A 61,966-nucleotide genomic window follows, 5' to 3' on the forward strand; every position below is an offset into this window, starting at 1 on the left:
ACCGGGTCACGCCACACATTTTTTAAACTAGATACCCCAATGATGATTATGGCCAAGTTTGGTTTGATTTGGCCCAGTAGTTTCAGAGGAGAAGATTTTTGTAAAAGCTAACGCCGGACGACGACGGACGACGGACTACGGACGACGGACGCCAAGTGATGAGAAAAGCTCACTTGGCCCTTTGGGTCAGGTGAGCTAAAAATAAAGGTGTCAGAGACCTACTGTTACACTTTACAACATAGTTTCACATAATATCCAAGGTGATTATAGGTAAACTTCTTTGAAGGATAAATTTTTGTAATACGATTTCTATAGTACATGAATTAACGTATTGTAATGACTACAAATGGGAACAAAATTCTAGTAGGTATTAAGCATACACCCACAGAAACTATCGAAACCCACAAAACGTAATCAAATGGGGACAAAATTCTGGTAGGTAAGCATACACCCACAGAAACTATCGAAACCTACAAAACGTAATCGGAGAAATATTGAAAACCCCCTTACTTGTTAACTAAATTATTCTTTATAGCAAAATTTAATCTGAGATAAAAATAAACTTAAAGGACAGCTTATTAAAAGAATTAAATTTTAAAACCAAAAGTTCATACCTAAATATTTGGTGAGTGTCCATAAACCAGAAGCTGGAAGATATAAATATGCCCCGACCACAGATTATGAAAATTTTGATAAAGACCAGATACTGAATACTATTTTGTTTCTGGTGAGGTTTTCATATAAAAATTTACCATAATCAAGCCAAATGTCGATTTTAGCTCACCTGGCCCAAAGGGCCAAGTGAGCTTTTCCCATCACTTTGCGTCCGGCGTCCGTCGTCGTCCGTCGTCCGTCGTCCGTCGTCGTTGTTAACTTTTACAAAAATCTTCTCCTCTGAAACTACTGGGCCAAATTGAACCAAACTTGGCCACAATCATCATTGGGGTATCTAGTTTAAAAAATGTGTGGCGTGACCCGGTCAACCAACCAAGATGGCCGCCACGGCAAAAAATAGAACATAGGGGTAAAATGCAGTTTTTGGCTTATAACTCAAAAACCAAAGCATTAAGAGGAAATCTGACATGGGGTTAAATTGTTGATCAGGTCAAGATCTATCTGCCCTGAAATTTTCAGATAAATCAGTCAACCCATTGTTGGGTTGCTGCCCCTGAATTGGTAATTTTGTGGAAATTTTGCTGTTTTTGGTTATTATCTTGAGTATTATTATAGATAGAGATAAACTGTAAACAGCAATAATGTTTAGCAAAGTAGGATTTACAAATAAGTCAACATGACCGAAATGGTCAGTTGACCCCTTTAGGAGTTATTGCCCTTTATAGTCAATTTTTAACCATTTTTCGGTAAATCTTAGTTATCTTTTACAAAAATCTTCTCCTCTGAAACTACTTAGCCAAATTGAACCAAACTTGGCCACATTCATCATTGGGGTATCTAGTTTAAAAAATGTGTGGCGTGACCCGGTCAACCAACCAAGATGGCCGCCACGGCTAAAAATAGAACATAGGGGTAAAATGCAGTTTTTGGCTTATAACTCAAAAACCAAAGCATTTAGAGGAAATCTGTCATTGGGTAAAAATGTTTATCAGGTCAAGATATATCTGCCCTGAAATTTTCAGATGAATCAATCATCCCGTTGTTGGGTTGCTGCCCCTGAATTGATAATTTTGTGGAAATTTTGCTGTTTTTGGTTATTATCTTGAATATTATTATAGATAGAGATAAACTGTAAACAGCAATAATGTTAAGCAAAGTAGGATTTACAAATAAGTCAACATGACCGAAATGGTCAGTTGACCCCTTTAGGAGTTATTGCCCTTTATAGTCAATTTTTAACCATTTTTCGTAAATCTTAGTTATCTTTTACAAAAATCTTCTCCTCTGAAACTACTAGGCCAAATTAATCCAAACTTGACAACAATCATCTTTGGGGTATCTTGTTTTAAAAATGTGTCCGGTGACCCGACCATCAAATCAAGATGGCCGCCACAGCTAAAATAGAACATAGGGGTAAAAGGCAGTTTTTGGCTTATACCTCAAAAACCAAAGCATTTAGAGCAAATCTGACAGGTGGTAAAACTGTATATCAGATCAAGATCTATCTGCCCTTTAATTTTCAGATGAATCTGACAACCCATTGTTGGGTTGCTGCCCCTGAATTGGTAATAATTTTAGGGAAATTTTGCTGTTTTTGGTTATTATCTTGAATATTATTATAGATACAGATAAACTGTAAACAGCAATTATGTTCAGCAAAGTAAGATTTACAAATATGTCAACATGACCGAAATGGTCAATTGACCCCCTAAGGAGTTATTGTCCTTTATAGTCAATTTTTAACAATTTTCATAAAATATGTAAATTTTTATTAACATTTTCCACTGAAACTACTGGGCCAAGTTCATTATAGATAGAGATAAATGTAAGCAGCAAGACTGTTTAGTAAAGTAAGATTTACAAACACATCACCATCACCAAAACACAATTTTGTCATGAATCCATCTGCTTCCTTTGTTTGATATTCACATAGACCAAGGTGAGCGACACAGGCTCTTTGGAGCCTCTAGTTTAAAAGATGTGTCAATGTATTTATTCATTTTTCAGCTAATGATTATCAAAATTCGATGGAACCAAGGAAGTTGAACAATTTGTCTTGTTTACAACTTTTTTTTGTTATTTGTTATGTTTATTCTTGTAATTTCTGACTGTTGTGCTAAATCTGTGTTATAGTGAGTTCGTTTTTTTTTGCTTAACCCGTGTACCTTGCAAACGTAAATTTTTATTATAAATATCGATACTTATTTTTTTCACTTTTCTTTGCTTTTACCTGAGAGAAAAGCTTGCACCACACTCAATGCATATTGCTTTAATTTATTATATTGAAAGCCATTATTGCCTTGATATTATGTTCATTTTCATTATCTATAGAATGTGTGTTTTTTTTTTTATATCATTTGATAATGTGATGTGTAAATTGCGTGTATGTCGTAAAATATATATTAAATGTCCAAGTTTGACTGCCACTGTAGTCTTGTTTATATATTTTGGCCTTGGTTATCTTTGTATTATTTTTCTGTTTCACAACATTTTTGAATGGCACCTTTAAATCTAATTCGTTCAAAAGTTCTAATGTGAAAGTTAATACTATGCCATGTGAATAAGTTCCGATAGAGTGTCAAAACGTATTTATTTATATTCATTTACTTATATTCATTTGAACAAATTTTACGATATAACATGTAAAAAACGTATGGTACTTAACCAAAAAGTTACAGGTCAGTTAAAGCAATATGACAATTCGGCAAATTAGGTCGACTAGGATAAAAGAAAAATATTGCAACTGCAACCAGAAAAGAGAAGTACGTGGCATGATAATAAGCGGGAAACATCTTACTATGCAACAGACCATTGTACTGATCCTTCGAGTAGTTGTTATAAAGTTTGGTTAACGTGCAGAAAGCATTGCTACACGTATCTGTCTACACGAAGCCCTGCATGTTACTTCACCAATCACGTGTAACAGATGACCCAATTTAGGAAGGCCTAGTAGGGTTTTACTTCTAAGCAAGAAAAGTACAAGGACAGCCCATATATGCCTATACTCCCCGTTGAATTTTTCGCCAAGTGCTGCTTTGTATCTTCCCGTTCGTGTGATCGAAAGGAATTTGGTCTCTGTAGTGTTCTCGTCTCATGGGTTTTGACCCGGTCGTGTCAAACCAAAGACTTTCAGATTTGTATTGTTTGCTTCTCCGCTATTGAAACACGCGGCAGTAAAAAGTAAGAACATGCAAACAGGGGTCGACTCAATGTCTGAATGATGTTCCCGAGAAGGTTCATGTGCCTCCCTGTTGAATGGTACCTTGTAAAATTGCTCGTTAAAAATCCCTCCTAATGTGTCTGTGGTTAATATGCATTTCTCGTCCTGAATATGCATTTGGTTCTATTATCACACAAATAAAATTATGTTAAACGAACATTAAGTCACTTTGATAGGACAAAAAGTCACAGGACAAAAAGTGACAAATAATTTAAAAGTTATAAAGGTACATGGAGAATTTTATTTGTTTATTATCTACCTGTTGTTTATTTTGTAATAATGTGTAGTAAAATTATGAATTTTACAGGCAAATCCATGTATCAAATAGAGGACTTGGTTTATATTTGTGTAATACATGTACACAGGCACTTGTCTCTGAAATACATACCTATCATACCTTTTTACATAACATTGAGGTATGCATATTATAGGTTTTTTTTAGCGACACGTGCCTGTGATGTAATATCATAGTTTACGATATAAGTTTGTGTTAATATTTGTATATCTATTGAAAGTTTTAATTTTATTTGTGGTTTTTTTCCACTAGACACATATTTTTTTTAGATTTTTCTGTTTTACATTGTAAATATAGATACGAAATAAAGAATATTCCAAAACAACCCTAAATTACATGCCAAATATTAGCAAAGTAATTAATAGGATTAGTGTATACTTCAAATTTAATGCATATATATTTATTTAAGATATTATTAATTCAATAACTTTTACTTTGATCGATATAATTATATAAGTACAATGTATAGGAAATAAGTAAGTTAGTGTATCAACCTAGTAAACTATCATATTCCAGATTGAGGTATCCCTCTTATATTGCAATTTTATTTTGTATTTCATTGCAGCACCATATGCCTTCGACAGGGACACACTTGCTAACTTATTAGATCAAGAAGCACAAACTTTAAGGCATAAGTTAGAGGAATATGCTCAGATGATGAGAGAAACAAAGGTAATATGTATGCTAGCCTTAGGATTAAGTTAGTTTGAATTCTTCAAAGTTGTTGTGCAGATGCAGAATGAATTTTTGTCTCTCCCTTGACCAGTTGACACCATTTGCGAGTATGTTCTTGAAAAACGACGCGAGTCCGTCGGAAGGGGACGACAAAGGCTGGTCCGTGCTAAGAGAGAGCAATATATCTTGCACATAAAAGACACCCGCGTATTATATTTTGCACCCGCATAGTGGAAAGGGATTAATATAAGTTGCAATAACTTGTTTCCCAAACCACTATAAATAAATAATTTATGTTTAAACTAATGATTCCGATGCGCTGTGAAAACTTTTTCCATTTTGTCGAAAACAAGTTGTGAAGTACTTTCCGCCTACAGCTGTAGTTTTATTTTACGTTGTTTTTTTTGTTTTTTGTCACAACTGTAATCAACAAAATCAATGCTAATCATATGCAGTTTATTTGTAATTGTAATTTGTATTAATTATGCTGCTATTTATGGGCGTCTTGATTGACAAATAAAACTATTCTTATTCTTATTCTTAATCTATTTGTCAGTGACCTCTCATCTTGTCTGAGTTTATTTTTAAACCGATAATGCAAAAACTGATCCTGAATATACTGTATGAGTTTGTATCATTGTTGAAGGCCATACGGCGACTGATAACAGTTGACGTGAAGCTGCTGAAATCCACGTTATTTGAATTCTGATTTGTGGTTGTTTGAATGACAACCAGACCACGCCTCCTTATTGATATGTTGTTATAACAAATGGACATCCTGTATATCTACTCGTTCTTCATTTCAGGTGCATGGTACGGTCAAGAGTATCCATGCCGAGAGACCAGGAGAAGGAATTGTAAAAGCAGCGGAGGAGGCCCATGCTGATCTTGTCATTGTTGGGAGTAGAGGTCATGGTAAGGTCAGAAGAACCTTACTAGGAAGCGTTAGTGACTATGTATTACACCATTCGCACGTGCCAGTTATCGTCTGCCGTCATAAAGATGATCACCATCACCATGGACACCATGATAAAGAACACACTGAAGAACACAAACACTAATATGAAATATTTTATTATTATACGAATTTACCTCTGTAGGGGTTGTGGGAAATGGCTCAGTATTTAATATATTAAGCAATGCGTTTTATACTTAACAAGAAATCAGTCACACAAATATTTTGTCCAAATCATTGATTCTTTTTTAATTTCTTATGTAAATGCAATATGTATCCGCATGAAAACCTTTTATTTTTATTAATGTCAAGCAAAAACAGTTGACAATGTTAAGAAAAATGAAAACTTGACAATAAAAGTAATAGAATCATTTCTTCGTTCATTTTCATCTGTAACTCAAGGTCAAAGGTCGGGAAATGTACTCATACTCCTCATATCCCTTTTAAAGCAAGTCCTTGGATCCCGGTTACTATTTCAGAACACATAGTTACAATTTCACTATACAGTGGACTACATACATGTACATAACTATTGATGCAAGACAAGTGCTAGGTTCATTATAACTTCAAATACTGCTGTTTTACATTTTAGAAAAAAATGCATACTAAATAATTTTACTGTGCCTTATTTTTAATTTGACTCTATTAAATGTCTTTAAATTATCTGAAGGTTCAATATACTAGTACCACAACAAGCTGAAGTGACCCCTTTCAGAGCAAAAATATTTTATTCTTAGTTAAGTATTGTTTTAATAATTGGAACACTTTTTATGGCATATTTGTTTATTAATTGGAACATTTATTTATGGCAACGAATCATGTATACTTTATAAATCAGATCTATAAGTTTTACTGCGTTTGATGCTATAAAAAATGTGTACGTAAAACAAAATGTATTTTGTGTTTATATATTTATACTAGATATGTACTCATGACCAAATATATAATTGCAATGTAAGTTGTTTTTGTCTGCTTTAGTAATTACAGCAATATAATTTTTGACTGTAAAATGGGTCCGTTTGACTGATGCTGCACATGATGAATTAATACACATCCACTTTTATAGGACTAAATGGTGACGTTTAACGAGTGATGTCTTGTGTAGTAGTCGACATGCCTCGCCTTGTATTTGTATGTAAAACTTTAGCGACAACGGTGAGTTCGATTGTTGGTGGTCTATTACACATCATATAACATAGACTCGACTCTTCACGTTTGTCAAAACTACTTTGTAGAAACTCATAACTGATTGTTTTTAAATTGATATCATCACAGTTCAATTTGAAATGTTAGCAACTAGATGTTGGTCATTGATTAGAAACAACAGTCAATCCATAAATTAAAAACACGTCATTTGAAATCTTTACTGGAAAATATTTATGGTTTTCTGAGAAAAACGTGAGTTTGCATTAGTCTCTACAATCTCAATGCTTCTGATTTTATTCGTTCAGTTATTTCCCATTTGTTTCTATCACCACCCCGATTGATCATTTGTTTCTGCATTCACATTTCTTATTCTGTTTATTACCAGGGTGAGTACTAATGTGTTTAAGGGACCTTGGTGTATTAGTGGTATAAGTAGTGAAACTACTGATACATGTACGTGTGTGTTTCAGAGACCTCGGTGTATAAGGGGTATATGTAGTATAAATAATGATACATAAATGTATCACCAGCCTGTCAAAATTCAGCTTAAGTTCGAATCTCGCACGTGGAAGGTCGACTGCAATCATAACCCAGAGGCGGATTTAGGGGGGGGGGGGGGGGGGGGGTGCAGGGGGCCCGGCGATAAACATCAATCAAAAAGTAAAATGACAAAAATACCGTACTCGTGAGGAAAATTTTATACGGAAATTCCTTTGTCATGTGCCAAAAGCACTAACACATTAAACAAATAGAAAACAACTGCCATCTTTACTTGGTATTTGCATTTCCTTTTAATAGAAAATGGTGGATTTAACCTGGTTTACCTCTCACTAGTATGAAAGTCGCATCGAATGACATCATTTTGACAACATTGTCACGGGTGTCATTCGGTTTATCGAGAGAAATGATCGCGAAAGAATATCTAACGGCGGTCAAGTATTGAGATACGATCGTGAAAGTTCTGGAAACGGATCGTGAAAGACATTTAATATACATTCTAGTTCAGAATCTTTGAAAAAATCGCTTAATTTTCCGAACACGGAACAAATCCGAACAAAAAAATATGTCTGTCAAAATGGTTTAATTTCCTCAACATAACTGTGAAAGAAGATAAAGAAAATATGAAGTACTTTTTGAAAAAAACACAAAAGGCGCAATGCGTGTCTATGAAATTAATTACAAATAACATGCTTTTTGTGCCTATAATGGTCATATTTCAGAATATTATGATATATTTGAAATTTAATCTTTGGTGTATCTGATAGTACTGTAAAATTAAAGTATGTTCCTCCATTAAAAGCGTTAATTTGTTTATGAAAACCTTGAATTTGTTGATTTTCCATCAATTTGGATCGTGAAAGATCAGGCAATGTATTATTTCGATCGTGAAAGAAAATGCGTGACCAGACTTAATACTTGTAATCAGAAATCAGTATTTCTTTTACCATTTGATAAATCTGCGAGTGTTTGAAGCCTGTAATTATTTTGATAAGGATGAACATTAAAGCTAAATATCTTTTTTTCTATTCATCACTTTACCTCGAATGTTAAAAAAGGCTAGGTTGATTGATTGATTGATTGTTGGTTGCTAAAAACGTTCAGTGGCAAATATTTCATGCATATTCAGGACGAGAACAAATTCACAATAAATACAATAGGTAGGTTGATACAATAGAGGCCACCTGGGATGATGGTCGGAGAAATTTGGACTGCCACCGGAAAAAGAGGGTATATTGGATAGGGACAGAAATTTTGCCTTGCAACAGGCCACCTACGGACCCCTCAGAGAGTTGTTGCAAGGGTTCTTAACGTGCAAAGAGCGTGGCACTCTCTTTACACGAGGCATCGGATTTAACGTCCCCCTTCTGACCGGACGTGACTGCGAACTTGATACATCCCGCACAGCCAAACGGACGCCCCACTTCGGCAAGCGTTTTACTGCCGGTCGGGAGAAGACCAAGTGACCATATTTCTATACCCCAGTCACCCTTGGGGGAAAAAAAAAAAAAAAAAAAAAAAAAAAGGCTAGGTAACTTATAACGTGTCTAAATAAGTGTGAAAGATTCAGCTCTGTGAATCGGCATGGTGCACTTCAGGCAGACCGACACTAGTTAGCCAATTGTTATGCAACGTTTAAACCAAAATGTTATCCATCAAACAAAAAATCATAGCAAAAACAGCACATTTCATGTGTAATTTTGGATTGAACGATAACCAACATTTTATGCAACAGAACTTTTCAAGTTCTTTATAACGACGCTTATAAGGATTAATTTAACTATATAGTACATACTATAGAATACCAAAGCGCAAATGCTATAATGTCATGCTTGCTTTACTTATGATAGTATATTTGTTGAACGTCTATAATATCAAGAGTTTCACTAGAAGTGTCAAATGCGCTTAAGATTGTCAATGTTTTATAAAAAAGGTCAAGGTCAGATGAACCATGCCATACAGATCTCTACAAATATCACGTTCACCAAATAAATGTGTTCCCATCCTTACAGTATCTTAGAAACTGACAAATGTAAAGTTATATTTGGCCAATTAATTCGGAACATAAGGTCAAAAGTCTATGATCCTTAACCGATAGCCAGACTTCGACAGCTTACTATCATTTAATAAATGAAACACAATTGAAGTCATCATGGTCATATAAGAAACATGCAGACAGACATATACACCATACACGAAACACCTTGTCGCTATAGCATACAGGTATACATTCAAAAGGTCAAACAACATAAAACAAACATTGCCTAATGGTGCATGATAACGGGTTCAATGTTAGTTGAAACCTTGCACAAGTCAAAAGTGAACACCTTACAATCCTACATTGTAACAACAGACAGTTATCCTAAAGCTTAACGAATCCTCGATACTGACTTGACCACTAAATTGAATCTTCGTCCATGAAATGAGGCAAATTCAGGATCAGGTGATTCCTGTCTGACGGACGTTTAGTTTATAGGATCCAATATACAAAATATGGGTATCCTATAACTCATGATAAGTGAGTACTTCACATGACAATAAAAAACTTCATCCTACAATCATCCAACTATTTTACAAACAATATGTTCACAAATGCCCAAATAATAATTTTAATGTATTTGCAATTGCGCGTCTGGCGTTCTAAATTACAATCCTAGTACCTTTGATAACTATTTACACCACTGGGTCGATGCCATTGCTGGTGGACGTTTCGTATACCAGCCCAGTATTCAACACTTCGGTGTTGATATGAATATCAATAATGTGGTCATTTGATACAAATTTCTTGTTTACAAAACTTTGAACTTTTCAAAAAAATAAGAATTAGTAGTCGTATTTGGTACAACTTTTTGGAATTTTGGATCCTCCCTCCATGCTCTTCAACATATTGCTTGTTTGGCTTAAACATATTGAGGATGTTGACATATCTAGCCTTTCTCAATACCAATGACAAATATCAATTATATAATGGAAAAATAAATTGAACGTCTACGTAACATTAGATCTTTCACGATCCTGTTCACGATCTTCAAAAATGCGGTACGTGATCTTTCACGATCCAACAAATCAATTTTGTGTAAATAGTTCTTTATTTACAAAGTTTTAGATTATATTTATACAAAATAACTATGAGAACCGTTTAATTAATTAATTTTTTTTTACATTTTCTATGTCATTGAAATGTCAAGAGGCAATCTGCCTTTTGTCGTTTTGTAATAACTATGTACTTTTGAAATCGGATATTCTGACATACTGATCATAATGTTGAACCATTTTGACAGACAGTTTTATTTTGTCGTAAATGTGTCTGTGTAATTAATTAAATTAGAAAATTTAGTTACCTTTCATATGTCTTCTCGATTAAATGTCTTTCACGATCCGATACCAGAATTTTCACGATCGTCTCTCAATACTTGACCGCCGTTAGATATTCTTTCACGATCATTTCTCTAGATAAACAGAATGACACCCGTGATTGTGAGAGCCCAAATATACAAACCAATGCATAACAGATAAAAATGTCAAAAATTGTGGTACAGCAGTCAACATTGTGTAATATCTAATCTTTATCACTATGAAAATAAAAGATTCCGGCAACACGGACAAACAAAATTGACATAAAGACACTTATAGACAAAGTACATTAGACATTATTTTATTATACCAATCATGGGCCCTTGTCGGGCAAGACACAAAAACATCATTCTCTTGTAACAAACTTCATTCTGTATTAAAAAAACAGAATTACTACTCAATGCCGTCTCATATACCATATACCACAAATACTTCGTATTGGTCTCATATACCATATACCACAAATACTTCGTATTGATGAAATTGTAAATGACATACTGCTAAACAGTATGAAGAAAACAATAAACTCATAAATAAAGTGCAAAGCCACACGACAACGCCGCTGCTGAACCAAAGAAAGGGACAATATGTAAAAAAGGACTAATAATTTAATTTTTGAAAAAATATACTAAAGACCCAAATTTTGTGAAACTAACATTCTGTCCGAAAACGAGTCCTTAACGTAACCGTCTTTTGCTGTCTCCGACCTCCAACGTCCATGCCTTTTGAAAAGTCTATCAGAAATACCAAAATTACAAGCTGCAGAAGCTCCACCATACCTTAGACTGTGAAGGCCAAAAGATTTTATATTTGGCACAATCGGAGAAAATGCTTCTATAAATAGCTCTCGCATTCTTGTATAAGAAAGAGGTTTGTTTTCTTTTCGGACCACATAATTTTCCTTAGTTTTTGTCAAATTCTCAAATACGAAAACATCAGTATCAAGTGGATTATTGCTCCATTCTAAAAAACTCTCCAAGTTCTTCACAGGACATAATTTATTCCCGGTTCTCGCAATGATTATTCGATCACGATCTCTGTAAATATCCGTTTTACTTTTCTGTATGAAAACTGACATATGACTTAGAAAAAATTGAATATCACAGGTTTTCAAATTAAGCAATTCAGAAACACGTAAAAAACAGAATAAGATAACAAACAAGCAGAAATAGTACGCTTGTTGTAAAGGTTATTTTCACAATATAACCTGTCGATCATCTGTGAAAGCATATCTGGAGTGATCGGTTCTTTCTTTTTAATCGGAACAGATAGACGTCTCTTAGCTCCTTCAATAATATTTTTCAATAAATCAGAATCTGTAGGAGAAATAACACTAATAATTTCATATTGCCTAACAGTCTCCCAACCCCCTTCACTACTATCGGCAATCTTAACAAGTTTATTTCGTCTTTTAATCTTGTCAATTACTTCAGAAATAGTTTCCCGTGCGTAGTCGGTCTTTGAATTATCATTCAATGGCCCAAATAGCTTGTGTAAGTTCTTCTAAAAATTCAGTATTTAGTAGAAATTGAACCGTATTTCCCTCATATTTCCAAATATATTGAGATTCAGTTTATAACTTTTTAACCTGGTAAGCAATTGCAACGGTAGACCCGTGAACTTCATGTTTTAATTCGGAAATGTCTTTCCTAAGTTTTTCGTTAAATTCACCCTGGGTTTTAACAGCTTTCATAACGTCTCTAAGAGACACCTCCTGTTCTGGGGTTTCCTTCTCTTCAGGGTCCGACATTACAAAAAATTTACCAACTTACTTAAGAATTAAACTTTAGAAAAATGTGTGTTGACGGTTCGGCGCTGTCGTGCTGAATGACCAAAACCCCCGTTTTGGCGGGAAAAATGAACGTGCGATAAGCACGACACCTACATACATCATGAACAAACAAGAGAAAATAATTTCACTCTTATTCGCTACGTTCAAACGAAAGAAATTATATTAATACAATCAGAGACATATAATACAATTGTATTATATGTCTCTGATACAATGATTATATAAAACATCTATTAAGTGAAATACACAATACGTAATACGCAAAGTAATAAAGTGATAATATGAGCAATGTAGGATATAATTATGATCAATTATGGTAAGAGGCATTGAGTGTAATGAGGCCGATTTAATACTAAAAGAATATGCTATAAAGTTTATTAGTAGGGAAACAAACAAAAAAGTAACAAGAGTACACACGCTGAATTTTCTTGCCTTCTGTACTAATCATTGAAATTAACATTAATTAAGATTAACTTAACAAAGACCAATGAACATTGAAAATGAGGACAAGGTCAGATGAACCATGCCAGGCAGACATGTACAGCTAACAATGCTTCTGTACAACATATATTATAGTTGACCTATTACTTATAGTTGAAGAAAAATAAACCAAAACACAAAAAACTTAACACTGCCGGTGCAATGAACCTTAAAAATTAGGTCACGGTCAAATAAAACCTGCGCGACTGACATAAAGATCATGAAATATTTCCATACACCAAATATAGTTGACCTATGGCATATAGTACTAGATAAAAAGACCAAAACTCAAAAACTTAAGATTGACCACTGAACCATGAAAATGAGGTCAAGGTCACATGACATCTTCCCGCTAGACATGTACAACTTACAATCATTCCATACAAAAAATATAGTAGACCCGTTGCATTTAGTATGAGAATAACACACCAAACACAAAATCTTAACTATAACCACTGAACCATGAACATGAGGTCAAGGTCAGGTGACACCTGCCAGTTGGACATGTACACCTTGCAGTCCTTTCATACACCGAATATACTAGCCCTATTGCTTATAGTATCTGAGATATGGACTTGACCACCAAAACTTAACCGTGTTCACTGATCCATGAAATGAGGTCGAAGTCAAGTGAAAACTGTCTGACAGACATGAGGACCTTGCAAGATACGTACATATCAAATACAGTAATCCTATTAATTATAATAAGAGAGAATTCAACATTACAAAAAATCTGAACTTTTTTTCAAGTGGTCACTGTACCATGAAAATGAGGTCAAGGACATTGGACATGTGACTGACGGAAACTTCGTAACATGAGGCATCTATATACAAAGTACATGTATGAAGCATCCAGCTTCTAAAATATAAAGCTTTTAAGAAATAAGCTAACGCCGCCGCTGGATCACTATCCCTATTAAAGTTGAGCTTTCTGCAACAAAAGTTGCAGGCTCGAAAAAAATAGAACCAGAAATATAGTATATTATTCTGCAGTAGTTCTCATGACCAGTGCACAGTAGTGAGGGACTTTTGCATTACAACAATGCAAAGGTCATCAAGGGGAGATCCTTCAGAACTAGCTACATATATATGAGATTACTAAAGGCGTTAAAAACCTTTGGTGACCCTACAGTTTAAATTCTATAATAAGTAAGTAGTGAGCAGTGTCGTTACAGACAAACGTTCACATAATATGTCCCAGTCATTGGATGAATAAATGACGTCAATCAATGGCCACAGCCACACTGTTTTGAATAGTGATTCTCCTCCTCTATCCAATGAACATGCATAATTCTGATAATAAATTCTCATCTTCATTAGAATCATTAGAATGAGCTGTAATAAATCAAGCTTGAATGTAGTGTCCACACTTGAACCAAATGTTCATGGTTAGACCTCTGCGATTGTATAAAGCAGCACCGAGTTATGATCTGTTAAATATTCAAATGAAGTACAGCTTATTTTAAATGTACATGAAATTTCAAAAGAATCTGAAATACTGTATATATAATCGCCATTTTTATAGATACATTATTTTGAGTAACAAAATGACTTGTTTATACATTTATTTTCAAACAACATGAACAAAGTTACAACAAAAAAAGTAATTTGAACATCATTTACTTACATAAATAATGCACAATTATAGTGTAGTACTAAGTACTCACATACAAAAGCTGCTTAACGTTAAGTCAAGATAACACATGTTTCAAACTTGGCTGTGCATGTAAAACACATCTGTGAGATACAGGTTTTTCGGACTATAACAAACATTTTTCTTAAAACAAGTCAGGTAAAATAAAAGCTTTACATCAAAGCAGATTTCTATGTGTCCTATTAAGGGGCAGATCCAAGAGTTTTTTTTTTAAAGAGAGAGGATTCAAGAAAACATATCAGGTGGAATATATTATGTTGAAAAGGATAATGTGTGTTGTGATCATTGTGCAATCATGCTAGTGTTTGTAATGGTTCAGTCAAACCTTATAACGAATATCCTAATGGTATAATATTAATTAAGGTCTTAGAGGTCTGAAATGTGAGTTGCCTAATTACCCTTTATCAAATAAATCACTTCTCAAAGATGTCTTGTCAGTTTATAGTCACCCATGGTTTCTTAAGCTGGTTGCGTCAGTGAGCAACCTCATGTGCTTTCTTAAGTTAGTTGTGTCAGTGAAAAATTCTCATGTGATTTCTTTAGTTGGTTGCATCTGAGACTACTATAACACATGTGTTATAGTAGTCTCAGGTTGCATCAGTGAGTAATTTCATGTGCTTTCTTAAGTTTGTTGGGTCAGTTAGTTATCTCATGCGCTTTTTTATAAGTTGGTTGTGTCAATGTGTAATTTCATGTGCTTTCTCATGTCGGCTGCATCGATGAGTAATCTCATGTGCCTTTTTATCTTGGTTGGGTCAGTATGTAATTTCATATGCTTTTTTAAGCTGGTTGAAGTACAGAGTCCTTTACAACATATTTCACATTTATATGGCCTCTCACCTGTGTGTGTGATCATGTGTATTTTTAAAATGCTTGGCATACGGAACCTTTTACCACAAATATCACATTTATGATGTTTGTCAGCATGGTAAGTAGTTTGTAGATTAAGATTAGTTGAAGAACTCAAACTTTCACCAGATATATCAGGATTTAAAGGTTTGACTGCAGTATGTAATCTCTGTGTATGTGTGTTAAGACTACTTGTACAAATAAAATATTTACCACATATATCACAATTATAAGGTTTATCCCCCGTATGGGACCTCAAGTGTGTCTCTAAAAAATAAGGCCCTGTAAATCCCTTCCCACACTCTCCACATTTGTAAGGTCTATCATCATGATCCTGTGAGTGTTTTCTCATGTGTTTTTGAAGGGCTGCTTTAACAATAAAACCTTTATCACAGACAATACATCTATATGGACTTTCACCCGTGTGAGTCATGACATGATTTGCTAAACTATGACTTTGACTATACTCTTTACCACATACATCACATTTATAACGTTTATGCTTTCTCAAGTGTCCTTTTAAACTTCTATTCTGACTAAATGTTTCACCACATATTTCACATTTATATGGTTTATCCCCAGTGTGTAGTATCATGTGCTCCTTTAAGGAACACCTCTTAACAAACACTTTCCCACATACATTACATATAAATTGAGCCCTATCACCTGTATGTACTTTCAAGTGCGTTTTTAGGAGTTTATCCAGCCTAAAGCATCTACCACATACATCACATTTAAAAGGTTTTTCATCAGAATGTCTAGTAAAATGTTTTTGTAAGGTTGCCTTCTCCTTAAAGGCTGTACCGCATATGCTGCATATAAAGCATTTTTCACCAACATGTATTTTCTTGTGTATCTTTAAGAGAGCTGAAGTTTTAAACACTTCTCCACACTTAATGCATTTATGCATCACTCTTAAGTGGATCTGTAATTGCTCACTCCGTTCAAACTCTTTACAACATACATAACATTTATACGGACCATCACCGTCAGGGTCTGTTTTCATGTGTTCCTCTAAATCAAAATGCTGACTAAACACTTTATAACACACATTACATTTAAAAGGACCATCATGGGCAGGGTGTGTTCTCATGTGTTCCTCTAACTCAACCGCCTGACTAAACCCTTTACAACATACATCACATTTGTAAGGGTTGGCACTTGCATGTTGTTTTACATGTTTTTTTAAGTTTTGAATATGCTTAAATGTTTTACCACATATGTCACAAACAAAGGGTCTATCATCAGAATGTGTTATCATGTGCCTCAATACATGATCTTTTTCTTTGAATCCTTTTCCACATTTTTCACACTGATAAGGTTTATTACCAGTATGAGTTCTCATGTGTATTTCCAAAGCATTTTTCCTTAAAACGGCAAAACCACACACTTCACAAGTGTAAACTTTCATTCCAGCATGATGTCGCATGTGTAACTTGAACTGATAACTAGATGTATATTGTTTACCACATATATCACAATCATGTAATATATTTCCTGTGATTTCTTCATCATTTGCTTCTTTTTCTGTGTTGCTTTGGCTCTGCATGACTGGTTCCTCAACTACAATATCAAACAATATATTTATAAGGTAGTGTATTATAAAGTGACAAAAAAATGATAAATGATTTTAAACACTAATCAATTGTTTGGGATAGTTTTTTATCCTACACTCAACTTAATTCAAACAGTTTAAAAAAAATTCACCGACTAAGTTACTCTCATTAAATATACAATGTTGTGGATTTTGATTGTTTGACAGCCATTTTACTTTGCATGTATTTTCTTAATAACAATAAATTATTTTAAGTACCTGTGGCCAATGCATACATACGGGCCTTTTATATCTGACTATATGCGGTATGGGCTTTGCTCATTGTTGAAGGCTGTACGGTGACCTATAATTGATAATGTTTCTGTCATTTCGGTCTTTTGTGGATAGTTGTCTCATTGGCAATCATACCACATCTTCTTTATTAGTTGGTTGTTGTTTGCTTTATTTACAGTGGCAAATAATTCATTAATTTCATTAATTTCTAAGACAAGACAAGTTAACAATAAATACAATAGGCTGCAGGTTCTGCAAGGTAGGAGTCAACCTAAATATAGGGACAGGAAATTCAAACTGCCACTACAAAATTATGGAATGTTTGAAAGGGAAATGGTTAGCTGTTGAGGAATAACGAAATTCTAGTGATTTGTATAGTACACATGTATTACCATAAAAGATCTAGATTGGATGTGAAATACCTGAATGTGCAAATGATGTGTAAGTAACGAATTTAAATCAAAATGCAGACATCTTGGAAAGATGTCTACATTTTGATTTATATTCAGTCAGAGCTCAGATATTATTAAATAAGTCTGAATCTGCTTTTGACTCATAGAGGTCTAAATTTGAAAATTTTAGGATTTGTCTGAGTTGTCTAATTTAAATGCAAGACAATATACAACTATAATAAGTCCAAGAAATAATTGACCAGAATCAAAAAGTTGCAAATATGGACTCCTACAATTCGAAAAGTTATCAAAATTGGTTTATTTCAAGTCCCATACATATTCATAAAAAGGTCATGCATCTAAATCAAATAATGACAACATTGAAAGACAATGCTTTGTCTTCTAAAGAAAAATGAGAGTAAAAAAATCAAAGATAATGTTAATTAACCTTACAATGCAACCACCTGGAACCACACTTAATGAGGTGTTTAGTAAGGATGTTCAATTACATAATTAAATATAGATAGCTCAAGTCCTTGTGAACTCTTAGACAGGTTTTTGTTGTCATACAGAACAGAACAGAACAGAACATATTTTATTTCCAATTAAGGGCCCACAAGGGGCATACAGAGCATACATGAATAAGGAAAAAGAATATTAATTTGATAGATACATAGATACAAACGTTATTTTACATACAGTAACAATACAATTACTAACTCATATTCACTTTAATAAATTTACCAACAGCATTAAGGACCTGATTGTCTTCACAGTTTAATAAATAAATAAATTTATGCTGATTATCCAGTATAGAAAAATTTGGAATTCTTTGGCAACCCGTACGAAATTATAAGGCGTATTACGCCTGGAAATAAGGCGTAAACCAGGCGTAAGTGGTAGTTACGTGTCTAGATCCAAGCGTAAGGGAGCAGGAAACGTAAATTTGTAGTCCTGACGGGCGTAGAAAAAAGAAGTTAACCTGGCGTAAATTGAAATAAGCAAGGCGTAAGTTTTCTTACGGGCGTAAATAGAAATAAGCAAGGCGTAAATTTTCTTACGGGCGTAAAACTGCTGGTATGGCATAAATAAAAATACCCATAATGCTTTGTGCATAGGATCATGGGATTTTTTTTCAAAATTTGGCTCTTTGATTTTAGTTTGCAAGAGTTGGACACATGGCAGCTTCATATATTTAGGGATAATTTGCTTGTTTTGTGCTTTTTGGAAGAATCTGAAATTGAAAATACTGAATCAAATAAATTAATGAAAATTGTGAAATAAAAGGAAAGTAGTAATACATGGTAAATAATAATAATGTGAGTATAACTTATAGTTATTAAGTATTATGTTCTATCAGAAATTTTGAAATCCCAAAACCTTTATCCTTGGATAATTACATTAAAATCTTTTACTTTAAGTTAAACTGTAGTATTATCATTTATATTTTAGTTCAAAAGACAATAATTTTCAAAAACAACTTAGTTAAAATGCTACTTTTATTTCAAGAAAAAATAATGGTCATATTTCTTATTTAGACTTAAACTTATTTGAGCCATTGTCTTCATGAAATGTATGTATTTCTATAATATTAGCTTCTTCAATGGTTAATATTTCAAGTATTTGTCAAACAATAAGAAAGTACAGAAGTTTGTATCAACTACACAAAAGTAAACAGCTAGGTTAATACACTGAAATAAAATAAGTGTAGTATTATGTAAGGATATTACGCCTGGTTAATTTATTGACCAGGCGTACTCATTTGCATATTACGCCTATTTTTTTGGTGAACCAGGCGTACTCATTTAAATATTACGCCTAATTTTACGTCTGGTTTACGCCTCAGTTACGCCTAATTTACGCCTGGTTGACGCCTGGTTGACGCCTGGATATGCATTTTGTAAACACTGCAATGCCGCCAGGTTAAAGTATGATTTTTACGCCTGGTTTCCGTGTCATATACGGGCGTCACAGTTCGTACAGGTAACAAAGTCAAAGAGAGCATCTCTATCTGATTTAAAATTTTCACAGTTAGTTAAAAAATGGATTTCATCTTCAACACAGCCAGAGGAGCATTTTTTGCAAATTCTTTCATTTCGTGGAATATTTGAAAAACGTCAAACTTCAATTTGAAGCTTATGAGCAGAAATACGTAATTTGCATATAGATCTTCTTAAATCAAAGTCCTTAATTAAAGAAAGATAATTTTCATAACCAAAATTCTGCTTTAATTTCACATAATTAAACAGTTTTCCATCAGAAGCTTTATTTTGGCTAGCATACCAATTGCTAATATATTTAGTGTGAATTAATTTGCTAGATATGTTCAAAAATTTATATTGTCCGAAATGTTTTACTTCTTGTTTAATTTCAAAAACTTCTAATACTTTCTTAGCAAATGAGTACCAAGAAGTTATGTTAGATTTGTGAAGCTCTTGGCTGCATTTATAAGCATCTTTCAATAGACTGAATTCAGTTGTAAGATTTTCAAATCTATACCAGTATTTTACAATTGACTTTACAATATCATAATGTAAGGGGAAACGCCCCAGTTCTGATAATACAGCAAAATTGACACTCCTTTTGTGTACACCAAGTATAAACTTAGAAAATTTAAGATGGAGATTCTCACACTTAAGATTTTTAAAAATATTTTCAAGATTAAATAAAGAAGACTGTAATTTATTACAAGAAACATTATAACCTCCCCATACCTCTGAATTATATAACAGAATGGGTTTAAGGGTATGATAAAAAATATGAACACAAGATTTTATTCCAGGAGACAAATTGATAAAATCCTTTCTAAGTTTATAGTAGGCCTTAAGAGCCTTATTATAAAGTTCAGTTTTAGCTGGATGAAAACTTCCAGATGCAGTTAAGTGAACACCCAAATATTTGTAATGAGCGACACAGTCAATCAAGTTATTCTGCAGTCGAAAATTCGCCTGAATTTTCCTTCCAGCCTTATTAAAAATTATGACTTTAGTCTTTTTAATATTAACTTTGAGGCACCAGTCAGCACAATATTTTTCTAGCTGATCAAGTCTACTTTGAAGCCCTGTGGCTGATGTTGACATAATCACAATATCATCTGCATACATCAAACAATTTAATTTCTCGGAGTGCAGGGAAACTGCATCCAGGCAGGAGTCAAGATAAGAGGGGAAGTCATTTATAAAAATTTTAAATAATGAAGGACTCAAGTTGTCTCCTTGTCTTACACCTAATTTAATGCTAAAAGGGTCAGTGAGAGAAGCTCCAACTTTTACACATGCTTGACTATTGTTATACATATCTGATATAATATTATAAAATAAAGTACCAACTTTCATATTAATAAGCTTCAGTTTAAGACCTATATGAATTACACTGTCGAATGCTTTGCGAAAGTCTACAAAACAAGTATATAATCTGCCCTCTTTACTGTGACAGTATTTGTCTATCAGTGTTTTTAAAATAAATATATGATCTGAAGTTCTGGCATTTTTTGTAAAGCCAATCTGAGAATTATGAATTAAGTTGTTTTGGTACAAAAATTTGTCAAGTCTTGTATTCAAAATATTGTTAAAAAGTTTACCAATGGTACTAGTAATTGTTATACCTCTATAGTTAGATGGATCACAAGGATCATCTGATTTAAAAATTGGCGAAATAAAACCATCAGCCCAAATCTTTAGGTACACACTATTCTTGAGGCACAAATTAAATAATTTATATATAAAGCAACCTATCAAATATAACTGACTATATTTTAACATTTCATTTGAAATCAAATCAGGTCCACAGGCCTTGCCTGATTTTAAGCTTGCAATAGCATTAGAAATTTCTTTTTTACTAATATCATTATCTAAATCATTAAAAACTAAATTTGTTTCTTTGTCATTCAGGATCATTTCAAACTGGTTAAGTCGTGAATAAAATTAATAACTGGATTTGAACAGAAAGGCGTAACTGCTACGTGTCCATGTCTCTGATCACAATAAGTGGCAGTATCTCTAGAGTACTTCATTACAATTAGCTAGTATATAAATTATGTTTTAAGGATATGCAACTTAACAGATACACTATTCTAGGTAAAAGAGTCGTCCTCGTATTGCTTTCACTCACAACTAAGTCCTAAACACCACCATGTAGGTGGTGTTTAGGCCACCAAGTCAAATTATGTTTGTTCATCAACATATTAAATAGACCTTTTAAAACAAGTCTGTCATTTTCTGACTTAGATGAGTCTTAAATTGAAAACACATTTTTATGATAGATACATGTTTTGACTTCTTAAAGTCCAAAACAAAAATCAACTTGTTTATGTCTGACCTCTGACTGATATTCATGATATTTGTGAATGATGTTCTTCCATGATAAAATTTAGTGAAAAATATAATAAATAGTAGTTTATTCACTATACACTTGCTGTAACATAATTTCATTTATGTATTCAATCATTTAAAGTATAATGTACTATTCATTATTTTTCACATGGACACCCACACCCACATCAACATGATGAATCCCTTAAATGAGGGACTACCCTTAGTCAAGGGGTCACTCTTGTAAAAAATAAAATAGAAAAATGTAGATTTATTAACCATGTTAACTTTAAAATGGGAAATTCTGACATTACATTTGGAACAGCTTTTCTAAATGAAGAGTCCTATTATTTTGAATAATAAAGAAGATATAAGGCCAAGAACATATCAAAATTCTTGGACATGTGTTGACCATATAATACCAGATAGGTCATAAGATGTATAGTTCTTTGGGAAAAGTTTCTTCAAATAATATGCATATGAATGTGTGCTCATTTGTACTTTAAAAGTGGTTTTTAATGTCCTAACATTGAGGGGGGATCCCTATGTGTTGTTCCCAACCTGATAAAGGTCCTTCTTTGTGTATAATTTTAAATTGGAAAAGTCAACAACTATTTAGTATCCTTACACATGAAAATAATTCCTGGTCTTACAGCTACATGTTCATATTTTCTGCTGATATAATAACTAGAATCATGCAAATAAACTTTAAAAAAGGGATGTAAGCTCATCTTACAAATCATGCAAATATGACACTTTTTCTAGACTACAAAACAGCACACGCAAAATAGTCGTCGCAAAGAATTTTAAACTTTGAAATTGTTGTCGCAAGAAACCCCCATAGGCATTTTCAAAAGTTGGCAGGTATGTGAATGTTTGTATTAAAATTTATGTTTTTGTATTAGAATTTAAAAAGAAACATGCACCAACTAGGCGGGCGGGCGGGCCCGCCAAGTAACCATACATGGGAAGCTAGGGTTGTAATACACGACTGTTCTGCATCACAAAATATAGTTAATCTTAACTTAAGATAATTAAACAATTTGTCCTTTGGACTGAACTTCACTTGAACATGCTTTATAATTTAAAAAAAATACAAAGATAAAGTATTGTTATTAAACATAACCTGATGATTTTTCTTGTTCCTCCTGTTCAATCTTCTCCCCTGCACTTCCCTCCATACTGATGAATCTTAGTTTATCCTGAAATAAATATTAACAAATTATTTATCATGTTTATAAGGAAAAATTAGTCAAGAATAATCTTAACAATCATTTTTATATAAATGTATATATGATCATTCTTTTATAAACCCTTGTACACGTAAGAATAAGTCTCTGTCCACCAGTTTTGTTAATTTCCCTCCTATGGTCTGTGAAGACTGACTTGGCTTTTATTGTTAAGTTTCTCCACTTGTCCCTCACCTCCTTCTGAGTCCTGTTGGCAACACCAAGAGCATTAATTTTGTTGGTGATGTTATTCCATACTCTGTTTTTTTCCAGGTTTGTGGTACTGGTGCTATGTTTTTCTTTTGTTACAGCATACTTTTTTCCCACCTCTGTTTGCAGGATGTTTTCCTCCAACTGAAAAAAGTTAGTTTTCCTCAGTCTTGGCAGTTTCTTTGGGTTTGCATTCTCCATTTTGTATTAGCAGTTGGCAGGAAGTTTAGGTGCTTGCTCAAGTGCATTTAGGGCAAATTTGCATTATGGGAGTTAATCTTAGCTTAATCAAGTGATTAAAAGTTAATGCAGTGATTAGTTAATGCAATGATTAAAATATACTCAGCAACAGATTTTAATCATTGCGATAGCTAATCAAATGATTAAGTATTTAACGACGCGTTAGTCTAAGAGTAAATCATTTGATTAGCTTAACGACAAGTCGAACAACAGACCCCAGCACATCAGTAGTGTGGCTGTAGGTACAACAATACAACTCATTTCTGTTGTTGGAATAAAAAAATAAAATGGTCAAACACCTGAAAACTCAAATGTAATTTTATGGATTATAAAGAGCTTACATGTACATTTGTACAAATATATACATTTTTTCATATGATGTTTTGAAACAACGCCTCTATGATCAATCTATAATACAAAGCTGGCGTTTTAGTATGTTGGATTGTGAAAAATTGGATATTTTGAAAATGTTCAAAATTGACTTTTGTTTCAAAAAATACTTACTTCTTGATGTCAATGTTAGACCCTTAATGACACACTTTAGATGCGGTTCACTTAAACACAACATTAAAATTGGTAGATATAACAATGTGCCTTGAAATGAAAGACTATGTGTACCTTATGGTTTATGAGAATAAAGATTATTATTAATATGTCAATGTTGCAATATAAATGCTATTGAAAATGAATATCATCATGATTATTTTGTTATGATTTGTACACCGTACATTCCCTATATATAGACATTTGCGTTTAAGATTTTTGCCTAAATATTATTGTTCTTGGCCTAATATGTCAAAATGTTTATCACTGATTCAAACATGTTCAAGAACTTTGGTATTAAACATGTTAAAACTTTGTTGTTTGTTAAATGAAAACTGGAAACGACGGTCACAATCGATAAAGTAGATTATATATATTATGGTACTATTTGTTTTTAATATGTACGTTTTTCTGTTATAATATTATTTTGCTTTCTGTTTTCATTTATATTATGTCACTTGCTATTATATATGTTGTTGATGCTATAGTATAGCTTTATGATGTTGGTCCCCCTTTTTTGGGGAAAAAAATGGTTGCTTATAAAGGGAATCACTGAACCATTACTGGAGCGGGCCCCCTCTTTGGCAGTCAGTGGGCCCCCACTTATGAAAATTTCTGGATCCGCCACTGGTTCGAAGGGCCCGTGTTAGTTTTTAAGGGAAATACAAACAACTGATAGATATTAATGACATTTATATTAATATTTTTATCCATTTTAAAATGTATAGTGCAAAAACAAGTTCCTGTTTTTCAAATAATTTATAATCGTATCATATTCTTACTCTGTTACTATAATTGTTAAAATTTTAAATAGTACATACAATCATGACAATTTAAAATATAAACGCATTTTTAAAAATAGACAAACATTTTAAATGCGGTGACCCTGTAGAAAGGGTAGATTTCCTGAACTTGGCTAAAGAAGAAGATGTCAGTTTGTTTTCGATTATAATGACATAAAATAACATTTGCATATACAAACGATTCTCTATTTACTAGTTTACTTTTTTTCATTGCCTTGTTCACCTGTTCTGACTGCTGTGTACATGTATATTGAACTCGGAGGTGTATAAACACACTGAAAGTGACAAAATAGAAAGGGAGATAATTGAGGATTTACCTATGGATAGCCTGGGGTCCTATACTTACGACGCGCAGCTAGATTGGGCCGGATCCCAGGCTAACCTATGGAGCGCAGGATAGACATAAGGTCAGTGTTAAACTAAAACAATGACCGTAGACATGAAAATATACGATTAGATTTTATTCAAATAACATTATTTTTTAATTTTTCGATGAATTTTCTTCTGTCATGTTTGAGCTATAGATTTTAGCTAGCTAAACCTCTCATGTGTATGACACTTGAATGGAATTTATTCTTATAAGAACAGGACCTTTGTCTTGGTGACAATTTTTTGCACTTTACCCAGTATCTCTCAAGTTGTCTTGAGAATGCTGTAACTGTTGACTTATGCAAATTCCGACAGAAACAAGAGTGCCGCACACCTCAGTGCTTTTTTTTTTTTTTTTTTTTTTAAATATCATTGACTAGTATAGCTGCAACTTTAGTTTCAACATATTTAGTTATAATGGATTGGGAAGCAAGTTAATGCAACTTATATTAATCCCTTTCAACTTTGCGGGTGCAAAAATGAAACCTTTGTGTAGTAGTCCGATGCGCTAACCACTACACCACGCGGCTCTCTCACGTACGTGTGCATATGCTACATGCGCATCCCTTTTAATATAAGAGAAAAAGCTAAAAATGAAAGCGGTCAAATACACTAGTTCAGGGAAACAATGCGCATGTGCAAGATCGATCGTGATTTTGCGTTATCGACTAATTAGATACGAGATTTGATAAACTGGGGGCATTATCAGTTTATTGATTTATCTGATTGGCATCGTTATTACTGTAGTCAGATCAATGAATTTTCATACATGCTATGGCAAACTAAAAATATATACAATATATGACAAAAATAAATTAATTAATTAATAATAATATCTAACTTGTGGCCAAGAACAGTAGAATAAATATAAAATTCTACACGTTGGACATGATAAAACAAAATGATATTTGTCCTCCAAAACATTTATATTGCAACATATTATATTTTCTCTTTGAGTATTCAGATAACGACCAACTTCAACATTTAATCTAAGTGTGCCGCTACGCAAATACTGGTTTACATGTATATATATCGTTTGTGAATACAAAAATTACCTTCACGCAAAAATGGACAGATCCATGCTGTGATGTTCACTTAGCAGATTGTCTTTATATTCAAGAAGGTACTGATCTTGGGTCATAAAAATAAAAGTCAATCAACACCTAGGCCATATGGTATGATAAAGTTTTACCTTAAACTATTAATCTCACCAGGCGACAGTTAGACACAATTAATATACCCTTAAAAATCATAATCATGTTCTGACAGTTAGGTACCATTAACATACATGTATATATTCGAAATGCTAGCCCTGATTGCATGCGTGTATTAAATTTACGTAAGTTTTTTGTGCTTAATTCAAATGCATCGGACATTGACAATTTTTTAAAGGAAGGGTATATGCATGGGTCGTGCAGCATTTTATTTTGATATATTGTGAAGCATACAGGATATTGTATACAGAATATCTAGTTAATTTCAATGAGATTTATTAAGATTTTAAACAGAAAAAAGACACTTTTTGTTGTTTTACCTCCAGAAAGTAAATAAATTTTCACACATATATATATACATATATAGTTTGGCATTTGATTACATACATTAAATGAACAGTTCTGTCGTAAATTTGTTTTTGTGTCAGAAAATTCACGTTAGTAGGTAGAAAAATTATACTAAATGCGAAAAAAAATATTGTTATATTACAGTTGCTACCCCCCCCCCCCTTTTTGGACAAAAAGAAAACAATTGTTGTCATTTTGTCGATAGCAATGAGGTCTTTAAGATTTAGGAGTGAAATATCTGCTTACTTGGATCTTTTGGCATACATGTTCCTTCTTTTTGACAAGTTTCGCGAAAGCGATACTAAGCGATCCTAGATTCCGCCGATTACTTCAGCATTTAGGTTCAGACTGTGGTTAAAGTTTTGTTTTACATCAAAATCGTTGTCAAACATAATGGAATTTCGGGATTTTGGGGCAGAAACTTCTTTATGTCCAAAATACAGTATATATGCAGGGCAAAATTTTGCAAATATTTATTTACATGTTCCGTATTTTACTACAAGATGGACTTCGTTTTTCCTAAACAGTTAATTTCATGTTTTGTATGAGGTTAAAGATTTTCATGCATTCATCAATAACCGTTTTGTTTAAACGTCCAGTTGCAAGTTAAATGCATATCCATGCAAGTCAAGATCATGCTAATGATATATGAATATTGAAACTATTTTGTTCTACATTGCGCTGAACTGTTCTCGTTTGTTCAAAATCCAACAGTCAGAGTAAAGGTATTGTATAAATCAAGCGGTGAGTGCGGCTTTTTGGCTAAGAGTTTAATTCCATATGACGACCTATAGCTGTTTGATTTTATGGGAACTTATATTTCATGGTTTGAACAAGTAACGTATAAACTGTTCCAAGTTTTAGCGATCAGATTATTTATACAATATTGAAAGCATAACATTTATGAACCCATGGTTATTTTTTATTGAATACATCGCATAATATCATTCATTGCGACTATGTGTGATGACCAGCATCAACATTTTAAAAAGCTCCGGTTTAGATTGCTTATTTATATTTTCCCGACAAAAGCTAAACAGAATAAATAATGTAGTGTCACCAGTGTATGCTATACTGTTTTGTCAATTAATGCCATTACACCAGCATGTTTCTGGAAATTATTCTCAATCGCCAAAAATGATATTCTGCACATAAACTTCCTCAAAGTTCTAAACAGCCTCCAGTGACTTGAAGGATCTCGTTCCTTCTTTAGAGGTCCTTCTTTGTCAAATTTTTCGTTTTTGGTTATTTGCAAGCCGTAATTTCAAATTTCTTTTCCAATTTTCTCCCGTTATTTTCAAACACTATAGTTCGAAATTTTTCACAATTTTTTTGTTTTACTTTTTTTAATATGAACATTAACAAACAAAAAACAGATGACACTCAACGACTTCACAGGTAAACGGGAAAGCGGCGGGCGTCCTAATAAACGCCTATTAAACATCGAATATTGATGTGTACCATATATGACTTTGCCCCCAGTTGATCCAAATCTCGCATATTCTCGTATGAATTTTAATTAAACGCTTGACCCACTCAGAATTCTAGGTCGCGAAAAAGCTTTCCCTGAACTAGTGTATTCAGAAGAAATCTGCCAAACAGGAAAGTACACATTTCAATCATATACATCAAATATAGTGGACCTGTTGCTTATACACTGTGTCTAAACCACACCGGCACAATTTGCTCGGACTCGATGGTATCTAACACCAGGCACAATGACGGAACACCAATAGACAAAAGAAAGGTAGGTTTCTCCTTATTTTTTTATTTTTTTTATGATACCGAAGAATATATATACATATACAACTATTTTCTATTGTGAGATGCAATATTTTCTACAACCGTTCTATATTAACTGAGAAATAAGTCATAATGCATGTCAAAATGACGAATTGAGTGAACCTTGCCTCGAAATTGTTTAATTTCTCGTTAAATTGTTCACAATGTACGAAAAGAAAGGTACGGGAAGATAGATATTGACACGGAGATGGCAATTGTAATTATTATGAGCATCTCAATAGTTGTAACTCTGTGTATGGAACGAAAGAAATGGGTCATGTCAAATGAAAATAAACCGGTTTCATCAATGTTGTTACTACACAATCACCCGGTTTCGTCTATATATATCACCCGGGTTTTTTTTATTTTTTTAACAAACAATTTATGAAAAGCAACTTTGGCACGGATCTAAAAATTGTCTTTCGAGAATTTAAATATATATATCCATTGTAAAGTCAATTTGGCGTGTTAAAATCTATTTTAAACGGGCACTTTTGGCCATAGTTAATTATAATAATATACATTTTCCTAATGAAAGGCGTATCCCTTATTTCACTTAACTTCAAACTAATTTTAAATGGAATATAAATACTCAATAGCAAACAATGGTATCTAATTATTTTGTAACATTATTATATTTTCTTTGTTTATAATAGTAGTATGTAAAGATGAAAAATAAAAGTATGTGTTTTGATTGTGCCATAATTTTAATTTACTATACTATATTATATACACAATGCATTCAATCATTGACGAACAGTCCCAAACCGACTATAGTCTATACTGTTCTGCACAAATTAATCATGCATGCAGTCCTGCCAGATTTTCTGGTACTATAGTTGTGTTACTTGCGCACAAAAGCGAGTTTTCACACTTAAGCATCCATAACATAGCAGTCAGATTTGTAACTTTCTCCCCGTTTCTGGTAAGCACATTCATTTTCCTAGGCATGTTTTTCACATTATTTTTACAGTTCAAATTCATTTTTTTACAGTTCGAATTCAATTGAAACTTCAAGATAACTTTCGAAAACAATATCTGACAGTTTAGTATTTTCAATGTGAATAAAAGTTGGTTTGCAAAACATGAACCGTCATTTATATATAGGTCTTATTTAGAAGAAATGACGGTAACCACTTATCCCATACACATTGACAATGAGGCAACTTTCTTTTAGACACAAAAAAGATGTTGAATTAATCAAGTTTAGGTCAACGTATGCCTTAAACAATGAGAAAAACACACGAACTGCATGAAAGCAAGCTATAACAGGGCCCTAAATTATAAATGTAAAACAATTCAAACAAAAAAACTACCTGCCTATTTTATGTTCAAAACGCATATGGTATAAAGCAACCAAAGACAACCATGGAATTACGAGCGTATGACTTGGGAATGGATTGAGTCAAAGTGTTGTCGCTGACACAAACAGTAAAACAAAAGTACAAATAATAAATAATGATGAATAAACCTTAACTGAAAGAGCCTTTATAGTAAATTCGCGATTTATGCCAAAACTTGTATCATAGTTAAAATTATCCCTTAAATATTATAAATACACATTTATTCGCGGTTTACTATGAAGTCCACTATCACTGAACTAGTTTACATATTTATTAAGGGGCCAGCTAAAGGACGCCACCGGATGCGGGAGTTTCTCGATTCATTGAAGACCTGTGGCCTTCGGCTGTTTTCTGTTCTATGGTCGGGTTGTTGTCGCTTGGAATTTGTATGAACTTTTCATGTTGATAGACATTTTTAAATAATCTGTTGCTTTTTCATTATTTCAGATGACAGAAAACGTTACAATTGAGGCATTAGATGAGTCATTTCATGAACTTATCAATGAAAACTCATCAGCTGTTTCAACTGCAGTCAACAGGACCGATGATCAAGATGTGTTTGTTTGCTGTTTTTGTGGGAAAAAAATTAAAAACAAAAAGTGGCCACAGACATCATGAAATAAGTCACTCTGACACTGAGAAAAGGAGACATGAATGCAAGATCTGTCACAAAACGTTTACAGACAACGCCCACTATCTTGGCCACATGAAGACGCATATTGGACATAAACCTTTCAAGTGTGGAAAATGTAATAAACAGTACACATACCAAGGTTCATACAAGAGGCACTTGAAAGTGTGTAACACTCTTAATGCTTAACGTTTCCAGTGTCCAATGTGCCCTAAGAGATTTGACTAACTGACCATGTGACAGGAAAGCACAAGAAAGGTGTAGCCAAATATCATTGCCAAGTATGCAACAAAGGCTTTCGATACAGATCTAGCAGGTCTAATCATACTAGAAAAAATCATCATTGAGGATGAACGATTTGTTATTGTTATTTTTTATGCCTCAGTTATATTTATAGATAACTCTTAGGAAGCTTCTAATTTATTTTAAGAATGAAAAAGGGTGCAAGGGGGGGGGGGGGAATTGTCCTGCATTTGTTTTCAGTTTTCATCTCTGTCCTGCTTTTTTTCTTAACATTATTCGGTCCTTTTTTAAGTAGTTGCTTATTCCCTTTTTACATAACTTGTTATCCTGCCATTTTCAATCTAAACTTTTGGCTTGCCTTTTAAGCAAATTGTACCCACTAAAATCAAATGGTAGCTTCCTTATATTGTTAACCATGTACTTTATTTTTTCTACAAATGTTTTTTTCTACAAATGTTACTACGAGAAACACTTTTTTTCTACAATTGTTATTCTTACCATTTTTTTTTATTATTGGTTATAACTGTTTGTTAAATTTGTTGGAAGATTGTAATAAAATTGATTGGAAATTTGAACTCATTCATCAAGCAGATATAAAAGATGTATTTTATACCCATACGACATCAAGTGTGCCTTTCCCTTAAATGATAACCATGGTAACAACAGTCCTTCTCCATTGGGGACTTCATTTATCGCTTTAAATCGATCCACCAACTTTTTACAACATGTTTTTAGGTTTTTGGAAAGTGAATTTGAACATCAACATGTGGATAGATGTGTTGTATGGCACGGTACGACAAATCATGGACGGACGAATCGATAAAAGGACAGAATTAAATAAGTATCTCTTTTAAGACTGGTGGTATAACATAAAACAGTAAAAATAATGTTAATACTATGCAATACATTTTTAATATCTTTAAATAGAGCATTTATTTACTGAAAATCAGTAAAATCAAGACCACGTCGAACATGCGGCTGTATTTTTGTTTCTCTCTTTTGTGAAATTGTCTGACTGGACGAATGCCTCGTGCAGGTTCATTAGCTTGGGATACGTCTCCTTTCTTCCTTTTTTGCTTGCCTCGTTTCCTTGACAACTTGTAAAATTGGTGGTCTCTTCAACAAAAAGGGTGGAAATACATAAAAAAAAAAAACCACACCATTTATATATATTATATGAATTTCTTTCTCAAATGTAAGTAAAAAGACAACTATATTTGGTTTATGGTTACCTTACATTGTTTCCATGTCTGTCGGACATGACTAAAAAATAATCGAATCATTTGTTTTCAAAAAATATTAACAGAATAGCAAATTAATGTAATGTGCATGTACCTATCTGTGTGGCAGTCCTTGACTTACTTTTCACAAGGTATGGTGCACGGAATGGACATAAAGCGGTCATATAAAAAAAGAAGATGTGGCATGATTGCTAATGATACATCTCTCCTCAAAAGACAAAATGACACAGACATTAACAACTATAGGTAACCATACAGCCTTCAATAAATTCGACAGATTGAAATTGCCACGTAATAAATCGTTAACAGCTGACACTGAATGGCAATGTATAAAACATGTACTTACAATGGTTGTATTTCAGACATATCCCTAACAACGCCTTCTTCAGTTCCACTTTTCTCTGTTTCAGCATTCAAAATATCAATCTCGTTCACTGGATAGGCCTTAGCCTTTGATGTTTGCATGTAGAATTCTCTGAAATATATAAACCATATTAGTCAAAAGAAAAGATGATACCATATTTACGCTTAAAAAACCAGCAAATGTTTGTACGGAGGTGTGAACCTCCATAACACATTTTTTTTAAATTTATTGGATCATTTTGATCTCTGTAAAGTGACTGAAATCGATGTATCGATTAAAAGTCAGCGTTGTTTATAATTCATCGATAGTTTTTTTTTCTGACAGTTGCTTAAGACATTGTCTCGCTTAGAAAAAGAGGTGTAAGCGAGAATTGTCTCGCTTAGAAAAAGAGGTGTACGCGAGATTTTGACGGCGTCAAGTTTGTGATAAGAATCAAATAAAACAGTTAATTACTAATAATGAGTCATTGATATTTATTGGTTTTTCTGTTTAAACAGTTTATTATATAGATTAGACCGTTGCTCTTCCCGTTAGAGGGGTTTTACTGCACTTGTAATTTGGGGCCCTTTATAGCTTTTTGTTCGGTGTGAGCCAAGGCTCCGTGTTGAAGGCCGTACCCTTATCTATAATGAATTCCTTTTATGAATTGTTATTTGGATGGAGAGTTGTCTAATTGCCACTCATACCACATCTTCCTATATCTATACATCTATTTTCGATTTATGCATACCTCTGGGAGTCTCTGGATTTAGCCTAGCATCTAAAACTTCAATGGCTACACTAACAGCTGTTTGGATGTCTTGTGGTGTCAGGACGCCCGTCCCTCTAGGATCTATTTCTTGGAATGTGCCAAAAAAGTTTTCTATATCCAGGCTACTTATTGCAATAACATTATAGCACTGTCGCTTTACAAATGGAAAAAGTTGGACTTTTCGTTCAATGTTGGTAAGAAGACCCACAAAATCCTTTTGAACGCTGAAGTTAAATAATCAATTATAATGTAATGCGATCATGATTTTTTTCTATTTGACCAAACCGGGTTATGCATTTTGAAATCTATGACGAAACCGGGTTGTATACATTGACGAAACCGGCCAGTTCCATTTTGACATGACCCATTTCTTTCGTTCCATACACAGAGTTACAATTATTGAGATGCTCATAATAACTAAATTTGCCATCTCCGTGTCAATATCTATCTTCCCGTACCTTTCTTTTCGTACATTGTGAACAATTTAACGAGAAACTAAACAATTTCGAGGCAAGGTTCACTCAATTCGTCATTTTGACATGCATTTTGACTTATTTCTCAGTTAATATAGAACGGTTGTAGAAAATATTGCATCTCACAATAGAAACTAGTTGTATAGGGCCCTTTGATTAGGAAATAAACATATTTGATTTGATTATTTGATTTATATATTCTTCGATATCATAAAAACAATAAAAAAAATAAGGAGAAACCTACCTTTCTTTTGTCTTTTGGTGTTCCGTCATTGTGCCTGATGTTAGATGCCATCGGGTCCGAGCAAATTGTGCCGGTGTGGTTTAGACACAGTGTTATAGTATATGATAAAATGACAAAACAACGAAAAGGTAATGATATATTGAACCAAGAAAATAAGGTCAAGGTTGGATGAAATGATTAATCCGCTGCAGACAAACATGTACACCTTACAATAATTCCATTTACTATAGTTATAGTGGGCCCAATACTTATTGTCGTGGGCTTTTTTGCCGCCTCTGATTAAAATATCATAATTCAAGCCGACACAATAGCCTATGGCTATAGAAATTGCTATTTTACAGGCACCAGCAAAAATATAAATTTGTTGTCGGTGCTGCTGGAAAAGTAGAAAATATGTTAATTTGCTTGCTCTTTGTCTAGGTAAACGGAATCCAAGGTAAACACTATTTCGTTTAAACATATACTTATATTAGTATGCAATTGAAAGAACTGACTATTAATAAATAGTAATTTATTTCAAAAGCATGTTTAATTCAAACATTTTTTTAAATCTTTTAAGCTATGTGATTGACTTTTTCTTACTATAAATTCTTATTTACACTTTAACTGATAAATATCTTTAATCTATTATAGGAAAAACTATTCCAAATATGGTTAGCTGTTTTCTTATTTACTATAACAATTGGCTATGGTGCATCAGTAAAATCAGAGACGTCTCTGGTAATATATTTGATTCTTTTACGTTAACAGCTGTGCACATTTGCACATTACTTTAAAAACGCAAAAATAGAATTAGGCTATTTTGCCGGCTTCGTAATTAAGATAATTTACTAGTAATCAGAGCCGGCAGAATCATGAGCCACTGCTCTACTACAATGTAATCATGTAGAAGCTGAAAAAACAGATAAAACCACCAAATTTACCGGTAACAATTAGACAACATTGCATAACCAATGGAGCATGATTTGTTTTTATTTTTATTAAATATAACACTATACAATGTATACGGTATAAGGGAAAATCTGGAGTCAGGAGGTTAATTTTGGTCATCTCAATATTTTTTTCAGAAAAAAACAAAACCCCCATTGAAGTTAAATGGTCCTTTCCTTATCATATATCATCTGCGATACAGACTTTACCATAATAACTTAACTTTGATCACTGGTCAATGAAATGAGGTTGAAGGCAGACATGAACACATATATCTGACCGTGCAATGGTGCCTATAAAGTGCGAAACGAAATAGAAACGAAACGAAACGAAAAGAAACAAAACGAAACGAAAAGAAACGAAGCGAAACGAAAAGAAACAAAACGAAATGAAAAGAAAAGAAACGAAACGAAACGAAAAGAAACGAAATTAAAATAAAACGGAACGAAACGAAATAGGAACCAACAAAAAGAAAAGAAACGAAACAGGAATAAAATTTAAACCAAATTAAACAAATTGAGCCGATTATATATATTTATAAATTTTAGTTATTGTCTAGTTTGATACAATTTCTTTTAGAATTGAGAAGAAATAAAACTGTCAAACTCAGCAAAACCAGCTGTGGTTTAGGAACGACCTAAACACAATACATAATATAGGAACTCTATAAATTATACTAGATAGACACGGTTAGGCACGAACCATTTGACTTTATTGCTGGAGGGGGAGGGGGTATATAAAAGGATTCTAGGTAAAAAAAATCTGTCCAGCACTTAGATGTGAAAAACAGAATCTTGCCCACACTTTTCCAATAAAAAAAAATAAATTCCCAAATATTTTTCTACCTGGAACAATGAAAACAATAATCCGTCCAGCGTAGAGTTCGAAAAAAAAAAATCCCGGTTCTCATGAAAAGACCCCCCCCCCCCCCCCCCCCAAAAAAAAAAAAAGAAAGAAAAGAAGTAAGTAAAATAGTCCGTGTCTAAGTCGGTTTTAAACTTGTATGCTCCAGTGTACCATGAAACATCCAGGATGACAACTGTAAGAACGTTAATTCAGATAGGCCAGTCAGCGTGCCTCACCCTCACGAAAAATAACAAAATAGCGGAGAAGCAACAGATAACTTTTTTCCAAACGACAAATCTCTATAAGCACCATGACTGAGACCACTCTTGAAAGCAGATGTCATCCGTTTGATGACAAATTATTGTCTTCTTGAGAGAGCTAGCTAGTCGATATTTAAAGAACGTTGGAACTTATAAATCAAGAAAGAAACTTATCGCCATGGAAATGCAAAACTTTAGACTGAAGACAGCAGACACAGGGGTAATATATGTGATACTCCGAAAGGGCGAGTAAACCTTGCTTCACAAGCTTCATCCTTCGTTTTGCTCATGCAACTACACAATAGATGCTAAGCCTCATTCAGTACATCGACGTTGCATTAATTAAGAACAATTGGAAGATACCCTTCGTCATCTGTATAACTGGCATTTCAAATGAACTTCCATTTTGTTTTCATATCAAATGAGAAGAATGCAGTGTAATAAGAGTCCTCAAGATAAATTTGGGATTCGATGACATCATAATCCTAAGAACTATGCCGCTTTAAAATAATAAATAATAATATTAATCAGAAACCTCTAAATCTGGTCGATACTACTACTTTTTTGCATTAAAATTATGCTTTCTCTGTTTGTCTGATTGTAGAATAATCTGTTGGACGTGTATAAATCTGAAAACTGTATTTTGTAGTTATAATTCTCTTTGAATTAGCTTTCGGTAATTTACATAAGTTTTGATCGATACCTTATGAAATTCATTTGTTGGTTGTTTTGTTTTATCGTGTCGAATTCGAACTGATTTTTACATTGATATATTATTGTTTTATATGAGTCTCCTATATACTACTAATAGCTACACATAGTGCACGTTTTTCTCATTGTTGAAGATCGTACGGTGACATTGCTGCTAACACCCGCGTCGTTTTGGTCCGTGTTAGATATAGCTGTCTCAGTCACAATCATACTAACTACTGTTAATATTAATATTGAGCAGTTGAGGTATATTATTCAGTTAGGAACATTTTATTTTATTATTGGTAAAAATGAGGATAATCTATTTTGAACATAAACAGGCTTCAGCTTTTTGCAAGTAAGAAGATTTGATACATTTTTTGAAGCCATGGGAATGACGGTGGAATTCAAGGCAAGTTTACTTTTGTCTCGCATAACACTAAACATTACTATTATCTTTAACATTAAAAATGTGTCTGGAGTTCTGAATATATATAATATGTATATTATTATTCATATATCAAGAAACTGCCACGTGATCAACACCCTTTTGTGGGAATATGGAACTTCAATGTGATTTGAAAAGCATTTCGTAAATCAAACTGGCATCGTTCACTTTTTTTTTATTGATTTATGTTTGAAGCAAATCGGCTGGGTCTGAATTAGTAAATTAAGTTTTGAAGTGTCGGTAACAATCAAAGTAAAAAAGTATAATTTTAATCAACAAAGTACTTTTAAAATCAATAGCAAATAATTTCAAAATATATATACTTATAAAGACAATAAGGCACATACACTAGTAATACAATTTTGCATATCTCTAAAAGAGGGACGACAGGAACCAAAGGGACAGTTTACGGTATTTTATGATCTTTTTTGATCATGTCGCTATGGAGTATATTAACGAAATCATGATACATCTAATTAATGAATGACCGATTTATATTTAATATGCAAAGGCATAACTATAATAAATAACATATCTATCAGTCAGGGGTGCTACTTAAACAAGTGATTTCAGAATCACTTCATTTCAGAATCACTTCTTCAAGTGATTTTGGCTGTGAAATATTTTTAAAAATTCTATAAATAGACACAGAATTTTTAAAAATCACTACAAGTAATTTGAGAAGATCACTTAAATAAGTGTTTATAACTTTTTCTTGATATTTTTCTTACAAGCTTGATTTTTTTATTGGTAAAAGGACAAGAATTCCATTGATAAAACATCTATCTACATCTAGAAATTGTCTTTTGCTTGATTAGCCTGTCAGTTTTTACAATTAATTTAAAATATGCATTTTCTGGAATAAGTTAAACCTGACCTGACCTACATTTTTGTACATGTATAAGACCAAGTGAGCGTTTCTCATCACTTGTTCATTATCGTCTTCATTCGTCGTCGTCGTTAACTTTTTCAGAAATCTTCTTTCCTGAAACAACTGGCCCCTAAAAAAAACGTTGCCACACTTGTCATTGGGGTTTATAGTTTTAAAAAAAAGTCTCAGATGTGACTGACATCATGGCTAAAATAGAACAGTCTATAGGGTAAAACGCTAGTTTTGTCTTTTATTTTGAAAACCGTTATAAATATATAGAAAATCGGACTGAGCAAAAATGTTCAGAATTATAAACGTGAAAACTTTCAGACGACTTCTTCTTGGAGTTCTTTCCCTGAAATGACAAATTTTACCATTTTTATTATTATCTTGAAAACAATAATGGATGGAGAGAAACTTTTAAACGCAAAAAATATCAGCTTGACAAGTTCTACGAATAAGTTTGCATGGTGGAAATCGTCAGTCGACTTCTCATTAGAGTTATAGCCCTTTGATATCTAAAATTTTAAAAGATATAGATAAAATCTTAAATAAGCAAAAACGATCGACCAGTAAGGTATTGTCAATATCTCTAATTGAGACAATATGGAGGAAATCATTCACCCACTAACTTCAAATCTGAATTATTGCCCTTTGATTACGATTTACCATTTTGTTGAGTGCTTTACATGTTAAAACTTATAAAAGATTATTAGACACTCATACATGTATCACAAACATAATTCCATTTAGACTGGCACTCTTTGTAGGTGTGATTGTCCTTTAATTAAGATTTGTATGCTCCATTTATGGGCATTATGTTTTCTGGTCTGTGTGTCCGTTCGTCGTACCGTTCGTTCTTCCGTCTGTTCGTTTGTTCGTCTGTCCCTCTTCAGGTTAAAGTTTTTGGGCGAGGAAGTTTTTGATGAAGTTGAAGTCCAATCAACTTGAAACTTAGTAAACGTGTTTCCTATGCTATGATATATCCAAATTTTTTAATGGCAAATTAGCAATTTAACCCTATTTTCATGGTCCACTGAACATAGACAATGATAGTGCGGATGAGGCATCCGTGTACTTGAGACACATTCTTGTTTTCTACTCTTTTGTCACGGTTTTGGGTAAAAACTAACGAAGAAATTAAAGGTAACACTAAACTGACTGAATGATCAGCAATACAAAATCAACAGATTATTGTCATGCATTTTTACAATATTGAAGATTGCCTTTTATGAAATATGCACATGGGCCAAGGTGTACAACAGACCATTACGAGGAGCATAAGCCTCTTGTTAATGAATTAATCCAATAACGCTGCAAAGTAATATAAAAAATCGAAAGAGAGCTCACATCAAAAGATATAAAAAAAAAAATTTCATACAAATTAGTTTAAGCATTTTTAACTGGTTTTACGAAGGACAACTCTGTTATTTATTTATTTCGAGCTGATCTGCGGGTAGGGCGAGCATCCGGGTGGTCGGGCATCCGGACTCGAAGCTGCCAACAGTGTCCGTGCATTAACTCACGAATTTTAACCTCTAACCAACATTTTAATATATGTTGTTACCGATGACAAAACGGAGGTCAAGTTCAATATTGACGATTTTACTATCATCGTTTAAGAGTTATGCTAGTCTTAGTGATTATGATTCTCTTAAAAGGCTATATTATTTTTTTTCAATCTAAATATAATTCAATTCTTCAGTTGTGATATGTCGCATGATGTGCGATATATCAGAACGAGAGCAATTGAAGGATTTGATTTTGATTTGATTGATTTTTTTGGTGACATCTTCTTCTAGTCCTAATGCATATGACGTCTAGAAAGGTAATTTTCATTTTTATTTGTGATGCCTTCCGTCCGAGTAATTATGACTTCTTGAAAAGTTATTTTTTTCTGTAACGCCTTCCACGATTCTTTGATTTCTATATATATATGAGTATTATGTACAAGTGTGGACACAGATCAGTATGGATAGTACGACAGTGGTTTTCCCCATAGGGTTCTATGTTGAACTGTCTATTATAGTTGTTGTCTGTATGGTGATTATTTTATTGTGTAGCCAAGAAACCATCAATACCACGAATCAAAGAAAATCAATGGATACAGATGCCCCACTCATTCACAGTAAACTTATCTCTTGACAAGTAGATATTAACCCAAGACAAAGCAAGTCTTTGTATTGTTGTGATATTTGTATTAAACAGTGTAAATCAAGGTATCAGCTCAAAATTGACACGAGATCTCACACTGGAATGGAGGGGAACATTCGAGATCTCAATATGAGTGGTAAAATATTTAGTACCGATTTACCTTCAGTTGACCACATGGAAACACATTCTGCTGTTAACATTTGTGTATGTGATATATGTAGTAAATCGTGTAGTAACAGATCCAACTTGAGATTTGTGGTAGCAGTTTTAGATATGGTAGGACTTATAGAGCACATATGAACACCCACTCTCAGTCTGTTAGTCAATGTAATATTTGTGAGAAAACTTTTACCCAGAGTCTGAACATAGAGAAACACATGAGAATACACAGTGGTGAAAAACCTTATAAATGTGATAAATGTGGTACAAGATTTAACGACAAACGCAGCTTGCGTAGCCACACACAAAATCGTATTTGCGAAAAATACATGAAAACCCATTCTGCTGATTGTGTATGTGATATTTGTGGTAAAACGTGTAGTAGGAGTTCCAACTTAAAAACACACATGCGGATACATTCTGGTGAAAAACCTTATATTTGTGAGATTTGTAGTAGCAGTTTTAGATATGGCAAGACTTATAGAGCACATATGAACACCCACTCTCAGTCTGTTAGTAAATGTAATGTTTGTGAGAAAACATTTTCTAAGAGTCTGAACTTAAAGAATCACATGAGAATACACAGTGGTGAAAAACCTTATAAATGTGATAAATGTGGTATAAGATTTAACCACAAAGACAGCTTGCGTAATCACACAAAAATAGTATTTGCGAAAAACACATGAAAACACATTTTGCTGTTTGTGTATGTGATATGTGTGGTAAAACGTGTAGTAGTCGATACAACTTTAAAACACACATGCAGATACATACTGGCGAAAAACCTTATATTTGTGAGATTTGTGGTACAAGTTTTAGATATGGTAGCACATATAAAGTACATATAACCACCCACTCTCAGTCTGTCATGTCTGTTTGTAAATGTAATGTTTGTGAGAAAACATTTACTAAGAGTCTGTACTTAAAGAATCACATGAGAATACACAGTGGTGAAAAACCTTATAAATGTGATAAATGTGGTATAAGATTTAACCACAAAGACAGCTTGCGTAATCACACAAAAATAGTATTTGCGAAAAACACATGAAAACACATTTTGCTGTTTGTGTATGTGATATGTGTGGTAAAACGTGTAGTAGTCGATACAACTTAAAAACACACATGCAGATACATACTGGCGAAAAACCTTATATTTGTGAGATTTGTGGTACAAGTTTTAGATATGGTAGCACATATAAAGTACATATAACCACCCACTCTCAGTCTGTCATGTCTGTTTGTAAATGTAATGGTTGTGAGAAAACATTTACTAAGAGTCTGTACTTAAAGAATCACATGAGAATACACAGTGGTGAAAAACCTTATAAATGTGATAAATGTGGTATAAGATTTAACCACAAAGACAGCTTGCGTAATCACACAAAAATAGTATTTGCGAAAAACACATGAAAACACATTTTGCTGTTTGTGTATGTGATATGTGTGGTAAAACGTGTAGTAGTCGATACAACTTAAAAACACACATGCAGATACATACTGGCGAAAAACCTTATATTTGTGAGATTTGTGGTACAAGTTTTAGATATGGTAGCACATATAAAGTACATATAACCACCCACTCTCAGTCTGTCATGTCTGTTTGTAAATGTAATGTTTGTGAGAAAACATTTACTAAGAGTCTGTACTTAAAGAATCACATGAGAATACACAGTGGTGAAAAACCTTATAAATGTGATAAATGTGGTATAAGATTAAACGACAAATACAGCTTGCGTAGACACACAATAAATCGTATTTGTGATCAATTTTATAAATGTGATGTATGCGATAAAGGATTTAGTGAAAGTTACAACTTGCATGTGCATAGAAAAACGCATATATTAGACAAACCTTATAAATGTGACCACTGCGGAGAAGAAATGAGTCAATACAGTGACTTAATGGTACACATTGAAAATATACATACTGAAGAAACCCCCTTGAAATGTGATACATGTAGAAAATGGTTTAAAAACCTTAAACTTCACTGTAAGAGAGCACATGCGGCTGAAAATGTTGACAAACTTTATAAATGTGATATATGTGGTAAAGAAATAAAACGGCTGAAGGAGCACATGAAAAGACACATAGATGAGAAAACATTTAAATGTGATATATGTGATAGACATTGTAGTACTAAATCAAACCTGAAAGAACATTTGAATCACTCAAATGAGAAAAAAACTTATAAATGTGTTGTCTGTGGTAAAGAAAGTCAAAAAAGGTTTGATGCAGAGGTCCATATGAGAGTTCATACGGGTGAAACGCCTTATAAGTGTGATTATTGTGGTAAAGGGTTTAAGTGCTATGCTCACTTGAAATTACACTTACGAATACACACGGGTGAGACCTTATCAATGTAATGTATGTGACAAAAGGTTTACAACTGCAGGGAATACGAAAAGACACTTGATAATACACAGTGGTGAAACACCTTATAAATGCGAAATATGCAATAGACAGTTTTGTCATAATCAAGCATTACAATCACATTTGAGAAAACATTGATTAACTTTTAGTTTTTATATTCCAAAACGCAACCTAAGCTCTCTTGTCAATTGATGTTAGTCATCCGTTACCATTTGTAAAGATTTACTCCTTTAATTTGATACAAAGGACTCATCTTTAAGCATGTAGATTAATAATTTATTTTAAATGGTCTCGCCTACCAGTGAAAAATGGTCAACAAGACCGAACAGATCTAGAACGCCGGGTTGGGGACTAAATAATAGTATCATAAGTTATCTTAAAAACTGGATAGAACTTAGAGGTAGAGAATATCTACCTTTGGCAAAAGGGATCGAAATGTCAAAACCTTCAGACCAATTTACAGGATCCTCCAAAATCGCGTGTCGAATATGACGACACGCGATTTTTGGAGGAAAAAAGGTTGGCGGATGTTTTTTTTTCGACCAGACATCTAAGCTTAAAGGACTTGTGACCTTGAAAATATTCAAACTTGTGACCTTGAAAAATATTCAAATTGTTTTTTTCTGACTATGCTGGATATGCAATTTTCATCTAATTATCAGAATCAACGAACAAAAATTTACGTAAGAAATTGATAACAGATAGTTAAGCTTATCATGTTCGGAAGATACTCACATAATTGATGATAAGCATTTAATATAATTTTTCATAAATTCACGAGAAAGGGTTTAATTATGGTCAAAACTTACTGCACACAGAAGAATACTGATTAGGGCAAAACCATTGCATTTATTTTTGAGGGGATGATTCAGCTAGGAGGGTTTTCAAAATGAATCTGCTGGCTTATTACAGGATGAAAATATATAATCTTTCCCAAGACATCAACTTCCCTATACAAAGCATACAAAAACTGGTACAAAACTGAGACTTAAGGATGCACTAAGGACACTAAGGTGTGGTTTTGGAATTTGTGTGAAATGTTCGGACTCCTTGGTGTTTTTCATATGATACAATGTAACATATTTTGCCCCATAACACTCATTTATCTTTTCATATAAGACTATTTATATATAACATAGCTCATAAAAGGTCTTTTTACAAAATTGAAGCAGATTCTTGATATTCTTTATATTGATTTGAGACAAATAATACCAATGCAAATAAAAGGTAAAAGTCCGAGTCAGCCTTTTCCCGCCATAATCGAAAAGAAGAAGCTTTACGTGTAATACCACCAAATCATGGTACATCACATCCGGTTGTATACGAAAGTAGGTCTAAAAAAATATTCCCTTGAATTTGACAGTTGTAGGTATTCAATCCTACATTTTATTGAAGTAAAACCATTTCTGTGTCATAAAAATATGTCTTGGGTATTTCAAAACACCATTATTTTTTTGGGAGGATTTCTATAGAAAATTTTGTAATCTTGAGGTTACATGGTGACTAAACCTTGTACACAGATAAAATAAGGGGAGAAATTTGATTGGTTAACTTCCAATGATGGTTATTTTCTTATATGCAATGAAATGTTATGTGAATTTTTTTCTATAGAACTGGACAGGATAAAACTTTACTCATGCTAAGTATTTCTTTATTTGAAACAAGGATAAATTCTGCACATTTTTTTGAAAAGTGCAAATTTAACAAAGACTAATAGGGGAAAATCAATGGTGGTATTACACCACCTCCATGACCTATCAATATTTTTAGCTTATTTTGAGTCTTAACTTATTCTTTTCCTGCTTATAACATCCATTTTTAATTTTTATTTTATATGATTTTACCTAAGATTAACTTAGTACATCCTTAAGTATTAATCGCAATCACAAACCCCCCCCCCCCCTTTTCCCCCTGAAAATTTCAATGGGTGTTGTTCTCTTAAACAACTTATCAATGCACACATATTTAAAATTTTACGAAGAATCTTGCATGCAATAATGAATTCATTATATACATCATTGTCATGCACTCATAAAAATGTTGTTTGGTAAACAAAATGGCAACTGTATTTTAAAAGCGTAACCTTGAATTTATACTTCAAACATTTTAATTATTTTTTTACTTCGAGTACAATAAGTACACATAACGCAGGAGAACTTTCTTAACTTTTATGGTTTATGTTTTATTTTTTGATTTGCTTTACTTATGTATTTGTGTTTAGCCTTTTCTTGATTTAAATGTTACAGGTAGTATATAATCAAAGATAGACAAATAAACCAATATTTAAAAAAATGAAAAAAAAAACAATGTCAGGAAATGTTTTTTTGTACTAATAAAATGGTGTGTCTAAATTATGTGTATCTTATTGTCAGATGTTTTATTTGTGATTATAGGTATTACAGGGGCGGATCCATCTATTTTTTTAAATGAGATTTCAAACCCAGGATAAAGGGGGGATCCAACCATTTGTCCCCATTCAAATGCATTGATCGTCAAAAAATGGGGTTCAACTCCCGCAACCCTACCCCTTGATCTGCAACTGTATTACATGTGAAATTGTAACAATTAGAATAATTTAAATACAATTAATGTATATTGATCTGAAAATTGTCCAGTTATAAAAAAAATAATGTACAAGTCGGTGATACATTTCAGTGTGTCATCATTTAATAAAATCCATGATAGTGGAAACATAGCTCCCAGAAAAAACTCCTTTTTTTCAAAACACGATAATGGGATATAGGGGTTAAACAAAGGTGTGATCTAGGAAATAGAAGAAAAGCGTGTGTGTGGGAGAGGGAGGGGGACAACTACATGAAAAAATGAGGTATTGGGAAATGAACACCCCAATTGCACCCTTTATAGTACAAAAAAGTCATATTGCCACAGGACACCAATTAAACTTTGACCTAAAGATATTTGCTTCGTGTATATGTACTTTGAATATTTCGTGCAAAACAAATTTAGATCTAACATGTTGTAAAATGTTCCACATTATATTGACATATTGGTTAATAAATTTTTCCCAAATTAAGTTAAGAGGGGGTGGGTGTGGGTGTCAGTGAAAAAACTATGTGAAGTGTTGTTTTTTTTATCCTACAACGAACTTTTGTTGTCGTATTTTGCCGTCTGCTGCTATCTATGTATACATTAATAATAGTTCATATGTTGTATGTATAAATATATGTTGTTTTGACTTTGGTAATACAGATTGTTATTATAACTCAATGTTAATATGATTAAACAATATAAATAAAGTATTTTGGTTACTTATTATAATGTTCACTCAAATTTAAATAGAACCTTATAGTGAACTTTTTCACGAACTGCATGATCAAACTATAACCATTTGAAGTTAAACGGGGAGTACAAATACAAATCGCAGTTTGAATAGTCTCACAAAATCGGACTTGAATCTGAAGTTGTTTCGCCATTTCTTATAAAAAGCAATTGGTTAAAATCTTATTGAAAAGAAACACGAACTAGGATTTAATATTGTGTGGCCTAAATTATTTTCGTCATCGAACAGGTAAATAAAGAGTCATAAATTGTATGTAACAACATGGACTTTCCACCTTTCCCTGTTACTTTTAACTTAGTCCTGTTTATTAATCATTTTACAGGTAAGTGTATCATTCTTTTTTCTTCTCTTTTGTCAATTTCTTTCATCTTTTCGCCTATTATTAATAAAATTGTATTGTTATTTCAATCTAGGTAATAATTACGATGTAAACATTTTTCATAAACATAACCTTTCATGACCCGGATTTAAAGAATCACTCAACTTTCTCTATTCTTTATTTCCCTGACCCCGATGTTGACCCCTTGTTATATCCTTTGAAATATAGATCGCCGTTCGCTGACCAGGACAGTTTTTCATTTTCGTTTAATTTTTTGTGTATTATTTTTTTGTGTATTATTTTTTTTCAATCATTTACTACGTAATCATGTACTCGACAATTTTTACCTAGTATATGGAAGTTGTTAAAATTAGTACTATGTACATATCAACGCAAAATCGCGACCGAATTGATCATTATGTTTTATTAATCGATTTTACCTACACCTGCTATATATAACCTCCTTGATATAACAAAATATCTTTTATATTTAAATTATCGCCGTCACAGAATTCAAAGCATTAAATATGAGATGTAAATATTAACACCTGACGCTCATTAGTGTCTGAAACTTTGAATTTGATTCGCCCGTTTTCGGGAACATTTGAAGATTTCACAAAAAAAAGAATTGGTTTATTCTGAATCATCAACGGATTATTTTCAAGTGAGAGTCATGTTAAAAACCACCAAAGCAACAAGTGAAAACAAAACATTCGCTTTTCAGTCAAATCAACTGGTAGCTGAAGTTTCAAACAATAACATCAGAAATTAAAATCTGAAAAATATTGCCGACATGTTACAAAGCCAGACTAAATATGCCTGCAGTTATTTGTTATTCATTTAAATTAGTCAGTTAACTAGTCACATTTGTACCTTTTTGAATGATTATATTTTATAGAAGAAATGCGTCTCGGGTACACAATTTAATCTAATATCTTTGATGATTTTCTAGCACACGTTTCCTAATCTAATGAATAAAAGGGGTGTTGGTTATGCGACAGTAAACAGAACCACACATAAAAGAGGGACGAAAGACACCAGAGTACGGGGCGCCGAATGGGACTCTTGTGGTTTTGTACAAAATTCAATTCTGTCACAACAAAATCATTTTTGTCTTACAAAACTATGTGATACAGACTTGAGAACCTCAATTTTGTGATGATAAAATTCATTTTTGTAGACAAAATTCGATTTTGTAATGACAAAATTTATTTTTGTAGACAAAATTCATTTTTGTCATGACAAAAGTCAATTTTGTCAAAAAGGTATGCAAATATAAACTTATTTGCATACAAAATTGACTTTTGTTACCTGATATGAAAATTAAAACACAAAAGTCAATTGTGTGATGACTTTTGTGAGACAAAATTGACCTTTGTGAGACAAAATTGAGTTTTATAAGACAAAATTCAATTTTGTCAATTTTGTTAAGACAAATTAAATTTTGTAAGGACAAAATTCAATTTTGTGCAACAACATTCATTTTTGCGACAACAAAATTGACTTTTGTGAGACAAAATTGACAAAATTGAATTTTGTCTCAATTTTGTGAGACAAAATTCAATTTTGTCAAACAAAATTCAATTTTGTCAATTTTGTCTCACAAAAGTCAATTTTGTGACGGACAAAATTCAATTTTGTAACGACAAAATTGACTTTTGTGAGACAAAATTGACTTTTGTGAGACAAAATTGACGAAATTGAATTTTGTCTCAATTTTGTGTCACAAAATTCAATTTTGTCTCACAAAAGTCAATTTTGTCTCACAAAAGTCAATTTTGTCCCACAAAAGTCAATTTTGTCCCACAAAAGTCAATTGTGTTACTTTGTTAGACAAAATTGACAAAATTGAATTTTGTCTCTCAATTTTGTACGACAAAATTGAATTTTATCAATTTTTGTCAATTTTGTCTCACAAAAGTCAATTTTGTCTCACAAAAATCAATTTTGTCTCACAAATGTCAATTTTGTGTAACAAAAGTCGATTTTGTATGCAAATTAGTTCACAAAATCCTAACTGAACTAATTTGCATACAAAATTGACTTTTGTCGCCCAATTTTCAAATTAGGTATCAAAAGTCAAGTCTGTGTAACAAAAATGAATTTTGTCATGACGAAAGTGACTTTTGTCCACTGAAAGATAATTTTGTATGACAAATTTTTAAATTTGTAGTTTGTTACAAATTTTGTTAAACAGGACTCATTTTTGTTGAACAAAAGTCACCTTTGTCCGTACAAAATTGAATTTCGAGTACAAAACCACAAGAGTCCCATTCGGCGCCCCGTACAGAGTGACAGTCAAACTCATAAATCGAAAATAAACTGACAACGCCATGGCTAAAAATGAAAAAAGACAAACAGACAAAAAATAGTACACATGACACAACATAGAAAACTAAGGAATAAGCAACACGAACCCCACAAAAAACTAGAGGGGATCTCAGGTGCTCCGGAAGGGTAAGCAGATCCTGCTCCACAAGTGGCACCCGCCGTGTTACTTATGTGATAATAAATCCGGTAAATAGTCTAATTCGGTAGGTCGCATTCGTGAAAGGGAAGGGGATTGTAGTTACGACGTTAGGAACATATCCGATATCATTTGTGAAAGGGTTATTCCATAACGGTCAACAAAGTCGTGATTGCGTCCGTAAAGTTGACGAAGGGATGATTTAAACTTAACCATTTGGAACTCTTGGTTTAAAAGCTTCCGTGTGAGCAGCAACCCTCTATCAATAAAATAGTGATAGGAAATGCAAGCTGGAATGTTGCAACTTAGAAATGGAAAGTTCACAATTGAAAAGCTGAAATCATCTCTTTTGTCGTAAAGTTTTGTTTTCAACCGACCTCATTGATCTTCATTGTCAATTTCTAGATGCAAGTCAAGACATGAGGCCGACTTAACTGTATCTGTAGTATCCTTTATAGTTCGATGGGATAGATGCGTTTTTTGGTCCTCAATGCTCTTCAACTTTGTATTTGTTTGGCTTTTTTAACTATTTTGATCTGAGCGTCACTGATGAGTCTTATGTAGACGAAACGCGCGTCTGGCGTATAAAATTATAATCCTGGTATTTTTGATAACTATTAACATAGTACCAAATTTTGAATTATTTAACTATTCAGTGTACATCAATAAATGGATATCGGTATCAATGGTTTTTATTCGCCCGAGACAGGACGTATTTATATGGTATACCGTTGTCTGTCTGTCCGTTCGTACATCGTCAACACTTCTGACAATGCCTCAGACATGCTTCTACCAATTTTATTAAAGCTTTGATGACTTGTTTATATTTATCGATTTAGTTAATTTTAGATTTTACGTTTGCGGGATTTTATGAAAATAAAATGGAGTATTTCCCAATTTTCTGACTATAAATCAAAAATACTTTGAACAATTTATCATGAAACTGTGGTGAATTGTTTATATATATTGACATAAGTTCCCTTTCGATTGCAAACAAAAATTGATAAAACATTTCGAGGTATTGGGACTTTATTCATAAAAAGGGCCGGATGTCTTGTTTTTAGACAATAATGAACTCAAAAACATTTTTTCATGAAAATTTATTAATGGTCAGAGACATATGTTATGTTATATGTCTCTAGATATAGGAAGATGTGGTATGAGTGCCAATGAGACAACTCTCCATCCAACTAACTATTTATATAGGTAAACCATTACAGGTCAAGGTACGGCATTCAACACGGAGCCTTGGCTCACACCGAACAGCAACCTATAAAAGGCCCCCAAAATTACTAGTGTAAAACCATTCAAACGGGAAAACCAACGGTCTAATCTATATAAATACGAGAAACAAGAAACACGTATGAACTACATAAACAGACGACAACTACTGTACATTAGATTCCTGACTTAGGACAGGTGCCAACATTTGCAGCGGGATTAAATATATCTGTTTATATTTATTGTAATAGTTTCCTTTGTTTTTTTTTCTAATAAATTTCTGATCTGACATTGCGGAGTTATGGATTTTGTTTTATGAAAATCACAGCATTTTTATTTGATCATATAAATTCATTTAAAGCATAAAGACCAGCTAAAAGGGCGACTGAAGTATCATGCAGCTCTTTATTGAATTTTGCATTTCTAAAGAATAAACAAGACACTTTATCAACCCTGTATTGTAATTTCTCTTATCATAAAATGTAATATAAACAAAAGGAGATCAGGTTCGATTTTAAGGAGACAAAGCTTTGTGTATTGCGTTAAAATAGTGGATATATCAACATTAAGAGATGTGATACGATTGTAAATGAGACAAAGCTTGGTGTTATGCGTAAAAAAAGGATCTATAAACAAAAAGAGATGTGGTATATGATTGCCAATGTGTATTGCTTTAAAAAAGGAGATATAACATATAAGGAGATGTTGTATATGCCAATGAAACAAAGTTTGGGTATTGCGTTAAAATAGTGGATATATTAACATTAAGAGATGTGATATGAATGCCAATGAGACAAAGCTTGGTGTTTAGAGTAAAAAAGAGGATACATAAACATAAAGACATGTGGTATGATTGCCAATGAAGCAAAGCTTGTATTGCGTAAAAAAGAGTATATTTAAACATAGGGAGATGTGGTATGATTGCCAATGAGATAAAACTTGGTGTATTGCGTAAAAATAAGGAACAATTAAATACCATAAAAATAACATTTTTTTTAAACATGTTTGTAAAAACATATTTAGACAAACCATGTTTACAAAACATTACATATACAATTGAAAAAGAAGCACTGCAAGTCCAAAAACCGGTGATGTTCCAAGTCAGGATCTTGTAGTTCCGTAGTTGTCCTTTGTTCGTGTCTGTCATTATTGTTTTTCATGAATTGTTTTGTTATAAATTTGGCAGTTTGTTTTCTCAGTTGATTTTTTTCATATTTATCATGTCAGGCCCTTTTAAATTTTGAGTTCACACAATTTTTACCTTATCAAAACTTGATTTTTTTAAACGTTGTATTCATTCACACATTTTCATTTCAATTATAGACTACTATGCTCTTGCAGAAAGCTGTACAACTTTATTTTGGAATAGTTCGTCATCTCAGTATAAGATAATATATCTTTACTGTTCTAGCGGATGCTGTGAAGAAAATCATTCACAGTTTTGTTGTTCGTCAGAAAACTTTAAAAATGCATTGTAAGTAAACTATACGTATTATTAGTAAGTCTTTCTTTTCAACCAAATGTCGGAAATACGGGCGCTTGTCTTTCCTAAAATCAAGGTTCAGACCTTGAAGTCTGAGTAAAGAATGACAGAGTGTTTTCCATAAGATGTATATGTTTGGGAAATTTAAAGCTGACTAGTATACGGTATGTGTTTTTCCTCGTTGTTGATGGCCCTTTGGTGAGATATAGTTTCTCAAATCCGCTTCATTTTTACTCTTTTCGGTAATCACCCTGTTGGAAATAACACCACATATTCTTCTTATTTTATATACCGAATTAGGTCACTAGCATACTATGTAACGAATTTATCTTACCAACTATCTTAACGTGTGAAATTTAGACTAGTGACCTATCAAAATGAGCAAGTCTTCAATACTGTTCGCATTAAGAAACTACTTCCATTGATCCTACAAAAACAGATACCATCAATGACAACTTGTTAGGTTTAAAATTGTTTTATGAATTTATTTCAATCTTATAATAATCATCTTTTTCTTCGTTTGTTGAAACCTTTACGATTTTTTCTCAGTACCGTTTTGTTTTTATAAAGGGACGTAACACCACTACTAACCGTGTATGAAATAAACCCCGCCTCCCTACTACCTTATAAGGAATATAAAGGGACGTAACACCACTACTAACTGTGTATGAGATAAGCCCCGCCTCCCTTCTAATCTATACTATTAAACATAGAAGACCTCATTTTGTGTGTCGCTTCGAAATTTTAAGTCGGATTAGACTTCCGGTTTGCGTTTTTCTGTATACTCTGACCATACATATACTACGAATAAAGTATTTTAATTCTATCTGCTATCATTTTCAAGTTTACTATCCACGACGGTCACAGAGTTTATTAAATGGAGAGGGTCTGTATACTATATCAATGACCACTATGGATCGAATAGTAAACTTAGAATTGAAAGTAAAAACACTTTATTTATATAGTAATGAATGTTCATAATATACAGATAAACGCTAAAATTATTCGTGTCAACTTTTGATGCCTTTTCTGAAATTCTCCAGTCATTAAATCTTTTACAAAATTCATTGATTACAAAAAAAAAAGATGTGGTATGATTACCATGTTGAGACAACTCTCTACAAGAGACCAAATGACACAGAAATTAACAACTATAGGTCACCGTATGGCCTTCAACAACGAGCAAAGCCCATACTCAGCTTTAAAAGGCCCCGAAATGACAATGTAAATCAATTCAAACGAGAAAACTAGCGGCCTTATTTATGTACAAATAATGAACGAAAACAAATATGTAACACATAAACAAACGACAGCCACTGAATTACAGGCTCCTTACTTAAATGTTCATAACATACTAAATGAATGATCATATTGAAATTGATAGAAAACCAAAAATTAGGAATTTTGGAAATGAAGGAGGAGGGATAAAAAAAAAACATTTTCCTATCCCCAATAACCTATGACTTCGCTCTGAATGCCCGCGATTTCGCGGGTGTGTCCTAGTCTAATATGAAATATACACGGTCTCCACGAGGGCGCTTTTAACCAATCACATTCCTAGTAATGTATAGGAGGTAAGATAAAAGCGGATTCCAGTTTACAATTTTATTGCCCCCCAACAGCTGATTGGTTGCGAAGAGTATATTTAAAAATGGGGAGATGTAATGTGATTGCGAATGTGATAATTATCCACCAAAGTTGAAGTTAAATTGATTTAAAGCAATCATAGGCAATAGTTATTCCAACAACGAGAAACAAATCATACCGTGTAGTTGGCTCTAAAAGGCCCTGACATGAAAAATGTGAAACAATTAAGTTGAAAACTAGCGTTCTAACAAGTATGACAGACATGAACCAGCAACAACCACTGAACTATAGGGACCTCACTAAGGACAAACACATAAAAATTGTGTCGGGGTTAAACATGTTTAAAGGAGCCAACCCTCCACATAACTTGAGATAGCGGTGTAACGGCAAAAAACAAGAATAAACTATATTTTTTTTCATTACATTTTATATAGCATTGACCTCAAGTTAACGATCAATAGGCAATGTTTCTTTTTCTCGGCCGGCATTATTCTTCGGCAGCATCGGTCTTGTTTACTCGGTTATATGAATAATTATAAGTAAGCATAATTATGTTCAAGAGTTATAAAAGCAACTGTCTGGAGTAACTTTTATCTGACATGCCAAACAAATTTCAGGAACGCAAGAAAGGACACAAAACAAAACTAAGTAAATCGAGACACACAATATAGTGCCATTAATAGATTATTACATGGCGTTTTCGATATTGGACCTTGTATCAGCCCTAGACACCCATATCAAGCCAGAGGGCTTTAGCCCGAGGGCTTGATATGGGTCGTGGGCTGATACCACGGACCATATGGAAAATGACATATAATAATCTATTTATCACATATTTTCAAGGAAGAGAAAAAAGATAGCATATACCAATATATGTTTGATATTTTCAACAAAAAATCAAAAAAGCATTTAACGAAAAAATAAATAAAATGTATGTTGACAAAGTGAGTAAACAAAGTTTTGTGAAAAGTTTAACAAATATTTAACAATAAATATATTATTTAATTCTCAGAAATGTAAATATTAAACGACTTAAAGTGTTACATTTCCAATAAATACTAAGGAAGAATACACCATATCGCTACTATGATTTGGAAATATGTTCCGCTTGAACTTTCGATGTCATACAACAATCACTTTTCCATTGTGGCGTCATATATTTTCTAAATTCTTTATAACGTCAAAAATTTACGGGAACTTTTGTGATTTCAACTGTTGATTTTTACATTTTTTTCTACTACAGCAGATTCGTCACTTTCTAAATTTCTTTTCATTGTGTTCTCATTTTTCATGTTTTGAATGAATTTTCATGCATTGTCATTGGATCCTTAAGAACCTCTCCTGATTGTCTAGCTGCTTCGGATGACAACTTGTTTACAAATAGTTTTTGATTGACAGGTTACCGAAAGTTAAACTCGATGTCTCGATATGGATTTCAAGGGCTGAAATCGATATTGGCCCCGAGGGCTGACAACCAACCTTCACTTCCAGCTATTATTGGCCATGCAAAAAACGTACATACATTGTATCAGTACAAAATATGTGATAATTTAATTTATCTTACACATTTTATACACTGAAATCTACTGAAATTTATCTTAAAAATCAAAATTATCAAAAGTTTTAGAGTAATTCTTGTAAAATAGTATCGTTTTTCGTAAACTTTTTTAATTCTTTGAGAATAATAATCTATTTTATTTCCAGTTCGACAGGACAAATATTTGGGATAGCATTTGGAGTTATAATTAGCACAACTGTTTTCCTTGGATGTTGTATATGCGTTATTAAACTGTGTATAATACCAAACATTCGCCAATATCGACGAAGTCAAAATTCAAGTAAGTTTTAATCTGTATAATATATGCTATGTAAAGTTAATATGTGGTATGCATCATTGATTTTTTTTTGTTCAACGTAAGATTGGTCTATTTAAAAAAATACCTTCGAAGAACGGAAATATTTTGTATAGGAATTGATTTTATTCAGAACATGAACTTAGTTTCCTGGCAGATACATTTGGTTAGTGATCTGTTCTCAGTTAAAGAATAACTACCTGTTAGAAATAAAATTTTGCCGCAGTCGAGACATTTTCGTGTGTCATTTTTTTTTCTCCTCATATTTTCACATATCTAATATATTACTTATAGGTCAAGAAACAACCGGTCAAGAAACAGAGCTGGATAACATGGGACAGCATAATGACATTGCTATTATATCTGGAACGAACTCGTTACCTAAATACGAAGATTTGCCTCCTTCATACGAAGACGTTATTCATGGCAGAGTTAATTTATCATTTATCAAAGAGGAGGCCAGTCCCATTCAGACAACAACAAGTGAACATGTAAATAATCCGAATTCATGATATGTTGAAAGCAAGTAGGACGCAAAGGTCATCACATTCATTTATCGTATGACAATGCTTTCAGAAGAGTGTTACATTTGATTGATTCTGGTTTTATTCCGAGGATGGTCGAAATGACATGAACATCGATCTATGTTTTCAGAAGAGTATCACGTGTGCCTTATTCTGGTTATATTTCGCGGGTTTCCGAAATAGTATTTCCGAAATGATATTGAGACCGATATTTGCTGACATTGATGAACAATTTTCAAGTGTCACACATTACTTTTGTTCTTTTCTTTTTATATTTATCATAGATATAGAATATTGATAAGTTACGGTTATATTAGCCGACCGTGCGAGGGCTGCGTAAAAGACCAAGGTCGTTAAAAACTTCAATCATCAACGGTTATCTTTGATACCAAGTCACTCCCATCTGAAATGGATGGTGGGGTATATGCAATTTTACCTCAAATATTTTTTTTATATATATATAATGTTGAATATTGATGTTAAAAGACTTGTTTTGATGCCAGTTGTCTACAATGGTCAATAGCAAGTATTGACTTACCAGAAAAAATAAAAACCTACTAAGAATTAGTACTAAGCAGATCATGTTACATTTTTTTCAAGACTACTAGTATTTGTTTTATAGATTTATACAGTTTTGTATTGCATGTGTTTTGTGATCAATAAAATCATATTTAAGATTTTAATCATAGTATTTATGTTGATATAGACGGTTTTTAATTGAGTTGTGATGGAGTGTAAGGGCATTAATTTTGATTTGCGAGGACATACTACACTACCAAGAATTTACCCAAGGTTTTGTTTGGTACATTCTACCCTCGTTCATATCAGTACTGTTAGGAAAGACTAAATACTTATAATGTTATACTTTCTATGAAATCAGTACTGATGTCGTCAGTTCCGTTTCAGTACTGATTTTGTCAGTACTGTGTCAGTACTGAGGCATAGAACACACACTGGCGGTCGCGATAGCACCAAAATATGTGAAGTTTGTAGTTAAAGCTTGAATCGAAGTTCTAAGAAAGTGGTTATTTAAAAATAAGGATATGAGGTGTGAATGCCAATGAGGCAACTATTCATCACAGTATATGGTAGAGGAGGGTAAGTTGAGTCATAGTCAAAACTTAAAAGAACAAACGCGAACAAATCCTGGTAATACTAATAAATGTGATTGGATATGATTGGTACAGTTAGATTGTAAGTCAAGTAAGAATGTGTAGTCTATGTGTTCCTATCAGTATATAATCAATTTTCGGTTTCAATTATTTTTTGCATTTTTGTAGAAACGTATTGCTGATAATTGCTTTTACACAGCTTCAGACTGTCTACAATAATTCAAGGCGTAAATAATTTTAAAACATAAAAAAACAACCATTTAAGTGTATATAACTTCTTTAACAAGTGTGTCATGTGTATCAGGATATTTGTATATCATGTAAAATTACAAGGAACTGATCTTTTTTTTGTTGTACACATATCCGACTATTTAGTAAATCTGATTAAGATTTTTTGAGATAAAAACCCACATCATTTGGTAAACAGCCGTCTTTCAAGGACAATACTCCCAACTACTAGTAGTTGGTTGTTTTGATGGTTTTTTTTGTAGATCATGCTGATTATTCAATGCTTTGGAACAGTGTTGTCTATAATAATATTTTGGTTCGCTACCATTAGTCAAAAATCGTTCTTAAAGATTAAAAAAAACCTCTATAAGGAACCATCAGATTATCTTGCCCTATCGGATTTTCTGTTAATTACCTAATTTTGTTTTCACAATTGCTTGAGTTTTACCCTCTATCTTTTATCTCTATGACAAATTCGATGATGTAACGAATATAAATATGATAAGTAAAAAGTAAAATCACAAAAATACTGAACTCTGAGGGAAATTCAAAACGGAAAGTCCCTAATCAAATGGCAAAATCAAAAGCTCAAACATATCAAACGAGTGGATAACAATAATTTTATTGTCATATTCCTGACTTGGTACAGGCATTTTCCCACGTAGAAAATGGCGAACCGAACCTGGTCCCATAGCTAGCTAAACCTCTCACTTGTATGACAGTCGCATCAAATTTCATTATATTGACAACGATGCGTGAACAAACAAACAGACATAACAGGCAAACATGTCAAAAATACAGCAGTCAACACTGTGTTATAAACTACAATAGAGGTATTTTTATGATCAATTGTGTATGGTTTAAAATCAGTTGGTTCAGTAAAGAAGGAGTGAATATTTGAAATAGTTTACGGACAACGTACTCCAAAGCAATATCAAATACTCGACTGACATAGCTAAGGGAAAACAAAGAAAAGAAATCAAGCAACAATTGGTCAATATAAAGACACGAATGCACACACAATGAATTGGGTTAGGCGAGGGTTAGCGACTTCAAAACAGTTTAACTCTGTATGTGCCAAGCCAGGAGCCTGTACTTCAGTAGTTTTCGTTTGTTGCTGTATATCATATTAGTTTTACTCTTATCATTTTGTACTTAAATCCGTCCATTAGTTTTCTCGTTTGAATTGAAATACATATGTCATTTCGGGGCCTATTATAGCTGACTGCAATATGAATTTTACTCATTGTTGACGGCAATGCGGTGACCTATAATTGTTCATTTTTGTGTCATTTGGACTTTTTTTTTTTAAAGTTGTCACTTTGGCATCACCAAATCTTATTGTTATATCATATATTCAAATTGAATGACATAATCGAAATTTTACCATTTTAAATTTTCAGTCTAGGGAACAAACAATCATTGTGTTTCAATCCAATCTAAAAGTATGAAATTAGTTCAAAACATCAACATATAATAGAATATCCCATAATATAGCTTACATATCTACATTTCAAGGAAAGTTATTGACCTTTGCTGATTTATATGCAGCAGCAAAACTGATTAAAAAACCAGAGGCAACAAAGGAACAGCAGATACATTAATCAACAGTCTGTAGATTCTAACAATGAAACACATATCCATTTCTAAATGATATTTCCAACCTTGCATTGATTTCTCACTTTGTGTCGTCGTGCTCTACTGGCTACTTGATATTGTATGCAAGATGACCGTTTGGGTCAAGGTAACAATTTTTAAAAAGAATGGCGTTAAAAGTATACAATGTGAATTCATGACACAAAACGTCTATTGGAACACCAAAAACACAATAAGTAAAGCGCAGCACGTTCACTAACGTTCTTTGTCTCAAAGTCACAGCGAGGTCTTCAACATGTTGCAAAAATCTCCTACCTCAATGGAAGTTCTATTTGGCTCCCATCACCAATTTGAACGATATTCGTAGGAAAGTTTCGACAACGCTACAATTGTGCATTGAAGATCTGCACGTTACTATCAACGTATTTTAAAGTTATGTATTTCAAAGAAATCTAAAAGTGTCATTTTCTGTTTCCCTGCTTAACACAAGGACTTTTAGATCAGACAAGCGTGGATTAGATTGGGAAGTTTTTTTTATAGAATTTAGTAGGAATAGAATAATCCTGTTTAACTTAAGGAATGACTGTAATATTTTCTATCTATGGAGAAATAATATAAACAATGTAGTGCACACTGAATAACCGGCGTAGCGTGTTATTAAAAAGTGCCCACCACATATTTTTTTTATGTTTATTTGAAAAGAAAGAATATATAGTACAGTCAGTCCTTATAATTTTATTTTATATTCTTTTTTGGGGAGTAAATCATGGAAAAAGGTTGATGACTTCACCGTGACATGACACAATTATTTCTATGAGCTGAAAGACAAAACAAATTCAAAAAAGCAGAAGACGTGTTACATCCAAAATTGAATTAAATGTGTATGTACAGTACAAATAAAACTGTTAGACACATATTATAACAAAAAAAAAACTTGTATGATTTTGATAATGACAGATAGGTCGGTACGATTGAAATGTCCCTTTTTTCCCCAATTCAACCTTATTTCCTGTCTGAAAATATACTTTTAGCTGATTTGCAAAAGAGGGGCGAAAGATACCAGAGGTACAATCAAACTCATAGATCGAAAATAAACTGACAAAGCCATGGTTAAAAACGAAAAGGACAATCAGACAAATAATCGTACGCAGTAAACAACATGATACATCATTACAATATCCCAAGTAAATTGATGCATATACTGTGTCAAACACATGTCATAACGAATAGCCGTCTAATAAAGAAATGGTCTTTGTTAATGAAAGCAAAAAATATACAATTTCTCATATTGCTGATACATAAATCATTTCTTGTTACAAACCTTATGCAACTGTGTTCAGTAGTTCAGCCGTCATTGCTATAAAGACCAATTTTCCTTTTCAGAAACTAGAAACTGTATCAAAATCCTAACATATCAAATTTCCAATTATCTTAGAATAGTATATTTGATAGTCGGATCGAGAACAACTTTCTTGCGATACTTTTAAAAAAAGTATTTGCATGGTCATTTCAATTTCTGAGAATAAATTAGTATGACATTAAATTAGACTTCAAACTAAACCATATTTGTCCTTAAAATAAACCATGTCATCGAAACATTGATTTAATCCTCTTAGGAAAATTGATTACAGCGTAAAACACGACGTCATTATCTCTTTAAGATGTTTATTGCAATTTAAGAACATATTGCAACTTTAAAGACTTCCTACAGTGACTTGCTTAAAATAGATATGAAAGAATCGTGACAATATAGATTTAGTAAAAAAATAGATTAAAATTCCTTTAACAAAAAATGTTACAATGATTTTCCTTGACTTTAAATATTAGGAAAAGATTGACATCTGTAATCTTGCTAATTGTCTCATAAACCCCGATTGTAACATTTTGACTGATTGGGAATGTGCATGGCGAATGATGCATGTACAACAGGAGATGCATTCCATGTCAACTCATCACCCGGTCTACATTCTGTTGTAGTGCATGCGACTTCCTCGGTTTGAGTGTGTTATCTTGATTCGTCCGTACCTCAAAGATTTAAATGTACCAGAGTTTGCACATCGTCAAACAACTGTTACTTTGTGTCCTTCCTAATTTAAAATGTTCACCTCTATCCATTTCTTTTGATATGACGTTGAATTGATGTGTCCATTGAAAATTGATAAAGGATTTTAAAACTAGATTTTTCGATTAATGCTTTATCAAAATAATGATGTTATAAATCTCTAATCTATGAACGTGACAAATATTATTTTAAGAGTAACGTGATGGACGTGTGGAGTAGGATCTGCGGAATCTTTTTTCTTAGTGATTATGGCACCCTCAACGGAGTTGGGGTGACATATTGTTATTGTTCGTTTCTTTTTTTTCTTTTTATTATTTTTATTCTTCCACACATTTTTCCACGCTATTTCTCGTAATTGGTCAGACCCATGTTGATGGAACTATACAATAATATGAACCGCCATGTGGAGTTGTGCAAAAGATATTGGAATGGTAAAACATGGCCGCCGTTACCATGGAAACTAAGACAATGTAAAAAAAATCCAATTTTAAATCTTTCGTTATAAGAGGCAAAGTCTTGAAAGTATATATAAATGTTGGCAGTGGTGCCCCGAGGTACCAACAGTACTTGGAATTTCCAAAATGGCTGCCATTGCCATGGAAACTGGACAAAAGTTTAACATTGACCCTATAGGAAAATGCATTTAAGCTGCATTTTCTTAAAAAAATATAACAACAATTCCACGGAAATCGTAATTAGGAGTATGTGCATATGGTCACATGCAATGCTGTACTGCTAACATGTACTAGAATATTCCAGAATAAAAAATATGTATTTTATCTAATGTGCTTTAAAGAGAAAATCGCCACCGAGAAACACTCAGAGTACAAATTACTGACATTTCTGCATTTGCGTTAAAGTACATATCCGTGAATGACACACCTGCTAAATTATACACATTAGCTGAAATCAATCGATGAGCGTGTAATTAAATTGTACACCATAAGTTACATGTATAGTGTGATACGCGAGCTATTGAAGAATAAATTGAACAGTTAGTACGCCGCTCCGTCAATATATACACATGTTGTCTGTCCAACGTCCACGATAATATACTTGAGTATCACGTGACACCACCTTCCTACTTGCGTTGCGCGCGTGTCTAATTTTAAATTTAAAAGAATTCCCAAACTATGTATAGAACTGAAACGTATTCTACGGAAGAGAAAAAAAAGGGGGGGGGGGGGGGTTCTGGAAATGCTGATTCCGACATGTATAATAGATATGCAAATTTGACTTTTGTACACTCATAATTGTTGATGCTTCTGTGACAATGTCCAGTACGGGGTGCCATCCACCGCTATTGCTTGCAATAGCAAATCTAGTTCTTAATGTTTTTCTTTAACTTTTTGTGTATCATTTCGTGTATTGTCATGTTTTTTTACTATACGCCA

At 33.0% G+C, this 61,966-nt stretch overlaps 5 protein-coding genes across 8 annotated transcripts in view; 4 read left to right on the forward strand and 1 right to left on the reverse strand.

Moving 5' to 3' along the window:
- LOC134726379 (universal stress protein Sll1388-like) overlaps window positions 1-5,950 on the forward strand; it is a 13,132-nt gene extending 7,182 nt beyond the window's left edge. For both annotated transcript variants that reach the window (XM_063590789.1, XM_063590782.1), the window contains exons 3-4: window positions 4,696-4,802; window positions 5,612-5,950. In XM_063590789.1, the coding sequence (XP_063446859.1) occupies window positions 4,696-4,802; window positions 5,612-5,866 (362 nt within the window). In that variant the 3' untranslated portion in view covers window positions 5,867-5,950. The remainder of the gene's footprint in view (window positions 1-4,695; window positions 4,803-5,611) is intronic.
- A 9,330-nt stretch (window positions 5,951-15,280) lies between these two features.
- Window positions 15,281-25,370, reverse strand: LOC134726395 (zinc finger protein 616-like). 3 transcript variants are annotated; one of them, XM_063590804.1, is made up of 3 exons: window positions 25,290-25,370; window positions 23,190-23,265; window positions 15,281-17,096 (listed from the first exon to the last, which is right to left on the reverse strand). In XM_063590804.1, exons 2-3 carry the CDS (start codon window positions 23,242-23,244, stop codon window positions 15,346-15,348), a joined length of 1,806 nt encoding a protein of 601 aa, XP_063446874.1. In that variant the 5' UTR covers window positions 23,245-23,265; window positions 25,290-25,370; the 3' UTR covers window positions 15,281-15,345. The 3 variants fall into 3 exon arrangements, with proteins under 3 accessions (XP_063446874.1, XP_063446866.1, XP_063446881.1); XM_063590796.1 differs by having other exon boundaries at window positions 25,282-25,324; XM_063590811.1 differs by having other exon boundaries at window positions 25,268-25,315.
- Window positions 25,371-40,586: 15,216 nt separating this feature from the next.
- On the forward strand, window positions 40,587-41,135 carry LOC134723388 (zinc finger protein 235-like). Its single transcript, XM_063587039.1, has one exon. It carries the CDS (start codon window positions 40,587-40,589, stop codon window positions 41,133-41,135), a length of 549 nt encoding a protein of 182 aa, XP_063443109.1.
- A 753-nt stretch (window positions 41,136-41,888) lies between these two features.
- On the forward strand, window positions 41,889-42,812 carry LOC134723494 (zinc finger protein 239-like). The gene has a single exon (XM_063587118.1). It carries the CDS (start codon window positions 41,889-41,891, stop codon window positions 42,810-42,812), a length of 924 nt encoding a protein of 307 aa, XP_063443188.1.
- A 3,535-nt stretch (window positions 42,813-46,347) lies between these two features.
- Window positions 46,348-56,257, forward strand: LOC134708386 (uncharacterized). The gene is made up of 4 exons (XM_063568878.1): window positions 46,348-46,442; window positions 51,454-51,601; window positions 54,902-55,035; window positions 55,345-56,257. Exons 1-4 carry the CDS (start codon window positions 46,382-46,384, stop codon window positions 55,560-55,562), a joined length of 561 nt encoding a protein of 186 aa, XP_063424948.1. The 5' UTR covers window positions 46,348-46,381; the 3' UTR covers window positions 55,563-56,257.
- The last annotated feature ends 5,709 nt before the right edge of the window (window positions 56,258-61,966 follow it).

Source organism: Mytilus trossulus, chromosome 1 (assembly GCF_036588685.1).
Source record: "Mytilus trossulus isolate FHL-02 chromosome 1, PNRI_Mtr1.1.1.hap1, whole genome shotgun sequence".
Lineage (NCBI taxonomy): Eukaryota > Metazoa > Mollusca > Bivalvia > Mytilida > Mytilidae > Mytilus > Mytilus trossulus.

Coding starts and splice junctions, on each gene's coding strand:
- LOC134723388 (XM_063587039.1), top strand. CDS start 40,587: ATGAACACCCACTCTCAGTCTGTTAGTCAATGTAATATTTGTGAGAAA.
- LOC134726395 (XM_063590796.1), bottom strand. Junction 17,097..23,189: donor GGAACAAGAAAAATCATCAG/GTTATGTTTAAT, acceptor TTGATATTGTAG/TTGAGGAACCAGTCATGCAG.
- LOC134708386 (XM_063568878.1), top strand. CDS start 46,382: ATGGACTTTCCACCTTTCCCTGTTACTTTTAACTTAGTCCTGTTTATT. Junction 46,443..51,453: donor GTTTATTAATCATTTTACAG/GTAAGTGTATCA, acceptor CAATTATAGACT/ACTATGCTCTTGCAGAAAGC. Junction 55,036..55,344: donor TCGACGAAGTCAAAATTCAA/GTAAGTTTTAAT, acceptor TATTACTTATAG/GTCAAGAAACAACCGGTCAA.
- LOC134723494 (XM_063587118.1), top strand. CDS start 41,889: ATGTGTGGTAAAACGTGTAGTAGTCGATACAACTTAAAAACACACATG.